The 72,089-nt window shown below is 42.1% G+C and overlaps 1 protein-coding gene across 1 annotated transcript; it reads left to right on the top strand.

Moving 5' to 3' along the window:
- The first annotated feature begins 48,132 nt into the window (after positions 1-48,132).
- gtf2a2 (general transcription factor IIA, 2) lies at positions 48,133-51,618 on the top strand. The gene is given in 4 exon segments (NM_001304064.1): positions 48,133-48,309; positions 48,889-48,993; positions 50,490-50,616; positions 51,284-51,618. Coding segments are annotated over 4 exon segments (327 nt in total). The 5' UTR covers positions 48,133-48,237; the 3' UTR covers positions 51,307-51,618.
- Positions 51,619-72,089: the final 20,471 nt, after the last annotated feature.

Raw genomic sequence — 72,089 nt, forward strand, 5'->3', positions numbered from 1 at the left:
GCTTCATTAATGTGGCACTTCGCTATCACATGACAATCGCCTTGGGGGGGGGGGGGGGGGGGGGGGGGGACTACTCGCGGAGGAGAAAGCAAAGGCATAATCTGGATTCATTTACACCTATTTACATGGACACCTTGAGCCAATAGAAATCATTTCATTTGAAGACAGTGGGAAGGGGTGAAAAGGCACAGCGACCCACCGGATATGAAGTGTGAGGGCGATGGAAGCCCGGTTACGCGGCCGTGTGAAGGTATGCAGATAACCTTTTGTGGACCAAGCAGGGATGCTTAGTCAACTATTTGCATTTACAAATAGAGCTACTAAGCATTTTTATGTTTGGCATGGAGGGGTCGTCGTTTCTTTGGTAAGGCCTCGCTATTTGATCAGTATTGTGCTTTAGCTTAGTTTTGTTTACATGTCCTCGCTTATATTTTTGTTTGAGCGGTTTAGAGAGAGTGAATTGAACAGCTGTTGAATCATCATGAATGTGCAAAAATCTGCAGATCTGTAGTCATCGTACTGGTGAGAAGCAACCTCTGTGTGCTCCTTTCGATTAATTAACACAGCTTAACAACTGAATACATGACTGTTAAGCATTCCTTAAATACATTATTTTTTCCTCTACTAGATTATCTTAAATGTATTGTCAATACACTTCCCATGAATACTATGCATAATATTGATTGCTTACTTGAAATAATATTAATTGCTTACTCTCGGTGAGTGCACGTGTGCCTAAAGCGCGTACAAGTGTCCAAAAGCATGCGCGCGATATTGTGGGAAACTTAGCAGTTATCAGAAAATAGCTTTTGTGGATATGATGCAAAAAACTATTTCAGGTAAGGTAAGTATTTTTTTCTTCTTTCTTTGTTATTGTTTTTACCTACGATTCCACAAAATGGTGATGAAGTTATACATCCACGTTATATTTTATAACTGGGTTATTTTATTGTCTCAAGTAGAAATGTATCCGCCATGCAACGTTTTGTTTGCAGACTCCCAAAAAGTTAAGAGCAAACGTCCAAACAAAATACTCTGCGTGTATTAACAGATTTAAATTAAGCCAGTCATTGACATGTAAAACTCCGGTGGTTTCGGGTCTCACGACAAAGCCATAGAAACGGAATAAAATACCAATAAGTCAATTATGTGAGTGTGAACCTAATGGGAACGTATTCAGATCAACGGACATTCTTCACTCTGTAAACTGACCCCGCTCACCCTGCAGATCTCCCTCCCAGCCAACCACCTTCCCTTTCTGCTTGGCCACGCACATCCCAATGAGAAGGACCACACGCACTCTCGGATCAACTCATAATATATGCTAATTTCTCTCCATGCGTCCATAATAAACTGAATCATTATTCAGACTGTAGAGGTGAGCGGGGATAAAGCGAGCCCGGGATGCGAGCCTGTGGTAATCTAATCCATAGAGGGAAACTGTGTTGTGCAGTCAGCCAGACAGTCACTCACTCATCCGTCGTTTCCAAAGATTTTAAAGTGTGTGAAGAGATTTGTCCAGCTCTCCGCGTGTTGATATCGAAACGGTAGCAGGAAGGTATAAAGACCTAGCCTATATAATTAACATTATTGGCTTTCCGTTATTTAATATACAGGAGCATAGGCCCACATGCAGATACGTCGTAATTAAATTAATAATTATCAAAATATATTTATTACAACATCGTTTCTTCTTTCAAAATATTTACAGTCACATGTTTTAAACAATACATTGAATTTAAATAAAATAAATGTAGATAGGTCTAATTTCAATAAATCAACCACAAAGTAGTGTGACAAATACATTGTTACACGATTACTCAAATCTAATGAAACCTTTTAATTACAGTTAACTTTTGCTCCAAATTTAGTGCTAATCTTTATTTACGCTACTGATTTTGAGCTAGGCTACATCTGTCCAGTAAGTTTTTTTTCTCCAAATCTGCGGGGAAAATTCCGCCACCATCATTCAGAGCAGATGAACTCGCCTTTCTCCTCTTTTCCAAAAGAGCCTGTTGAATCCCCAGTAGATCAACTGTATAATGTGTGCACTGTTTGGTCATTTGTACAAGCGGAACAAAGGTTGAGCTAAGCCAAATTGCATTGCACTTGTGAACCGGCTCCTGGTCTGAAGTAGCTTTTGCTGCGGGGAACGGAGAACAATTTTGTGCGTGTCTTTAAAAAAGACCCAAAAGAGCTCAAACAAAGGAGCTCTCCGCAGCATCTCAAAAGTAGAGTAGCGATGCGTGCCATTCCCAGGGCGACCGGGACAAAGAGCCGGGTCATGGAGGGAGAAAGGGGGATCCAACATCCACTTTCACACGTCGGTCCTACGCTGCTGCACCGGAGCACAAAGGAAAACAAATGTTGCCCCCCCGCAAAAAAAATCGCCTCCGTTCCAAAAGCAACAAATGATAGCTGAATATCCTTGTCAGAAAGATTGGTTAGTAAATGTAAATTAGCAACCAATATTATGCAGAAACATGAACTCTCTGAATGGCGAAGTTCATTTGTAGTCTACTTTAAGAACGACTGCGTCTAAAATAAAGACAACAAACTCCTGAAAGGTTTAGCTTTTGTTATAAGTTTAATACACATTTATAATATTTGCATTGTGCCCCAGGAAACTAAACGAGATGGATCGTGGCATTAAAGTACGCTTGAAAACGGAATGGTATTAAATTGTTTATAATAAAAAGGTAGCTGCATTCTGTTAAAATAATTAAAAAATAAACACACACACGTAAGAACAGGGTTTTCCCCCTGTACAAATCAAAAAGTGAGGAGGAAGCCCGTCAAGTGGACAGGCGGCCTACACCAATTAAAAAACCTGGTGTAATGTTATGGTGCGATGCCCCCCCCCCTCCCCACACCACCACTACTACTCCGGTTTACGTCACCTGGTTTTGTTGGTATTGGATCTATGTCCCGCTGTGATCACTGTAAAACGCAGTGAACTGAACATGGGCTGCATCGTATTATCATTAGTCAGCTCTTACTGAAGGCAATGTAGATTTACTAAAAACGAATGAATAAACAAATTGCAAGTGCTTGCGGTGTATATTACATTGTCTACGCAAACATTTGCATACACAAGTAATTAATTAAATGAACTCTGTCAAACAAAGTCTTACTTGGAAATGTATCCAAAAAAAAATCTCCAGCTTGATGTGCAACATATGTTTATATTATTAGAGTCAGAATAACAAAAATAATAGTTATTATCAATATTTTTCTCATGCAGTGTTATTCTTAATATTATTATTATTATTGTGACGTTTCATTTTTGTAGATTTGACCATAAACTTAAATATCACAAGGTTATTCATAGATGGCTTACTGGCTTTGATAGCCTATAACACTGTAGGTAACTTGACTTAGTGGCAGGTGTCTGAGCCGGCACTTGACTCAATAGTGAATCTGACCATAAATTATTGTAATAAAGGTATATGGCGGGACCCTTTCCTGAACTGCTCATTACAATCGGAACTGTATAGCGGTGTGAACTAACGCAGAGCTACTGTACTATATGAACACTACGGATATTCAAGAAGACGGTGTCAATTAATTAGAATACAGAGAGACCTCATTAAGGCACTCAAAGCCCTTTTAGTGCTAAGTAGAGAAGGGGAGGTGTGTGTGTTTGTGTGTGTGTCCATGTTTGTGTGTGTGTGTGTGGGGGGGGGGGGTTAAGCCAGACGTTTTTTTTGCTTTAACGAACATTATTCTGTTCAATCATTTTCCTTCATTATTATAGCCGAAGCACTAAAGGTTGCCTTCCGCGGATTTTATTAAATTATTAATTAAAGGAGAATAATTAATTCACAAGTAAAGAAGAACATGCCGACAAGAAACGTAGATGGATACAAATACAGTTTGATTTAAGAACGGACGCAACATTAGAACATTAAATGTCGAATTATTGGTAATGATAGAAGTGCGCCTTGGACCATCATAGCTGTAATAAAATTTAAAAAACACAAACAGAGCTGCAAAATTAACAGACCTTTGGATTGATTAGTATTCCTGATTGTATATTGAATGGATACTGGAAACTTGAATATTTGCCATTGTCAGAATGGAGTTCAGTGTTTTGGTTTCGCTGAGTTCGGATTCAACAAGAAAATGTGATGCCATATTATCAGCACAATCTGAACGATTTAAAAATGGTAGAAACGACTGAGTTGTGTATTTACCTCACAAACTCTGAGGTAAGGGGAATGGAAGCCCGGTTATATACAAAGGGACTCCTATTTAAAGACTCTGAGCGGGACATTAATTCCGCACATCAACGATAGGCTATTAATTATGCAATTTTAAATCTCTAAACATTTCCCCCCAAAAGGTTAAAGAGATAAATATTGGGCCTGAGACTGTACTCACAAAGGAGACGCAAGCTGTCTAGGACAGAAGGGGGGGTCTCTCCAAAGCAGACCCCGAATTAATATGCATGTAAAATTAATTAGCTGTTTCACCGTGACATCAAAATAAGTACCTGCGAAAAGAAAACCCTCTGGGCATTTTGAACATATGCTGGAATTATCGTTAATTGAGTGATTACATAAATTAGGCATTCATTTTACAATACATCAAGTAAGAAGATCTCTCAATTAATGGTGCATAAATTGAGAGTTGAAGTGGCGCGGAGGAACTTGAGAAGGTCTGGGCAACTCCCCGAGGTCAGTCTTTGATTGCACCTGACCATCACTCCGTTTCCGGTTCAAATGGGAGCGGTAGAACGACAGGAAGCAACTGTGAAGGAGTTTAGAATTTAGATCAATCCCGAGAAGGGAAGATTCTAGAAGCCCCGAGGCGATCATTAGCACCGATAGGATTCCATTCACGTTGATTCCCATGTGCTCCCTAAACGCCGCTGGCTATGCAGGTATACAGGCACTATATTCGATCTCTAGCCTCTCTTCATACTTCAGGAGAACTACTGCCGTAAAATGAAGAACATTAAAATATATACACATGAAATAGAAATATTAAATGTTTTTTCTTAAATTATTATATACAATCATTCTAACAAGCTGCACCTTCTTTCAGGTTCCCAGAAAGTACATTTAGCAATTTTCTGATAGTAAGATGATACTATGACTTAATAGCCCACTACTGTGTAATAAACTGAATGTCAATTTAAAGTAAAAGTGGATATTCTTTCACAGGCCATATGGACTGGTTGTGGTGATAGTTACTGCTAGTTAAGTAGAAAGCAATTAAGCCACACTCCACTTGCAAGAAAACTGTTACACACTCTTGTGATAGTTACACCATGGGGTTAACCATCACAATTATTAGTTAGGAATTACATATTTTGAATATCAAATCTTAGATAACTAGGCAACTTAGCAACATTATAAATAGTCATAATAAAATTATTGGGGACATGGATATTATTCTAAACATCTGGATATGAGAATGAGGAATACCCAACTTCCTGGGAATCCTGGAGGTCACTGTGGACAGCATAAGGAGACACCCCTCTGGTGCTGTTGCCCTGTGATCTTAATGGAGACAGCCCTCTGGTGCTGTAGCCCTGTGATCTTAAGGGTGACAGCCCTCTGGTGCTGTAGCTCTGTGATCTTAAGGAGATAGCCCTCTGGTGATGTAGCTCTATGATCTTAAGGAGACATGCCTCTGGTGCTGTAGCTCTGTGATCTTAAGGAGACAGCCCTCTGGTGCTGTAGCTCTGTGATCTTAAGGAGACAGCCCTCTGGTGCTGTAGCTCTGTGATCTTAAGGAGACAGCCCTCTGGTTCTGTAGCTCTGCGATCTTAAGGAGACAGCCCTCTGGTGCTGTAGCTCTGTGATCTTAAGGAGACAGCCCTCTGGTGTTGTAGCCGTGCAGCTGTATCTTACTATTGGGAACATCTGGCTGCCTTCTGGTGCGTTTGGTCGCAAATCCTCCCTACAGCTGGTGCCCAGGTGTTTAGAAGATGGATAGCATGCCATTACATCTCCTCTCTCCTCTCTGTTTCTTTCTCTATCCACTGTATCCATTTCTCTTTATCTCCCTGTTTCTTTTACTCTTTCTCAGTGTCTATGTTCAGTCTGTCTCTCTCTCTCGCTCTCTCTCTGTTGTAAATCTTTCTACCATACACCTCCAACTTGCTCGATTGTCAGAATTGCCATTTGTACTTGCATTTGCCTAATTGCACAACTATTCATTCCCACTTGCACATACATATGCTTAATACTCCCCTCCCATATTTGCTTTCATTGCACATCTATTAATTTGACTTGTACCATGCACTTCACTTAATACTTGCAAATTTCCTGCCCTCTTCTATTTGCACTTCTTGCTAGCTAACTGCATTTCTTTGTACTGTATTTGTACTGTTCAATGACAAAGTTGAATCTAATCAGATTTCTCTCCCTCTCTGTGTGTCTGTGATCATTCTGTGTGTCTGTGATCATTCTGCGTGTCTGTGATCATTATGTGTGTCTGTGTTCATTCTGTGTGTCTGTAATCATTCTGTGTGTCTATGATTAGTGTCTCTCCTTTTTTCTCACCCTTCCCATTTTCTGTCTAAGAGGACACAGTGAGGGCTAGAGGACAGCAGAAGAGCTGGGATAATAAACTCAAAATGAACAACACCAACAAAATCATCCACTTATTGCATTCATTTAGCTGACGTCATTATGATAAAAACATACCAAACAAAGGTGAAGCTTAAAAAAGAAAATGTTGTTGCTAATTGCAGTGGCTGAACTTAAAGGGAAAACCTTTTTAAAATTCACACTAGTGTGTTAAACGTATTATTGTATATCATTCTCACATAAATGGAGACAATTGATCACAGTGTGGTGGCTACTTTTAGTTGGAGCGGGGAGGTGGGGCTACTGTTCACTAGGACTGGACCTCCACGCGTCTTAATTTTCCCTCCTGTTGTATGACCCCTATGGAGACTCACAGAAATAGCTGGAATGAGGGACATGAGTGCTCCAACACTCCAGTAGCTGCAGACAGAACCGTGTGACCAAGCAATGCCGCTGGCCACGTGTCCCAAATGGCACCCTAACCCCTTTGCAGTGTACCACAGTATGTACAGGATAGGGTTTGATTTGGAACGGTGGGACAGGTTAACCGAGAACGGATGAGGAAAGTGAGCTTGTTTTCTCCCTGTGTTTCTGACAGAAGTGGCGGAGGGCGAACTGACGTGGAAGTTAAATCCGCGTGACCGTCTATGTTGCCTGGGAGACGCTGGGGGGGCCGGTCAGTGTGTACCCACGGCCTCAGAGACGCCAGGGGGCCGGTCAGTGTATACCCACGGCCTCTGAGACACTGGGGGGCCCGTCAGTGTGTACCCACGGCCTCGGAGACGCTGGGGGGCCGGTTAGTGTATACCCACAGCCTGGGAGACACCGGGGGGCCAGTCAGTGTGTACCCACGGCCTGGGAGACACCGGGGGGCCGGTCAGTGTGTACCCACGGCCTGGGAGACACCGGGGGCCGGTCAGTGTGTACCCACGGCCTCAGAGACGCGGGGGGGCCGGTCAGTGTATACCCACGGCCTGGGAGACACCGGGGGGCCGGTCAGTGTGTACCCACGGCCTGGGAGACACCGGGGGGCCGGTCAGTGTGTACCCACGGCCTCGGAGACGCTGGGGGGGCGGTCACGGACGGGGGAAGGGTTCAGCTGTCAATTCTTCTCACATTAACATTTTTGTTGAATTAAAAAAAAAAAATAAAAACATTTTCTATTTCTGTGTTTTGGTTGTTGATTTACTAAAACATATTTTTCAATTCATAAACAATCACCGGGATTGGAAGACTGAGCTGTTGTGTGGCGTTCCGGGGGGGTGGCACAGACAGCTGTGTGTGGTGGGTTTTGTGTCCCCCTGCCGTAACAGCGGATGGAGATATATGGACTGGGACGCCCCAAAATAATGGTGTCTATAAGTGCTCTATAATGCCGCGGCTGGTCCCGGCACTGCCGCCGATCAAAAGGTTGCGGCTGCAGGAGCAAATTAAGCAGTAACTATTGTGGAATACTCAGGGGGTCGCGGCAGTGTGGTTAACCCCTGACCTTTGACCGCAAAGTGTTTGCAGTTCCACCTTACAAAAGGGAGGGATTAAGAATGTGCTCTGTCATAATTGTTGACAGATGAGGCGCTGGCGTGAACCGGGGCTGTGATGAAACACAAAACACTCTGCCGAATCCTCTGTCATACCACCAAGTGGGTTGATCCGTGTCTTCGTTGTCTGAGCAACAAATAAACAAAAACATGTACACCCCCCCCCCCCCATTTAAAGATAGTCCACATTTGTATTCAAAACAAATGGGAAGGTAAAAAAATAAATGACCAAAGGAAGATGTTTGTCATTATGTACACCCCATCTGTTAAGGTGTGGAATTAAGGTGTGGAATTAAGATGTGGAATTAAGGTGTGGAATTAAGATGTGGAATTAAGGTATGGAATTAAGGTGTGGAATTAAGATGTGGAATTAAGGTGTGGAATTAAGATGTGGAATTAAGGTGTGGAATTAAGGTGTGCTTAGTATGTTTATAAAACAGGTACTTGACTGGGGGGGGCCACTGACCCTGCCGGGGTACATTATTTCTGTTGGAGTGAGAGACGTTCCGCTTCTCTCTGCTTTGAATGCCGTGCTCTCGAAGCAGATAAATGTCTGCTTCCAAGCCCACAGCCGCCCAGTCACCCTGCCTGTCTGCCTGCCTGTCTGTCTGCCTGTCTGTCTGTCTGCCTGTCTGCCTGCCACACACATATTTAAATAATGTAATTGGACGTGATTTACTTCTGTTTTGAATTAACCACACTTCCACCGCTAAGCACATCGTACTCATTCGCTTTCCTCAATAAATCAGCCGCACGTTAATAAAGGCACCGCCTGCCCTGGCCGGTTAGGGAGAAGGCAAGACGGGGGGTGGGGTGGGGGGTTATGGGGCGGTGGGGCGGTGGGGCGGTGGGGTGGTGAGCCGTGTTCCGGGCTTCCTCTCTGCCTCCTGCCGTCTGCTAATAGCCATGACACATTGTGTGGCACTAATTCATTTATTCCATAATAACACAGGCTAACCTCTCGCTGGATCGCCACGCACCCCAAACAGCCCCCTGTTCCCTCCACAGTGCACCACTCTGGCCTGGAATAGTGCAGTAGGTAGGACACAGGCGTCCGTTTGGAACGCAGCCGCTGCTGGGCTCAATATGAGCCTGATATTAATCCAGGGATAATCAGGACCCTGGAACAGGCTGGGATATAATGTTGTCTCTCTCTCCAGTTGTTCTAATGACAATGTTGACAGGTTCTCTTCTCTTGTCCACATAGCATAAAAAACAAACTGTTATTCTGACTAATTGGCTCGTTGTTGTCCAGGACGTAGCAACACGAACCTCCCCAGAGGCTCTGAATAGAATTATTGTCTATTGGAATATCCGACCAAATCCTGAAATGTCGTTCAGACAATAGAAACGCACTTATAAACTCATTGAATTAATGGTTTCCACATCAAGGTACTCAGATAATATGTAAACAAAATGAAGGGTGTTTATGATGGTCATCTCCACACACAAAAACAGCGGAAACTAGCCAGACAACACTTCACCACTTCACATTGAATATTAAAGAGATATGGAATAGTAGGTAAATACCTATAGCTTTGCATCACAGGTACAAGCCACAGTAGAAAATAAGAGTGTATATTTTTGACCGTGGCAGGGTATTGACAACTAATGATACAGCTCTTGAGTGGTGCATGAGGTAACACATTGGCTTGTGGACTCTGTGTGTGTACGTCCTGATGAAGACGTGTTGTTTGTGTATTTTTGTGTATTCCTCCATCATGCACAGTGCCTCGTCAGTGTGCGTCCAGCTTTATGAAATGTGTGTGTGCGTGCGTGTATGCCTCGGTGTACACCCCCTACATTACTGGATGAAGCACACTCATCATCATCCTCAACACTTCAGGTCCTCTCATGGAGTATTAAAATGGAGGGGGATTGGTCCGGCACAACACACATACACACAGACAAACACACAAACAGACACTGCAAATAGAGATCGCTACAAGCTTTGTCATTAGGAACACTGCCGAGCCACTCGGCCACGGAGCACGTCTCATCCACCTGAAGAAGTAATGCGCAGAATGCAACCAACGGACGACCACTTAAAGTGCCACGTTAGGTCATCAACGTGAATGAGTAGCTTTATGATGCCTAAATATGTTTTCAGAAGACCTTTATAGGGTGGCCCTGAGGGGCAAAGCAGCTTTTAAAATCTGTACATATTGCAATAATTTTAAACCCTCTTGGTGCAGTAAAAATGAAGCCAGCTTCACTCGTAAAAAAAAAAAAAGCCTACGCCAGTCTGTTTAAAAAAATATACATATATTATTTGTCTTCATTAGCCACACTATAATCCATAGAATGTGAAGTGTTTCTGCATCTGTTAATGTTATGGGCAGACAGGCCAGCCACTGATAGAGCCTCAGTGGTCCCTGGCAGTGGGAGTCAGTGTAGTGATCCACAACTCCACTGCCATGGGGTCCCCTGAGTGGTGGCTACACCTTTACAAGAGGAAAGTGAGGCTAATTCAGACAACAGGCTTAATGAGTCTACTGTCTGCCATGATAAATTACGGCTGAGATAGAAACTCTGCGATGGAATGATTTCTCCATATCCAGGCAGTGGAAAGAACAGGTCAGCGGCTGTAGACTGGCTAAGGTTGTAGACTGGCTGTGATTGTAGACTGGCTATGGTTGTAGACTGGCTGAGGTTGTAGACTATCTGTGCCTGTAGACTGGCTAAGGTTGTAGACTGGCTGTGATTGTAGACTGGCTATGGTTGTAGACTATTTTTGGCTGTAGACTGGCTGTGGTTGTAGACTGGCTGTGGTTGAACTGCACATGAAATAATAGGGATGCTGCACACATAAGAAGTAATATGTTCAACCAATAGCTAGCTAGTTGCTGTTGCTGAGTCAGTAAAAAACTAGCAAACATGAGTACTTAAAGACGTTGCTTCCTGCCTGAAAACACTTTTTACAACTTCATGAAACACGCTGTTTGAGTGAAAAGAGGTTGAGCTAGCTAGCTAACCTATCCATCAAATGTACATGTCAGTGAAGTAATTCATGACATAGCAGTGAATGTTAGTTGGTGTCTGTTTATACATGAGGCCATAAGTGTCTTTTGGCTTCTGACAGTCAAAGACACAGACACGGCAAAGACACAGACAATGAAAAGACACAGACAATGAAAAGACACAGACAGGGCAAAGAAACAGACAGGGAAGAGACACAGACAGAGCAGAGACACAGACAGGGCCTGTGAGGCATTCTCATAATGTGATTAATATCATGTTTACCTTGTTAATGAGCTCTTCCTTTGTCTTTATTGTTCTATATGTGCAGGGGGAAATACAGTATGTTCTGCAATGAAATGATACCAGAACATATGGAGAAAGGTCTCCATCTGTTAACTAGGATGTGAGTTTCAGAAAGAAAAAAATCTTGACACGGCTCATTTGCTATCTAATTGTCCTTTATTGAGCTGTGTGTGTGTGTGTGTGTAAATGATAAATAAATGACATAGGATGCTTTTGTTTATTACTGTCATTATTATTAATATTATTTTTTATTTATAGTAGTGGTAGTACCAATGCTAACAGTAGAAGTAATAGTAGTATTGTTATTATTGTATTTATATTGGTAGTAGTAGTATTGTTATTATTGCATAAAAATTGGTAGTAGTGGTACCAGTGCTAATAGTAGTAGTAATAGTAGTATTGTTGTTATTGTATTAATATTGGTAGTAGTAGTAGTAGTAGTAGTAGTAGTAGCATTTTGATAATTGTGTTATTATTGACGTCTACAACTTAGTATATCTTACACAACATATGTCCTGAGCAGAAAGTGTCTGAAATAGACTGTAGTATTAATACTTCATTACAAATAATTTGGTTTTACAGAAAAAGAAAGTCTAATTTCATCACCTAGGGCAATAAGTGGCTGATTAGGTCATGTCTGTGATCTAACATACAGTAAACTAAATTAATATGATGATTAGTGAAAATTATGCATAGTATATTCATGTCTGGATTCTGCTGGCTTATGCTTCTCCTAAAAGACGACACACAGTTACCGTGAAAAAACGAACTCTACGTGTCCAATATCTTGATAATGGTTACACCCAAACACACATGTCACAAGTGCCTTCCTTCTCTCATTAAGTTATTGGTAGTTTATATCAGAGGCGTTCACCAGTGATTGACTTGATGGTGTGTTTGACGATGAATCCCCCAGTCTGACAGATGCTGTTTGAGAACAATAAACTAAACCCACCTCTTTAATGTTTAATGGTTCTTTATGTTAATCTCTCTCCTTCAGTTTAATGAGCGTAGCCCCAGGAAAGACTACGAAGACGCTCAGGATCAGCCCAGAAGCTCACTACTCCCAAAACCCTTCATAGAAATTGTTTTAGGAATGAGAACGAAAAATAGGAATTTGTTTTGTTATTAGTCCTCAGCATCTCATAACATAGTTTTCATACCATTTTCTTTGCCTTTTATTTTTATTCGTGCCAGTGCTGGGCTTTGTATAAACCCCTCAAACGGATCTCTGGACCTCAAGGTCAGTCGTAGTCTGTTGTTTCGTTGTAACCCTCCAATCCAGTGTTTCCCAATCCAGGTCCTGGGGACCCCAAGGGTGTACACATTTCTGTTTTTGCCCTAGCACAAATTAAAGACTTTAATTAAAGACTTCAACCTTTTATTATGTTAATTACGTAATTCAAGGGTGTACGTGGTAGGGCAACATGTGAATCAGGTGTGTGAGTGCTAGGGCAAAAAACTAAACTGTGCGTCCCATTGGGTCCCCAGTACTAGGATTGGGAAACACTGCTCCAATCAGGGAGGTTTTTAGACCTAGAACACAAGCTGTGTGCCATTAACGATGATGTAGAACAGAAAACCAGTAGGCTCCAGACCCAGTAGGTGAAAATACCTCTGGTAAGAACCTCAACACTCCTGTAGCTCAGAAAGGAGTATTTATTGATAAGCTATTGCACACAGAGGATCCACATAAAAATAATGACAAAGTAAAGAACAGTTACTGACATGCACAACACATTATATTACATAAAAAAAATGTATCAATGTTTAAGAGTAACGTAGTGGCAAGACATTTTCAGAGAACCCCAATGGAATGTCCAAGAGATCAGATGCTACTACAGTGTTGAAAGTAACTCTGTCCCAGCAGAATTAATACTTAAAGCTAACGACGCCATAAATTCACCTGGCTAATGTGTTAGCTGGCGGTCCGCAGCTGAGACAGGGAGGGAAGGAGGACAGGGAGGTGAGGAGAGGGGAAGGGAGGCAGATAAACAATTCTTTATCTGTTATTGTTACCTGGCCTGTACGTCCTGATGTTGAGAAAAGGAGATGAGGCAACTGTTTGTTGAGTTGCAGTCAGAGGAAACCTTGTCTAAACCAGAATGGCCCATAGGGCAACTTTAAGGTCACAAGCTACGGTTAAATACTTCAGTGGTCTTCCATGGAGGACTACAGATTTGCCTTTCTTTCTTCAATACCTAATGCTCAAATCTTTTAATTATTCTCGTGAACTAAATAATGGAATTAAATTAATCATGTTTACAGAAAAGCATCTACAAATGTTTGTTTGTGTGTTTACACCCAGTCTACATCTACATAATAGCTAGAAGCAAATGCATTACACATAACTGCAGGCGGGGTATCATGTGTGTGTGTATCTACTCGTGCTTTTGATGTTTTCCAAGCTAATTACAAACTAATAAACAAGATATTTTAATGTAAACATGCCTCAAGATTGTGAAATGCCAAACATTTTCTACAAATATGTAGTTTTTTGTCCCAGGATGTTCTCCACTGCGGTCTTTCACGTCCATACATCAGGGTAAACAAAGTTTAACCTCCTCCTGTTGTGTACATTCATGTTTAGAACCTGGTAAAGATTTAAGGGAATCATATGTAATTTCAGCCTGACCAAACCAATATTGTGGCTAATCTGAGGGGAAGGCCTGGAGAATGTAGATTCAAACACGAGCTATTGATTCACCGGCCGCGGGTATGGGCAAATTGTGTCCCCTTAATTCAAACAGCCTCTCCTGAACAGCAGGAAATCCTGGAGATTTGGTGCTTTGGACTGATCCCATGTTCACCTAAGGGGAGAAGATAATGACCAAGCGATGTGCCCGTGTGGTAGGAGAGGTCTTCGTCTACCCAGGCTGGTCCACCACCAGTCAGCACCACCACCACGGCCTCTCAGATGGAGCCACACGACCTTATAGGGCACAGCACAGACGCACAGTCTGGCACCCAGCGCTCCGCCTGCGGCTTGTCGTGGCAGGGGGGGGGGGGGGGGGGGGGCGAGGGTGGGGGCGGGGGGCAGAGATGGTGGTTTTAATTCATCACATCTTTGAGCTCTCCCTCGAGACCACGGGCTCATTTACATGAAAGGGGTTGGGGTTGTTAGCGGGCGTGCGCGGATCAAACACAACATTATCCCTCCCCGGATCTGGTCCTCCTGCTACGAATTACAAGGTAATGTAGGTTTACCCGTTTGATATTGGAAAATCAATTTGATCTATTGATTTTACGAACAGGCCAAACGCGCTGGGCTTCCCGGTCTCTGCGGGAGGCCCCCGGGGAAAGAGAATAGAGCTCCATCGACGAGCGATGTTCTCCATGGCACACCCAGGGAGCTGTTAGTTCACCCGATGATGGGACCCCCTACTGGGTCAGCAGCGATGCCTGTTCGGCCAGAGCTGGTATGAAATATGCTCCCATGTCCTCCTTCATGGCACTTAGTCAGCAGCTTGAAGACGTGTCTCGGTCTCGATGGGACCATCCCAGCCATTAGACAGTGGACTCACCTCATTCGGCGGAGACACCGTCATTCTCCCTCTCGGACGCTACGGTCCTGTTGGGACAAGCCGGGCGCCATTTAAAGTGTTTCTCTTTGAACGTGCCATAATATCCCTTTAAAGCGCCTCTGTATTGTGATGCATGCTATTCTCTGAAAGTCTTTCTCTCCATGCAACCCAACACACACACACGCGCGCGCACACACACACACACACACCGACACACAGACACACAGTTTAAAAGCCCAGTGATCTGATGGCCACCTCCCATCCATGATCCAAGGAGATGGGGCTAATTAGATTGGTACTTTTTACAAGTCTTACTCAATGAATCTGAATAAATTAACAAGGCATTACTAAGACTGCTACATTAAATTTGCATAGTGCATTTAATGAATATGCAACCGCCAGTGAAAAGGTCTGCCACTGTGAACCCTTCAGAATTAGCATAACTACTTCCAGCATGTTTCTTAAATAATGCTCTCATTTGCACATCACTGAGTTGGCTAATTCTAACTTCAGTCAGGCTAGCTCTGGTAATTAAGACTGGGTTTAATTTTTAATGAAGTTTATGTTACATCAATCCTGACAGTAACAGGCGGGATGAACGGAGAAACAAAAAGGCTTCCAATAATTAAATTCACCAACCAGTTAGAGGAATAATAACTCCTGAGGAGAAATTACATGAGTAATTATTAATTAAATATTCATGCTCTTTTAGAGCATCCACGGGGTTGGCTGGCTTGGACGGATTGCTCAACCTTCTTGTTAGCAACACAGCTGTTGCGCTTGAGTGTATGATCAGAAATACTTGTCTTTGAAATGCCCGGTGCAGTCAAACATTAGATGTTTGGTTGGCTGGTGTGATTATTGCAGGCCAGTGGATTTTCATCTGGGTATGGATGTAGGGTCCAATAAGCCCAAACAAGTCTGTGAACCTAATGCCCACATATACACTGATTCACTAGACATCAATTAATAAAAAATGTAATTATAAAGCCTGCAAGGGGACTTGAATTCTGAATTGACTCAAGTAGTTCTGGCACAAGGCGTTTCAGGACTTATATTAATCACACGTTTATGTTTAACTCATATGTTGTGGATCTTATTCAATCAACACAAATAAAGCGTCTCAATCAGCATTATTCGACCAGCCCTGAGGAAATCGTTTTTGTTAAACAATTTTGGGTTTGAAATTCAAAAGGGTAACCAAACATGTCAACGAGGAAATTAAAACAGGTTCTCCATGAAACCAAGAAGGGTTCCCTCACCAGGGGGGTTCAGAGACCCTCTATTAAAAAAGAGACCCAATCAGAAGAGACATGGCATCCCATAAACATTCTATATAGAAACTCAATTAACCTTTTCCTAAGTTGATTTTTTTTTATTCATGTCAAAAGGATATTTCCCGAAAAATATATTCACAATGGTCATCTTCACAAGCTGACTGCTGAGCTAAACACTTTCTGGGTTTTAATTACTACAAACCACCATTGCCTCTGCAGCCAAACCTGGAGGCTCCGACTCAGTAAGGCCACACACTCATGGGTTGACAAGACGGCTCCCATAAATGGGCTTTTGTGAGTCAGTTTGCCCTGGCGGTGTGAATTCCAAAGGGCTGCCGCTCATCTCTCTGTTCTCGGGCTCTGCCGTATCTGCCGCGAAAAATGCCACCCAACTCTGTGTAAATGCACCCGCCGCCGCCGCCAAACACACCCGGTTCACAGCATCCTGATGAATCTTTCTATTAATTCATGGTGTTTAATGCATCAAAGTGACTTCCTATTAAGTCCATTACTATAAAACGCAGGGCAGAGGTGGCAAGCAGCCATAACTTCAGTACACAGCTGCTCGGCGACAGGCTTTTAGGGCGTTATTACCACACCGTGTCACTTAGTAACACATTTTGTAAATGTTTTTGTACAGCAAACAAGGTCCTCTGACTGTGTTCTGCACACACGCGTCTCCCGAACGAGCACCTGTCAACGGAGTGTGTTTGTTGTCCCGGCAGTCCACTCGTTAACTGAATGTCATCATCTGTCCTCCAAATATAAAAGGGCAGTGTGTGTACGTGTGTGTGTATGTGAATGTGTGTGTGTGTGTGTGTGTGTGTGTGTGTGTGTGGTGCGTGTGTGTATGTGTGCGGCTGCATATCCACGCATGTGTGTGACCAGAAAAAAATGCTTTTACAAAATACAGAATCTCAAGACAGGTTAGTTATTTTGTACATGTTATACGCTTAACCTTTACGTGTAAGTTTGTCTAAATAAATGTGTCATTTATATTTCAAAAATAATGTAATTTATATTTCCAGAGGTCCTTCAGAGACCACTAGAGAATTCACTGGGAGGGGACATGGACCACTAGAGAATTCACTGGGAGGGCTCATGGACCACTAGGTCATTCACTGGGAGGGGACATGGACAACTAGATCATTCACTGGGAGGGGACATGGACCACTAGATCATTCACTGGGACGAGACATGGACCACTAGAGAATTCACTGGGAAGGGACATGGACAACTAGATCCTTCACTGGGAGGGGACATGGACAACTAGAGAATTCACTGGGAGGGGACATGGACAACTAGATCCTTCACTGGGAGGGGACATGGACCACTAGATCATTCACTGGGACGAGACATGGACCACTAGATCATTCACTGGGAAGGGACATGGACAACTAGATCCTTCACTGGGAGGGGACATGGACAACTAGAGAATTCACTGCGAGGGGACATGGACCACTAGAGAATTCACTTAGAGGGGACATGGACCACTAGAGAATTCACTGGGAAGGGACATGGACAACTAGATCCTTCACTGGGAGGGGACATGGACCACTAGGTCATTCACTGGGAGGGGACATGGACAACTAGATCCTTCACTGGGAGGGGACATGGACCACTAGGTCATTCACTGGGAGGGGACATGGACAACTAGAGCATTCACTGGGAGGGGACAAGAACCACTAGATGATTCACTGGGAGGGGACAGGGACTTCTAGAGCATTCAATGGGAGGGGACAGGGACCAATAGAGCATTGACTGGGAGGGGACAGGGACTACTAGAGCATTCACTGGGAGGGGACAGGGACCAATAGAGCATTGACTGGGAGGGGACAGGGACCACTAAATAATTTACTTGGAGTGGACAGGGACCACTAGATCATTCACTGGGAGGGGACAGGGACCACTGCAGCCTTCACTGGGATGGGACAGGGACTACTAGATAATTCACTGGGAGGGGACAGAGACCTTTAGATGATTCACTGGGAGGGGACAGGGACTACTAGATCATTCACTGGGAGGGGACAGGGACCAATAGAGCATTCACTGGGAGGGGACAGGGACCACTGCAGCCTTCACTGGGATGGGACAGGGACTACTAGATAATTCACTGGGAGGGGACAGGGACCACTAGACCATTCACTGGGAGGGGACAGGGACTACTAGAGCATTCACTGGGAGGGGACAGGGACCACTAGATCATTCACTGGGAGGGGACAGGGACCACTAGACCATTCACTGGGAGGGGACAGGGACTACTAGAGCATTCACTGGGAGGGGACAGGGACCACTAGATCATTCACTGGGAGGGGACAGGGACCACTAGATCATTCACTGGGAGGGGACAGGGACTACTAGAGCATTCACTGGGGACATTTAATGGCAGGCTGTGGGGATGCTGAGAGCGAGCTTCAATCTCATCAGATATTCTCTGAGATCTTTTAAAAGATAACTCCAAGAGATAATGACCGCCACTGCTCCTGCTAATTCTACCAGCCTTCAAATCCAACAATTTGCAGGGGAGAAATCTTGTCTTTTCTCATTATAGACCTGGTAAAACCTTTCTTATTGCAGGCCTATTTAATTGAGCTGCAGAAATGCAATATCAGTAGGAGTTGGGGATAAATAAGCAGAGATCCCATTGGTCCCAATAAGAACCAATTGAGGTCCTATAAATCCCAGTCACTAGGAATCTAATTTAGTTTCTATGCTGAATTACCTTGGTTTCAAATGGCTTTCAGGTCCACAAATGGAATAATTAGAACTGAAGAAAATGGCATGTATCAAGTGTTATCCCAAGTGACAACACAAGCCATGGGTATTCACTCGATTGCCTGCATTTATGAAGCAAATCGGATATCAAGCTTCTCCTAAAATGGATGAATGGCGCAAGTAGGAAACTGTTCATGCATTTATAGTGATACATTCAAAATCTCACTAAGAGCTGAGGAAACAGCTGTCTCTGAATAAAGGCCAGAGTTGGGATAAACAATACCATTTCATTTTAAATGTAGTTGGATTTAGGTAAAAAAAAATTTGCTGATCTATTTTGTTCAGGTAAGATAGCATCATATTGAGAACTACATTTGTCAAGACATAAAACTACACCAAATATTAGTAGATGTACTGCATTAGATGTGTAAAACATTGTGTTTAACTCTATAACGTGCTATCATCGTTAAATGTTGAATTAGTTGCCGAAATGGAACTTCATCAAAGACAATTCAAAGACTTTCCAACACATCAAGCCAAACATTTCTGTCTGCCGGCCTCCATTCCACAGCGTCCATTCCACAGACTCCATTCCATAGACTCCAGTCCACAGACTCCATTCCACAGACTCCATTCCACAGACTCCATTCCAGACATTATCATCAGCCCTCCTCGCCTCACCAGTCTCCTATACGTAGGAACCGCGGTGGTCTGGGCTTCGTAAGACGTACGGTTTTGGCAGGCGGTCCTGTCCTGGCCCGGTATTAACCCAAGCCGGTACCATCCTCCAGCCCTCTTCTCTCTGGCCAACGCTTCCATTTAAACCACATTTAGGACCACTTCACACTCAAGTAATGGCTACACTAATTAGCACATTCCCGGTCCTTAGCAAGCAGCCAGCTAATTTCTGAGGGTGTGTCCTAACTGCTGCACTGTGCCCTATATCGCGCAATGCTTTTCACTGGGTGGTCGTCCGAAGCCGCGTGCTATAATGAGAACGGGGTGCCGTTTTGGATGCTTCCTTAATCAACCTTCATTTGGTTAATCGTTAGTTTAATTAATTGAATTGCACCAATCTGCTGAATTTACTCAAGTGTATGTAAACGTTGTTTTGTAAACGATGGGGGGGGGGGGGGGGGGGGGGGGGGTTGTTGCCAATGTGACACCCAGGAAGGAAGTTCTGCCATAGACATTTTAAACCAACAGAATGAGCAGAGTTGTTTTGGTGTGTAAAGAGATGTGTCCTAGCAGCAACGATCACCTCAGGATGCTGTGGGTGTTACCAGCTTGGGAGCCACGAGTAGGTCAGAGCAAACTACAGTTAACTTCCTGGTTTTACCCCCTTCCAGATAGACAGACAAGGGACTGTGTTCTAAATGTGTGTAATTAAATAAAATACACTTGTAAACCCAGTCAATAAAAAGGGTTCTATGCATGTTCTTGTAAGAAAACCCCATTCTCTGTTACAGGATGCTTTGAAGTTCTAAGTGGAACCCTTTTGGTTTGCATCCTGATCTGCAAACGCTACCATCCGTTCCAGAGTTCCTGTCGAAAGCATTGCTTCTGCTGCAGCCTCCAAGCATTCTGTGTAGAAATACAATTACAAGAACAGGAATAAATACCCTTTTCACTAGAATAGTTGCAGCCGGTCTCCTTCTAACCAAGCCACCAGTGACACAAGGCCCCCCCCCCCCCACATAGGCTTTTTATTAATAGACAATATTATTCTACGATGTACAAAGACAACTGTGACCCCGTTGTCCCACACCGAATTACATATGGATTATTCAGTATGTATTTAAAAATGTATTTATTTGATATAATGAGTTCCTGTATGGCCATTGTCTCTTCATTCCTCAGTAGACTCTGGCACAGCATTCAGTGTGGAACTGTGATTAATGTTCTGTGTTCCGTGTGGCTCCAGGGCTGGATCACATTGCTCTGGAGACAACAACAAACACCACAAAGTCAGGACGATAGAGAGAGAGAGAGAGAGAGAGAGAGAGAGAGAGGGGGAGGGAGGGGCAGTAGCACTGGGAGAATAGATGAGAGAGCGAGAGAGGGAAAAACAGAGAATTGGGCTGGAAAGAGACAGGGGGGAGGGAGATAAAGGGTGAGAGGGAGAGTGACAATGAAAGAGAGGGCGAAAGAGGATTGAGAAAGAGAGGGAGGGGAAAAAAGAAGAGGATGGAAATAAGAGAAAGTGATACACGGGGACATGGGGGATCACAGGAGACTTGCACCAGAGGAGACCCGGTATCAGACACACATTAGGGCAGTAATGTGCTATCATTCTCCCTGGCCCCTCTTAGCTGGGAACATCTGTCCTGTGGGTGTGGAAGCTAATAGACTGGGGCTTTATGTTCCGTCTCCAACGTGAGACACCGGCGAGGACGAGGGCCCTCGACGAGACGCCAAACTAATGCTGCCCCCACCCACAGGCTCCTTTGACAAAATTGACAGAGTCTGAAGAGTGTGGCAATCAGTGGAACTGGAATTACCGGGCATTTATGTTTGAGCTGAGCTTCAAACACAGCAAATCTTGACCTTTAAAGGAGCCCGCTGTCATTTCCTGGCGTGTCCTAAATAGGACCCTATTCCCTAAGAACAGCAGTGCCTTTGACTGGGGCCGATGGAGAACAGGGCGCCACTGAAGGGTGAGGACGTCCTCCTGTCAGTGACTTGATAATTCCCAGTAAGACGATAGGATGTGATGTGTTGTCGTGGTATTGGATGGATGTCCTATACACCTGTGGGTTTAAATCACTCAGCAGAGAGACACCAATCAGTTTCCACTAAAGCCACAGCAAATTTGGGAATGGAAAATAAATGGAGAAAGACACATTTCTAAGAGGAAAACGGTTGGGGTGTCAATATATATTTACATACAGGTAGTATCTACTGTACAAACTGTACGTATTATGTTTTTAACGAGGTATGTTATATGACAGAGGGGACAGTAAACAAAAGGTTTGCTAGAACCATTGAGCAGGCAAGGTGAAAATTCTGCCCTTGAGCAAGACAATCTGCCCTAATAGCTCCAGGGTTGCCATCAACATGCTGATCACCTGGCTGGGACGGACCCCACCTGGCTGGGACCCCACCTTCCAAAGGTGTTTTATGGCCCCAGCAGACCGTGGTTGCATGGCGCATTGAACCATTCGTCTTGTACGCTCAAGTGTAGTGTGCTCGCAAACTTCTAATCTTTCGCTTCTAAAAAAAGAGGGGGAGAGCGATATCTCCCTGGAACAAACTGCTTAAATGCCATTCCCCCATTTTAAAGGGGAGGTTTTAAATTAAGCTTCAGGGAGAGGTTGAATTTCTTCCCCCAGCTCCTACCAAAAAAAGTTACTGGTAAATCTGTGGCAATGTCAGAGGTGTGCCTCACATTTAAATAGACTGTTGGGGGAATTGTTCGCCAGAAAGAAATCCATGATTTCTCCTTTGACAAAATTGACAGAGTCTGAGGACTGTGCCAAACATTGGAACTGCAATCATCAAACAGGAATAACGCCCAGAACTGAGTCTTTCCGGCCCATCAGTACAAATAACAATGTCCTTATGGCTTTACTTCAGCCCTGTCAGTGTGGACGGGGACGCGGTCAACCTTTTGTTTCTTCTAGTCCACGATCAGCCCTGTGGTTCTGCTGTGGGCTGTCTTTAATTAGGGCCAGCACCGCTGTGTACACTGAGAACTGGATGATGGCGTGGGACTCGTTTGCGGCCGTGGAGCCACGGGGAAACAGGGAGCTTACGGTTGAGTTCGGAGAGCACTTTTGTCGTGAACTCTGAGCTGTGGTCGGTGAAAAGCGTTGTCGCGCAACAGTTCCTCTGGTCCAGATGGGAGAAGGCAGGGTGGCATGCATTCAAGAGTTCCTCTGGTCCAGATGGGAGAAGGCAGGGTGGCATGCATTCAAGAGTTCCTCTGGTCCAGATGGGAGAAGGCAGGGTGGCATGCATTCAAGAGTCCGTCGTCTGTGGATTTGTTGGGTCAGTATGCAAATTGGAGCGGGTTCATGGTTTCCAGGATGATGGTGTTGATTTAAGCATTGACCGGCCTTTAAAGGCTTCATGACCACAGTTGTAACTGGACGACAGCCACTTAGGCAAGTTGCCTTGGCTTTCTTGGGCCCAGGACCATGGCGGTCTGCTTGAAGCCCATCGGTCTCACGGATTGGGTCAGGGAGAGATTTAAGATGTCTGTGGAGACACCTGCCAGCTGGTCTCCCAAACGGGGAGAGTTTAGGTCAAGTCCAATAATACATCTAAGTGGGAGAGTTAGGGCGATATACTGTATGCTTCATAAGGTTATAAAAACTTTGTAAAGCCTTTATAACCTCCCAAGAGTCATCTTAGCTCATAGACAAAATGTGCATGTCTCTGAGTGCACTTGGAAGGATATCACAAAATGGCAGTAGTTCCAATGCTAACTAGGGTAAGCACGATGACAAGAAGTCTATGGTATGTGCTGCAAGATACCATAGAATTCTAGTCATTATGCTAACGCTAGTTAGCATTGGCTCCAGAATCTTCCTTAATACTAAATGCAGAGATGTGCAATGGTATTAAACAGTTGGGAAAATCCTCTACACAAAGGGCAAAATCCAAAAATATGCCTTCAATTTCAGATACAGGTATATGTCATTATTTAACAAAACAAGTTATGTCACACAATGTTAAAAATAATTAAAAATTATAATATTGCCCTTTTAGTTTAGGAGCTGTTAGGAAAATGGGAAAAAAAACAAGGTATTTTAGACTTTCTAATCCCAGCGTTTTAAGGGCGAAAGAAAGCTGTGGAAAATGTTTAATAATTGGGTTATTAAACATTTATTAATTAAAATAATATAAAAAAAAAAAAAAAGTTTTATGAATGGAAAAATAAAATTTCAATTACGGTATGACGACTCCTGAAATGTTACAGGCACAAAATTCTCACAAAAATCTAATGCTTATTCTCGTCTCTAGCCCGGCTTCCCTTCACCTTATCAAGATGCAGGCTCCCTCTTTAGCTCTGACTTCACCCTTTGGAGTGCAGCAGTCAGTTTACCTCAGATCAGTCTGAAAGCTTCACCCCGCTCTGGTCTGCCCTATGGAAATATACTGAACGAAAATATAAATGATAAACAAATATTCTGTTTGTTTACATCCCTCTTAGTGGACATTTCTCCTTTTCCTTGGTAACTCAGTAGTATCTCTGAAATTGTTGAATGTTGCATTCAACATTATTTTCAGTGTAGAATTGATATTATCTTTTTCGTGTGAACAGCCTTTATCTACGCTGCCCCGTAGAACAGGATCTGACAAGGAGAAGAGTCAGGAGATCAGGTGGAGGCAGGCTGAACTGATTGATTTGAATGAATAAGTAACTGACTTTCACGTGACATCAGGTAATTGCACAGATCAAGCAGGAGAACATTAACACAGTTGAAACCATCAGAAGTAATTTCCCACTTTAAATGATCCCTCTCAATTAGTCTTGTATTGACGGTGTTCCACTAACACTGTCCAATGCAAAAGCAGATGAGTAATTGTTGCTAGTTTACATTGTCATGTATAGTATTGCTTTACTCGCTTTATCAAAATTATTTAATACTTCTACTCATATTCCCCAACCTACTCTTTAAAAAATTGTTGCTAGTTTACATTGTCATGTATAGTATTGGAATATTTTTGCTGTATTTCTTGCTTAATATATTACTTAATTCTTACTATGTAGATGTTGTGTGCCATGTCACAAGAATGTAATTGTGCAGGATGATGCTGTGTAATTCAGTGCAATTGTTAGATAAACTTTGAACTTGAACTTGAATATTAAATTTTTTAAGGCTCTTATTATCTCCAGTAAGAATGATTTGATGATAATCGTAAATAATGTGAAAACTTAAATTATATAATTTGTAATACATTCTTTCTGTCTCACTTCAATTAAATTACCAAAAATGTATGTTTATAATACAAAATCACTTACTTATGATGGACACAATTAAGTAAATCAAAATCTTTATCAAAATTGAATACAAAATATATTTTTTAACAGTTTTAAGACAGCTTTATGATCTTCATTCCTGTGATTTAATCAAAAACCTCTTCAAACATATGCTCAGTTATTAGCAAAGAATATCATGAAATGCAGGAGATTTGAAACATGTTTTTTTTTTTGGTCTGGCAAATCACATATTAATCACATCAACCAATCAAGTGACATTTTATAAAGTGAGATGAGCAAGATGACAAATGCCTGCTAATCTATCGAGTAAAAACAGAAAAAGACAACAGCATTGATATGTCTTGTTTTCATATGACGCAGTGTCAGTATCAGACATTCAGTTCTAACCAGAGGGTTGGAGCCAGCCAGTCCTCTACTTTTGCTTCCTTTTCCTCTGTTCGTTCGGGCAATTAAAAAGTTTCAAATTGTTGTTTTGTTTTTTTCTTCCACAGATTGACGAACACTGAGGGGTCAAAACCTGAAGGAGAGAAAGGGAGAGACAACTGTGTGTGAATATTAATATGTACCCTACCACTACACTCTGTGCTCTCTTTCTGTCTCTTTCTGTCTCTTTCTCTCTCTCTTTCTCTCTCTCTTTCTCTCTCTCTTTCTCCTCATCAAGGCTAGCAGGTGTTGAGTACGCCCGGAAGGCACAGAGATTAAAGATTGTTTCATCATCCCCCCCCCTGCCTCAGGCAGAGATGTCTGCCGTTTAATCTCGTCCTACGATGCACTGCGCTGGACTAAGTAGACAGACCAGCGGGGGGGGTCCCAAACACCACCCTTTTCTCTATTTAGTGCACTACTTTGAACCATGGCCTTATGTGCCCCTGTCAAAAGTAGCATGCCAGATAGGGAACAGGAAGCTATATGGGACGGGAGACTAGTTTCCTCATGCGTGGCAGACACATTTTTAGAAGAAGGCGTCCATATTGACAGAGAAAGCGGGTTGTTTAATCTAGGTAAATGACCTGTCCTTGACCAGACTGGTGTTATTAGCGGTCACATAACCCCTGGCTATAGCTCATCCCTCTATGACACACTTATACACACACACCAACATACATAGCAATGCATACAGACAGGCACAAGTGTAAGTATGAATACGGACAATGCCTGAAAGTATCAGGGAAAGAACAAGCTGGGTAGTCCTGCCACACAAAGTATCCTGCTTTACTGTGTCTTTAGTATGTTATATATAATGTATCTATTAATGTATATTTTAGTATGATATATATAATGTATCTATTAGTGTATATTTTAGAATGTTATATATAACATATCTATTAGTGTATATTTTTGTCCATTATATATAATGTATCTATTAGTGTATATTTTTGTATGTTATATATAATGTATCTATTAGTGAATATTTTAGTATGTTATATATAATGTATCTATTAGTGTATATTGTAGTATGTTATATATAATGTATCAATTAGTGTATATTTTTGTACGTTATATATAATGTATCTATTAGTGTATATTTTTGTACATTATATATAATGTATCTATTAGTGTATATTTTTGTATGTTATATATAATGTATCTATTAGTGTATATTGTAGTAAGTTATATATAATGTATCTATTAGTGAATATTTTAGGATGTTATATATAACATATCTATTAGTGTATTTTTTGTACATTATATATAATGTATATATTAGTGTATATTTTTGTATGTTATATATAATGTATCTATTAGTGAATATTTTAGTATGTTATATATAATGTATCTATTAGTGTATATTGTAGTATGTTATATATAATGTATCTATTAGTGTATATTTTTGTACATTATATATAATGTATCTATTAGTGCATATATTAGCACATTATATGTAATGTATCTATTGGTGTATATTTTATTATATGATTTATAATGCATTTATTATGATAGTAGTGGATACATTAGCATTAATTGTAGTATATCATATATATTTATATATTAGTATATTGCTGTATACATTAGTGTATATTTTAGGATATTATATAATGTATATATTAGTATATTACTGCATATATTAATGTGTATGTTTGTATAATATATGTAATGCATACATTAGTATATTTGTGTATATGTTGGTGTATATTTTAGAATAATATATATAATGCATACATTAGTATATTAAGGTATATATTGGTGTTTATTTCAGTATATTGTATATAAAGTATAAATTAGTATATGTATATTAGTATACTTTGGTTTAGTTTGCATACTGCGATTGATCAGAGGTTTGGACACCTCCCTTTGTTCTGAGGTAATATTATTGCTCCCTCCTCTTTTTTAGAATAAAAATATTTGAAGCACACGAGCACACCATGTTCGCCCGAGCAAGAGAAATGGTTTAATGCGCCCAATGCAACTGATGTGTCCTGGGGCCTTTAGTAACACGTCGTGTTTAATGAAGTACCGTTCGTTGTCTTTAGGCCCCTTTTTTTACTAGTGACTTTCTGAATGTCCTTTCGATTTACGTAACATCTTCATGCTAAATTAGCAACTCCCAATGAAACAGGAATCACAGGAGCCGAGATATGGTTGATAAGCTAATGGGATAATGGGAAGTGAGCGCTGAATGGATTTACAGTTGATGTACACATTCACAGTCTCACCATAGCATGTTTAGATGTAGGGAGACGAGCAGACTGCAGTTCACACCAGGCACCCAGTTGAACTCTCCCAGCACAACATTTCTGTGGTACATAATTGTCTGAAACACCTCCAACTCATAATTATTTAGGGAGACTGAAAGAATACCCCAAGAATTTTATCTAGCGGGCATCTTGCGATTTTAGCTGCAAACTATTATTATCCATGGCCTAAGGTAATCCAGTGGTCGACAATGTTGCCTCTGGTGCTGATATACTGCTCAAATTTTACCTCTCTCTCGTGTGCAGCTCATATTGTTGAACATATGCAGGCTATTGATCACCGTGTCCTAAACAAAGCAAGCTAGAGAGTGAAGATAATTAGGCCCAGTTTAAATAGATTTCACCATTTGGAGGGGTGCACACAGGATGGAGAAAGAAATAAAGTTGACATGTAGAGATAGAGGGAGATAGAGGAAGAGAGAGGGAGAGAGGAGGAGAGAGAGGAGGAGAGAGGGAGAGAGAGGAGGAGAGAGGGAGCCAAAGTAGTCTCAGAGTCCAGCTCCTGTCCAGTTAAACATAATGCCCATCTGCCTGAAATCCCTCCCTGAGTTGGGCCCATAGAATGTCAGCATGCTCACCAGAGAAAACATATTGTCTATGATTAATATTACAGACAGAACAATGTTATACGTTACTTCACTTAACTGTTCTCTTTAAAAATGGCCCTCTCTCCAGTCCCAGCATCCTACCATCTTGGAGTCTGGAGCCCTGGGGATATTTGCTCTCCTCAGAGAAACTTTAAAGATTTGTCAGATTGCCGAAGTCGTGTTTCGTGTGCGAACAAAGTCTCTGTATTAGTTTCACCCTCTGACTTGTGTGTTTTCACTAGGACAACAACAGGTGTATTGGAAGCCAAGGCTCAGATGTGCCAAATGTCTACTCAACGAGAAGGAAGATGCATTATTAAGGTCTGTTTATTATTGAAAACTGCAAACAGGTTTTGTGTGACTTTGGATTGAGAAAGAAAGTTGTAGTCCAATGAGAATTACGCCTCAGTCAGATAATAAACCTGTAGTTACAATTCTGCAAGTGCAAAAAAAAATGTACCCATTGTTTTTCACACTAAGCCTGTCAGCCACTCTTTGCTCAGTGGACACACTTTGACATTTTCTTTCTGCATTTGTCAACGTAGCAAAAAATAATAAACAAAAATACAACAGCACCTTCTCCATCAAAACTCCCTTCCTCATATCCAACGCTCAAGGCTCTCTATCTGCTCATACATCCTCAGTGTGCTCGCCAGCTAAACCTACAGTGTGGCGTTCCTTCCTCCGCGTGTGTGTCTACAGCCGTCTGTCTGGTTGTAGAGCAGGGCAAAAGTCCATGCCGAATCAAGATGAATGCCTGATGAGTGCCAGCGACAGGCGTTGATTAAGGCGAGCGAGGATCTCGCTCCATCTTGCGTTGTGTCCCATAGACTTATGATGCCTTATCATTAGTTCCCCTGACAGTGACGGAGAGCCAGAGATGCTACCTCGTTGCCCGGCGCCATGTTTAAAAGTAACCTTCTCTTAATAATAATGTCCATTTGTCAACTTTTTAACTGTCAAAAGACGAGGGCTGCAAACAAAATGGGGCACGTCCAACCGTGGTGTGAGTCAGGGTCTCCGGGGGGGGGGGGGGGGGGCGTTTTATAGGCGTTCATGCAGGTGGAAGGTAGTTGGTTGGGTGTGAGTCCTAAATGACACCCTGTAGAACGTGAGGCGCCCTGCTCGGCATGGCCACACTGGGAACAGGGCGTCGTTCTGGCCACACACAGCCTCGGTATGCAGAGAGAGATGGATGTGAGAGTGGGGACACACTCCCAGACCAATTGAAAGCCATTGAAATGGTCCTGGAAGGTTACAGAGACTATCCTCTTCCGATTACCGTCTCTAATGTGCTCAGGGGCAAGGGGAACTTGGGGGCAGCTGGGGAGGACAGGGTGTGGTCGGAACGTCCTGGCCCTGTGGTTGTTAAATAAGGAGAGAGTGTGTGTGTGTGTGTGTGTGGAGGGCTGTGCAGGAGTGCAAGTGGTGCAGGCCAAGGGAGCACTTTTTTGTCCATCAGACCGGCAACAACTGGAGCATAAACTCTTCATTCATCTTCCAGGCTGTTCCACTAATGGGACATTTTAGGCAAAGGACATCACTGGTTCCCAGGTAACTCGAGTTATCTACGTCTTTGCTGGTTAAATGAAGGTCTCTCTCACACACACACACACACACATACACAGACACACACACACACACACATGCACACACACTCTATTTCAGATTGAGCCACCTGTGATTTCCTCTGGCAACGCTCCACTGAAGACAGCTTGGAGCTGAGGACTTCCCCTGTAGAGGTAGTGGCATCGCAGTCAGCCTGGGGCAGCAGACGACATCGTGTTTCGCAGAGAGCAAATGTTAAGCGCAACCCGCTCTGGAAAATCTCTAAATAATTAATTGCCAAATGGCTAAGTAAAAAAAAAAAAAAAGGGAATGTGTTTTTTGGGGTGACAGATTTTTTTTACACTGAAAGTATTTAAACAAATGTATAACATGTGATGATTACACTGTCACTGAAGTCTGCTAGGTCAGGCTTTCGAAAAGCTCTGAAAATTTGAAGGTGCATTCAACATGAACAACATGCAATTGTTATATGATGACTTTCTTTTTTTTCTACAGATCAATTGAATTGTCTTCTGTTCACTCTGTTCTGACCTACAGAATATTAGATTCATATTCATGCTAGCCCCTACTCACATCGTGTAGTTAGCCTGACAAATTGTCCTTTCAGCACAGACAGTTGTAATGAGATTTTTTTGAAAATGTAGGCCTGCCCTGTATTATGAGAGGAACATTACCTTTAATTGTCCAAACATTAAAGATTTCACGTCTACATTTCATGCCTACCGTACAAATGGTATGAAAAATGGAAGACGGGTCTCACTGGAAACAACAGCAAAAAAAAAACTAATTAGACATTTGTAAGCAAATTAAAACACACACGCTGTTATTCAGAAAGGAAATATTCAAATTGTGCACGTGCTTGGCATGGCCTGCTGTTTGTGTGGTGGCTGTGGTGTATTGAACTAATAAATGATGTACGTTGCCAGTTGCCCCTTGTGACAAGGTTAATCATTTAGCCTGTATGTGAGAAGGCAGCCATTTTTCTAACAGTACGAGACAAGACAGCCTCTGTTGTGCTCTCCAGGTTGAATATACCTATCCTCAGGTAACCCAAATGGTACCCTATTCCCTAAAGCATGCACTACCTCCCATGAGCCCCGGTCAAGAGTAGTACCCTGAATAGGGTTAGGGTTCCATTTGGGGGGAGCCCGTGATGTTTTTCAGTAGCAACCTGGGTTCTGGTAAACACTGAGTGTGTTGGTCTTTTGATGCAATTTGTTTACTATAGAAAGTAAACATTCAATCTATGATTTGGTCAGCGGTCACGGGAGACAACACTCTGTTCATAAAAATAAAGTAGGGGAACCAACTTGTTAAGAGCCGCTAACTGTCCCCCTGTGAAATAATATGAAATGAAAAATAATAGTCAAATAATAATGTGTGAAACAGTTTCACCTGCATTACTGAAGGGCACACTGGAGTTATTGAAGACGAGGTCAAACATGAAGTTATTTTTTGTATGCTAACACAAATACACAGGGAATTAATACATAGGTTTTTACTTGCACTGAAAACTGAGATCACTTTAATTAAAATTAACTTCAACTGGAAGAAATGCGTGTGGTCGATAATGTATGAATTAGAAAATTGCTGTGTTGGTCTGAGTGGAGGAAGGCAAGAGATTAGCACAGACAGTACTCCAAGCCTTAGAAGATAGGGCTGCCATCTAGCTGTGGAATACAGTACAGACATGCTCACAGCCATACAGAATACATAGGGTTTTAGCTTGAACCGTCCAGTCCAATTGACACCCATGCAGGGGTTAACACATTTCTCCTCCCAATGTTTTTATCAGGTCTGACAATTGAACGTGCAATTAACAATCTTTTAACGCTGAACACACCACACGGTTTTCCGGAAAACAACCAGGGTGTTAAAATGAAGATCTGCAGCGTCCGACTGAGAGACATACATCAGTTACAGTGATTATCTATTACAGACATACAGTTACAGTGATTATCTATTACAGACATACAGTTACAGTGATGATCTATTACAGACATACATCAGTTACAGTGATTATCTATTACAGACATACAGTTACAGTGATTATCTATTACAGACATACATCAGTTACAGTGATGATCTATTACAGACATACAGTTACAGTGATGATCTATTACAGACATACAGTTACAGTGATTATCTATTACAGACATACATCAGTTACAGTGATGATCTATTACAGACATACAGTTACAGTGATGATCTATTACAGACATACAGTTACAGTGATTATCTATTACAGACATACAGTTACAGTGATTATCTATTAGACATACATCAGTTACAGAGATGATCTATTACAGACATACAGTTACAGTGATGATCTATTACAGACATACAGTTACAGTGATGATCTATTACAGACATAGAGTTACAGTGATTATCTATAAAAGAATATTGTTTCAGTGCACAGTTGTCAAACCGATTCCGTGGAGGGCCTTGTGTATGCTGGTTTATGTTTCTTCCTTTCAACTTCAGAAGTACCATGTACCTCAGTTGGTGGAGTGTGGAGGGCCAGAGGGTGGGTTAGATTCCCTGGGGGACCAGGCCAGAATTGTATGCACTCACCCCTCGAAGTTACCTTGGATCAGGGTGTCAGATAACTGAGTAAAATCCTAATGTACAATTGGTGCCCATCTGACACATCCCAACCAAGGTGAGGGGAAAGCCTGGCTAATTAGTGACCTAATATATAAAGGGGGTCTAAGGCAACAGAAAAAACCCATCGAGCCCTATGTGGAACTGGTTTGAACTGGTTTGAACTGGTTTGACAGTGGTGTGAACAGGTGTGACAAGATAGTTATTCAAGTTGGACAGTGAAGAAATAAAAATCAGGACACATGAAAATTTGCACCTCGTGGCGATTATATCCATTTAACACAATCCCAGAGGATTACAGATTAGCCGTAATACAATGGGTTTGTCCAAGATAATTTGATTTTAATAAATGGGTTGGTCCCATTGAACAGTTCTTTAGAAGTATAGGTTGAAAGACAACATGTGTAATGGAATTCTTCCTATTTCAAATGTAAGTAAAAACACAACATATCATAATATAATTCAAAACTGTAAAACAGGTCTTCCATGATTTTCACTAATCAGATTACCAGTAAAACAGGCTATTAAAGCTATTAATAAACCGTATCGATTCTGTGCAGTAGGATTGTTTAATTAGCCATAACAGCAACAGAATAACTGGCTTGGTTAAAGCATAGCAATGAAATGACTGTATTTAATACCTTGTACAGTAAGTCCTGGTAACAGGTCTGACACGAGGGACCCAGCTTGAACAACCTACTTTTTCTTGTCTATAATTGAGTCCAACGAGCTTGAGCTATGAAGTGGCATGCGTGAGCAAGTGTGTGTGTGCGCACGCATGTGTGAGACCCTTCACGGACAAAGAGAAAAATTGCAGTGTAATTGAGATGCTGTCTCTGTGAGCCAAAGGGCTGACATTTGGTCAATACTCTATTGGCATTCCGGTTAAGCTGAGAAACGAGCAGATTACTGTGTTGTTGCCAGTTAGTAAATGGATTGTTTGTTATTCTATTAGTCATCCATCAGTTAGCAGTACAAACACAGGCCGGCGCTGTCTCCGGGAATCCCTCTCCCAAGACATGCTAGCGTAACATTACATTCATCTTGTTACGGATGTTGTTTATGATCACTGTTTGAACCCGTTTGAACTGGTGTTCTGGCGTGTCTGATCCAAGGCAAACCTGGGGAGTGTCTTTTCAACGTACGACTGACACATTGATATTTTATTTGAATTAGTCAAATGACCATCCAAAAATGGTAATTTTATTCAACACTCTAACTTTATTTTAATTAACTGAGGCAAACAAAAATTGGCTTTGGCTGTCTTTTTCCTATTATAACTATTTTTACAGAGCTACGTATTATAATTCATACCTACCGATACCCAAAGTAACCAGGGAACAACCTCCTTCAGTGGGTAACTAAATGAAGCATGAAAGCACACAGCAACAGTCTATTATACAGCCTTAACTGTCTAGTCAAGGCAACAGCAACTTTAACCGTCTCCGGGTTCTTGCGAGAGCAGAGGCTCGAGATGAGAACGGGCAGGTCCTGCAGCACTCTAAGGGGGTCTGTCCCTGGGAAACAGAAAGACAAACCGTCCCATGAAGGACCCGGGTATATTAACGGCAGTCCCCACCCATCGGCCGGGCTTTAGCCGGCATGACAAATGACAGCGTCGATGCATGATATGTTAAATAAAGACAGAGTGGCTGACATGTCAATGCTGATGACATTTTTCCACAGCCAAGGCGGAAACGAGAGTCGTCCCTCAACATAACAGGTACCACTGAAGCAGCAGAGGCGTATATCATTACGCCTTCAATGCCTCGTGATATTTGCTCACTACTAGCAATTTAAATACCTCCGAAGAAGTGCACTCTGGGAGGAGTAGAGAAGTGAGTGGACGAAGAGCCGCCGAAGCCCAGAAAAAAATTAAAAAAAAGATTTAAAGATATATCCTACTTGATATTGTTGGCTTTGGTTAGAGATTTTATAATATTAGTGGATATGTCGTGTTTGTTTCTCTTATCAAGGTCACTAGGCCTACTAGTAATTTAAATAGGACAAGAGAGAATGGAGGAAATCAAGACCTAACCCAATTGAGCAAAATCCCTCAAATTAATTACAGAATTAACAAAACAGTTCATATTTCTTCAGTGTACATCACCATTGTAAAATCTGAATGTCAACTATGACAATGATGGGATTTGCCCTGAACAACTTGCATGGAAGAATAGTTTTTTTAATGTAATAATATAATCATGTAAAAAATGTAACATTTCAGGACGCATGTCTCTAATGTGTTATAACCTCATGTGAATCCTGGGTAATTAAATTTAAACAGTATCCAGTTAGTCTGCCTTGGCAGCGGTTCAAACCCGGTTCAAACCCAGAACAAGAGAAGGGGTCGGGGGCTGCATTAACAAGGATTTCATTAGTCTTTCCACCGTTTAACTTCAAACTCACAGAAGAACAGAAAGTATTAAAATCAAACGGAGGGTCGTCTGGCCAACATGATTGATATGTTGAATTACATTAATAAAATATGCTCAGCAGAGGCTGGCCGTGTCCTGAATCACTGTCAGGAGAATTATTTAAAAAAGGGACATTTATTTATATCCTTAATTGTTTTATATGCTCCGAGTCCCATTATGAAGCAAAAGGGAAGCTATAGTATATGGTTTTAGTTGTAGCATAAAATAAAGTTAATATGTAATTTGTAATGGCTTGTTAGATTTGAGCGCTCTGCTTTTGGTGTCAATCGTCTGATTCCATTTCAAAGGACATGCAGCCGATGCTGAGAGCAACAGAGAGACAGACAGTCTTTGGTGAGAGGAAAGCAATGTTTTTTTTTTCAGCAACATAAAAGCGAAATGTTTCGACCCTACAAAACAGCTGTAGGGGGAATAAAGCAGCACATCCAGAATTTCTCTTCCATCTATGCTTTTCACTGACATTCAACATATAAAGGAAGCCCTTTTTTGAGGAAGCCCGATTATAATAGTGGCTGCAGATAAAATGACTTCCAGTAAATCCGACACACATTGTAAAATGAATAACAATACAATTAATATTGTTATTTTAGTTTTTTAAAGTTTTTTTAAATAATTTCTATAGAACTTGCCGGTAAGCTTTTGATAGTTGTGAATGAATTTAGTATTAGCAGCAGGCTGAAACACCTTTGATCAAAATACATTTGGAGTTATCACCAGTTGAGGAATTTGAGGATTTGAGAGATTCAGAATATGATGAATAAAGGGTGAAAGCACTTTTTGTAATTAGATATAAAGTCAGTCAATTTTTTTTAATAAAGTTGAATACGGTCAAGAATGTTCTCTTTAATTCTCCAATCAGTAGCACTAATTCTGCACATCACATCTCAAATAAACCCATGTATAGGAACGTGGTTACAAATCAATCAATTTATTTCCATAGTTCATTGAATTTAGATGTCTAAATTTTTTGCATTTACCATTAGCACAATATATATAGCCCTTTAGAAATTAGTTAAAATGTTAAATATTACCATTTTCATGCACTGCATGCCTGGCATTGTGCCAGATCCATAACCAATCCACAATACAAGGTTGAGATTTCCACAGAGCCCAAGACCGACTGATCCTTTAAAGTGTTTATAGTCTAGCCCACCTCTATCAACCAACCAGAAGATCACCCCGAGGCTCTATATATCTACATATTTATTTCTGTCAGACCCTCACTGGGGCAGAGTCTATGGCAACACCAAACCTAACTCCAGCCTTAACCCAAGCTCCAGCATTGACCCAAGCCTGGCTTTAAACCAAGCCCAAGCGTTAGCCCTAGCCTTAACTCCAAGGTGCTGGGCTAAGTTGTTTGCCAAACCCAGTACCAGTAGCCTCAGCCCCAGTCTTAATCCATGTCTCAGACCCTTCTCAGTCCATGTCTCAGCTCCTTCTCAACCCCTTCTTAGTCCATGTCTCAGCTCCTTCTCAACCCCTTCTCAGTCCATGTCCCATCTCCTTCTCAACCCCTTTTTAGTCCATGTCCCATCTCTTTCTCAACCATTTCTTAGTCCATGTCCCAGCTCCTTCTCAGTCTCAGCCTCAACCTCAGCCAGTCAGTAGTTGTGTCTTAGTTGGTTGATTATCCGTTCATCTCATTTATTATCTGGAGAAATGCTCCTCAAGGTCACAGGGCTGGAAATGTAATTATGCAGCCAGTATATTAAGTGGCACATTTAAAAATGCTGAATCTGAGTAATTAATTTTGGACAGTATAGTCCCAGGGGAGCTTATCATTCCTCCTCCCCCTCCTCTCTTCTGCCCAGCCACCCCCGACCTCCTCCCCAACCTCCTCTCCACCTCCTCCCCACCTCCTCTAATCCCCTAACATCGTTGTCTCTGTCTGAGCCGACATCCATCAGCAGCCGTAGTTGATGATAGCTGTCTTTTAGCCATAAACAGTGTCGTTATTCTTTTTCACGAGGGCTTTTTCAAGTACTGTAAGGCAGACATTATTTTAACTTTTTCTCTGTGATACAGGGTCTCTGTCTGAATTTGACCCCCTCCCCCCAAATCTATGGTGAAATATATTTTGAGGTTTATTCCCAAACTGCACTGGGAAATTATTTATGTGACTTATTATAGCAATTATAATAGCTTGAAATTATTTATGTTTACAAATATAAAACCTATTACGAATAACTAAATACCTACTGATCAATCATTTTAAATTGTTTTTGTTAATGTTAATACATTTCAATAACATTATCTAGATGTCTGAAATTCAATAAGAGCAGAAATGTTAGAATATAGAACGGATTTACTGATTGCACTGGAAAGTTATCTTTTTACAAATTTGGACACACTGATATTTTAGCTAAATTGCAAACACATTCATTGATACATTTAAGAAATGGCACAAAAAAGCTTTCATAACATTTTTGGAATTAAAATAAACAGAAATGCTATTTTATTATGTGGAAAACATTAGTATACACCTACTTTTATTGTCACATAAAATGGCTAAAATGTAGGTGTGGGGTAACACATCACGCTTAGAAGAAAGATTATTCATGTCTATGGGGTGGGGTGGGGGGGTTACAAAGACATTTCCAAGAAATTAGAACTACATCATTCCACTATCAGAAAGATCATCTATTAATGGAGAAAAGTACATACCCCTTGCAATCTACATAGGAAAGGATGTCCTAACAATTTGAGCCAAAGTCTAAGAGAAGATCTATAGGCTTCTCTATCCACAATCAATGATGACATGCGTGGGTCAACTGTCAGAAATAGGCTGAACAAACTTAGTCTATGTGGGACTTTGTGAAGGAAGAAGCCTCAGCTCTCAAAAAACTATAATACAGCATGACTGACATTTGCCAGCCAACACCTGGGTTAAGACCAAAATTAATGGTACAGTGTGCTATGGACAACTGAGTCAAAGGTGTTGTTTGGCCACAATGATGGACCATATTTTTGGTGAAGATGAAACACTGCCTTTGAACAGACAGTGTTTACCAACCATAAAGCATGGAGGTGGTGGCATGCTTTATGGTCCAGACCTGGACTATTTGCCATCACTGAGTCAACCATGAATTCCATATCCATCAAAAAGCTATAGCTGAATAAGGATCTTGCAACAGAATAATGATTCAAAACACACAAAGTAACAACAAAACTGCCCAAATTGCCGTAATACTATAAAATGCTTGAACATGACACTGTTGAAGCTGCATAAAAAAATATTCATACCAGTTGATGAATGAACACAGTAGACAGTTACCAGAAAAGGACAACGTTATTTCAGCCAATGGGGGCGACGTCAGTTATTGAAGATAAGAGGTTTTCTTATATTTTTGCCCATTGTGGCTGAAATTTCCCATTTGCAACAATCTACTTATCACTCTTCAACACTTCAAGTGAAAGCTAACCTAGAGCAAATGAATCAGTCCTTACATATCACTGCTACAGGTACACATTCAACCTCCCCTTGCCAAGATAAGAGCAATGAGTCTTCTCCTGTAATGTTTGATAAAGTGGGAGACAGATAGCTGGGGATATGAGACCATTCATTCATGAGGAATCTCTACACATCTATTTGAGTCCTTAATCCTCACGTGTGGACTCTTCTCTTCAGCTCACCTGACAGAACTTCAGTGAGGTTTAGTTTAGAGGACTGGGATTGACTCTTTATTCAATTAGCCATTGTCGGGTGGATATGGACAAATGTTTGGACTCATTGTCCTCCAGGAAGACCCACATTTCACCTCCAGGCCAAGGCAGCAAGCATCCATGATACCATGTATCTTAACCAGGTTCCCTGGGCCTTTGGAAGTAAAAGAGCCCCACACATCACAGATCCACCAGCATTCTTCACAGTGGACATTTTCTTTTTTTCACCAAACCCTCTATGGTGTTTGTGGCCCATAAAATATAATTTTGATTCATCTGACCATAGAATCTGTTTCCAATCAAAGTTCCAATGACATTAACCAAATTTCAGATGCAGGCAATTTATGTCTTGGTGGGAGTCGACTGGCTTTTTTGTTGACAGAAATTGTCTAAAATATGAAGATCAACAACCTTTCGACTCATTTAATCTGTATTTTGTCTGACCTTTCCCAAAATAATGGATGAATATATATATGTTCACCCCAGTGAAACATGACTCAATGGTCACAACATGTTTCTTAGAATAACATATATTTCTTGAGTAAGAATTACTTTTTCCTTTAAACGATTCTACCTCAGGTAAAGGTTAGATTTCACAAAGTGTACTATCAAGCTGATGAACAACACTGACATTGTTTTTCATATTTACCAAGAGATACACTCATTCTGGAGGGCACGGTAGATTACCGCCATCTCTTAAAGCCTTAGTAACATTAATCTAAGGCAATGTGACTCTCTTTACACAAAAATCTGATTGTTAAGAAAAGGGGGAGACAGATATTTGAAAGTCCACTAGCTTGAATCCCAGTTTTTTAAGATGAAAAATCTGTCTGCTGTGGTGCCCTTGAGCAAGGTCCATTCCCCAGATCACTCATGAAAGTCACTCTGAATAAGAGCATCTGGCAAATGACTAAAATGTAAATGTAAAGATCACAGGGAAATCCAGCTTGCTCACAAACAAGTCTAGTCCCAATGCCACAAGCGTAACGAGCTACGAATAAAGTAATTCAGAAGTACTTCTGTCTGTGTGCGTCATTTCTGCAATTAGTAGGGACAACAGAAAGACAGCCGTTCAAAGCATGCTGGGTAATATTTTCGCTCTCCCATAATTTAAGACATAATTAATGCAGTAAGCAGCTTCCCCATTTCATCTAGACGCTTTTAGAAACCCGAACACACAGAGCAGTCAGTATATTAGAATCCTCATCAATTACAGGCCATATTCATGTGGAGAAACATTTCCACTATTCACTTTCACAATGGCCTTTTTAGCATCTTCAACATATTGACTCCCGTGTCAAAATGTCCCCGTATTAAATGTAAACCTCTGTCGACCTTTAACGTGCTACGTGGGACCTTACCAACACCTCGTTCCTGTACCATTATGAACGGTGACCCCTGGGCCCACACTTTGACCCCGGGCCCACAGCTAATTGCTCCAGAAAAGCTGTTACGAATTGGAATCCTTCCGCTCGGGTACGATCATGCAAACATTCAAAGGGAAATGTATTTAACCTTGAGCCGAGTGCTCAACCAGCCCGAAATGTTATTGATAGCCCATCGCAGATGATCAAGATGGAGCGGCGCCTGACAAAAGGATCCATTCCGGCGCAAGAGCCAGTGAACCGGCAACAGGACTTGAAAGGTTGCGTCCGCTGAGCTGGCTTGGACAGCGTCTCAAATGACACTCTCTGCGGTGCGCTAACTTTCGATCAGGGGCCCGCCAGTACCTTTCCGCGGGATCCTCGTCGGAAGAGGCGCCCTCCGCGGGGTGTCATTTGGGACGCACGCTTGGTCAAGGAGCCCAGCTGCAGCGAGGAAATAAAAGTGGCAAGTCGCCGCCGCCTTCCCATCAGTCACCGGGCTAATGATGTCTGACTGGGCCTGGGTTATATGTCAGCAAATATTCGTCTGTCACGCAGCCCCTGGTGGAAGCCCTGCATCAGGCTCCATTGTTATCAAAGGCCAGTGGTGATGTATGGAGCTCTTAGAACAGCCATATACATTCACCAGCCTTCAGTGGTTCACACCGCATTTTAATATTAAGGGGACTGGGGGTTGTGACTGTCCCAAAATGTTATTTTGTCATTCATTTTCAATTTGTTTTTTCGTTCCGGACCAGCGTCTTTCAGCGTGATCTGACGGTGGTTTTAGCGCATAGGCGAAGAAAAGCCAAGAAAAATCTATTTCTTATGCTATCATTTAGATTGTGTCACTTATAAAGATGTGAAAATTGGGAATTCATTATTAATTCACCAGATCTAAATTATAATTTGACCACCACCAATTCATTATTTAGATCATATTACGATTCATGGCGCTCATGTGAAGCACAGATCAATGGGTACAGCATAGTGCTTGCAACGCAAGTGTTGTGGGTTCAATTCCCACAGGGGACCAGTAGAAAGACAAAACGTTTATGCCCTCACTGCTGTCACTCCATATAAGATACGTGAAATTACTAATATTTCAAAGAAAACCTATACACCTATGTTGACGTTACACTAAAATGAACAGTAAAGGTGTATTTCAGGGATTGGAACATATGGAATCAAAGCCAAGCATTTACTAGATAAAAAGATTTCAAGGTACAGAAAGCATAAAAGCCCTTCCGGTTGCACTCCATTTGTCACAGTATGATAATGAACTAATTCAATATGCAGATCCAAGTCTCAGAGGCATTGTGGAATTAATTGTTCTCATTGACTCAAGTAATTATTTGTTTACATATCTAATTTGGAGATTTAGAGAAGTGTATCACAATGTATTTGTTTAAATGACAATCACTCAGTGAGTCAGGCATTCCCAGGGCCGGTATTACACGGAGAGCAGAAATACGCATCTGGTGAACAGACTTAGAGTCGTGGACCAGTAACCGGAAGGTCGCCAGTTCAAATGCCCAAGTCGACAAAGTGAAATCAGTTGTTATGACTTTGAGGAACCCTGATTGCTCTGGAAAAATCTGTATATTTCTTATATGTTTCTGGTAAGATACAAAACATATTTTTGTCAAAGACAGTTTATTTTTAATGTATACTGTGGTGTAGTAGACGTCCATGTCCTCGCTCCCCGAGATGGCACCGGCACCAGCTGAGGTCCACGACCACGGAGAGTGCGCGCGAAGAAGCTGCAAGCAGACGGGAGAACATTCCGGAGACAGCTCGCCTGGCTGGCCCCTCCCAGGCACTGCTGCCTTCCAGTGAACCCACTCAGGGAGGCAAAATCAGAGGAAGCCTGAGCACCTCAGGGGGAAACCCAGTAACTGGTAATGCCAGGACCTGTGTGTCTGTTCCACTAAAAAACCTGAGAGTAGAGGAGGATAGGTTTTGGCCTAAAATCTCCCAGTGCTTAAAGGAGACCAACCTCCCAGGGCCTTTGGAAGCAAAGTAGCCCCACAACATCACAGGCGCCCCACCGTAACCACAGGAGGTTCGGCAAGCTGGGAGTTCTGCAGCTCTCCCAGTAATTACCTCAGCACCTCCATCCAATGGAAAGGATGAATGCAAAGTGCGTCGCCACAGCCGATGGGCGCATGTCGTCCGGACCTCCGCCAGCGAGACAAAGTCAGTACGGGCGATGAACTAAATGATGTTCTAACTGTAAGCAGGCTCCTATCAGCTGATGATCGAACCCTTGAACCACATACAGGAGATGCATTAGAAACATGCAACAACAAAAAAAAGCCAGAAATCATGTGCGGTTTGGCTTCTAAGTCAATAGCGTCTCAACAGGGGCGGGATGATTTCTGTGCGTTGACCAAATGGTAGCTGGAAACCTGCAGTGTTAATTGTGAAAACTGAAATTGAGATTCAGATTTTGCGGAAAAAATGAAAACTGCACATACTTCTGGTGGCATCAGTGAACCACACAAACAAGGGCTTTGTTTCTACAGCGCACACTTCTAATTACCGTTGTGGAGACTAGGTGACCCCGAGATGTAACCAACTTCTGCAAAACAATTCAAATAACAGTTTGTAATACATTTTTTGGGGATAGTAACATCAAGTGCATATCTAGTTCTGCAACTCTGATCCTTGGAGGGGTTGTCGCCGCTTAAACCATCCTTCTCACTGTGGGTGGGGGGCAAAGTACACACAGCGTTCCCTTCCAGGCAGGTTAATCACAGACCCAGTTATCATAAGGATCGTTTCCTGGCGCCTCATGGTGAAAACGAAACAAGAGCCAGATCACACAAAGGACATTCTTCTTTATAATTGATTACTGGCCGTAGTCCAAACTACACTGACAACGTGCCAAACTTCACCCTGTTCCCTATCTAGTGAATTATTGTGAGCCCCAGTAAAAAGAGCCCTGTGAGCCCCAGTAAAAAGAGCCCTGTGAGCCCCAGTAATAAAGATGGCGCACTATCTAAGGAATAGGGTGGCATTTGGAGCACAACCGCTGCGTACCTAACATAGGATTCATTGGAGAACCCGGCTGCCTGATGGAACAGGCCTAAGAACCTCATGAGCCCTCCTAACGACAGGCATATTGAAAGCAAACTGCTCCGGCAGCGTAGCTCAAATCGTGCCAAAAACATAGTGAGAACGGTTGATGTGGAGGCCCCCAATTGGACCCTATTTAGTTCACGATTGCCTTTCTTTGGATGAGCCCTCATTGGCCACCGGTCAAAGATAGTGCATTATCTAGGGATAGGGTGGCATCTGGGCCTCATAGTGTGTTATGTTATGTTATTGTGTAGCAACACTGCAAAACTGCAAAACATTTTGTACGGCACACAGTTTGAAGTGCACTTTCTGTGGAACTTGTCATTATTTAGTGATCTCTTTTCTAATGTTTTTCATGTTTTCCTCCTTCCGTTAAATATTTCATCATCTTTAAAATATTCATTTAGCCTAACATTACACCACATTTGAATTTTTTAACAGTTACTTCTTTCCTTCTGCTTGTTGCCTCTCTCTCTCCTGCTCTTTTTAGTCTGTTTGATCGTTAATAATGATAACTCTGCACCCCTTTAACCCAGATTGTTTAAACTGTTTCCTTGTATCCTTTTAGTAAACTAGTGAAACCAGTTGTTTTTCAATTAAAGTCCCAAGCATTTTCAGTCTATAGGTTGGATGTTAACCAAAATCCAAGGCGATAAAGATACTAAAATACATGAAACACATGCATCACTTCATATTTAAAGTTTTTTTATTCAAGCAAATTACTTTTTTATTATTCTTGAGAATCTAAACTTATATTCTAGCAATTACTAACTTCCAGTACAATGTGTGGGTGTTTTTCAACTAATCTGAGAAGAAATCCCATCCTATCACCAGCAAATACCACAATTAACGTGTGCTATTAAATCTAATTAAGTATGATTACCTCAAACTCTCAACTGTGTGTCTAATTTTCTTTTCATAATGAGAAGTGTGGTCATCTCTGAAATTGAGCAAATATTTCATTTTGTCTGAGTATTTGCCAAAGTCAGACTTCAAAAGGTAACATTTGCTGAATTAGTGGGATGGGATGTAGGAGTTGTATGTGGAGATTAGTTCAGTAAATTAGACTTCTAATTTGAAAGGATTATTCTTCAATTAACAAGGCTCTCTGGTCTCAATGAGTGAACCGTAATGTGCTAATTAGGAGCAGTGTCCCATTATAAAGCTGGCAGAATAAACACCCAAAGAATATAGGGAACCTTCTAAATGTCTCAATAAGACAGTGTATAAACGTGATCAATGTAGCACAACAATGTTTTATGAACCTTCATAGGAAAGACATAAATAATACAGTAGTTTTGTCCATTTAGGAGACAGAGACCGGGGTTTCTAAGGCTAGGCTGGGTGGTTTCCTCTGAGACCACCAGCGCTTCTTCCACTCTTTATAGGCCTACCACCTGAATTCCACTCTTTATAGGCCTACCACCTGAATTCCACTCTTTATTGGCCTACCACCTGAATTCCACTCTTTATAGGCCTACCACCTGAATTCCACTCTTTATTGGCCTACCCCCTGAATTCCACTCTTTATAGGCCTACCACCTGAATTCTACTCTTTATAGGCCTACGCCCTGAATTCCACTCTTTATTGGCCTACGCCCTGAATTCCACTCTTTATAGGCCTACCCCCTGAATTCCACTCTTTATAGACCTACCCCCTGAATTCCACTCTTTATAGGCCTACCCCCTGAATTCCACTCTTTATAGGCCTACCACCTGAATTCCACTCTTGGCCTACCACCTGAATTCCACTCTTTATAGGCCTACCATCTGAATTCCATTATTTATAGGTCTACCATCTGAATTCCACTATTTATAGGTCTGCCATCTGAATTCCACTATTTACCGGCCTACCATCTGAATTACTTCCACTCTTTATAGGCCCACCGTCTGAATTACTTCCACTCTTTATAGGCCTACCATCTGAATTATTTCCACTATTTATAAGCCTACCATCTGAATTACTTCCACTATTTATAGGCCTAACATCTGAATTAATTCTACACCTAGAGAAATTAAACTTTACATGTGAAAAAAAACCTCCTTCCATCTGAAGTTTCACGTTGCAATCAAATCACTGGTTTTCAGAACAGAACAGGAGTTCCAGTAAATTGTAACAGAGCAGTGTGCCCTCCTACCCAATCAACCTGCCACACACCTGAACATCACCCTGAGGGGAGTCTAAGGTCACTTTTAGACAGTTTCAAAAAAGTGGTTTTTGGAGGAACTTGGCACCTGGAAACGGGTGTGACGTTGTTTTCCTCATGAAACAAATTGGTCCACTTATATCATTTGTCAGCTCACATCTTTCATCTTGAAATGACAGCTATAAGGTAGGACCCTATTAAAAGGACAATGGCAGAGGAACCCTTAGCAGCCATGTCAGTTTGAATGCAGATGACACTTCTGATACAACGTCAACATTCTGAGTGATCCAGCAGTGTTTTATTTTTTCAATCTGTCATTCATTGGATTGCAGTTACTGAGTGTGCCCTAATGCTCGGTGAATACAGGCGGGAAACGCAGGCGGCACTGGTGTATGGATCAAGGTTAGAGGTAAAGGTAATGGGTTGACTGTAAAGCATACAGAAAAAGCTATAATATGTAACAACATAGATGTTGAGCAGATGGCATGTTGTGATGGGGAACACTCCAGCGTACAGCAATAACACACGCGCAAACATACACACACATACAAACACACACAGACATACAAACACACACACACATACAAACACACACACATACAAACACACACACACATACAAACACACACACACACATACAAACACACACACACATACACACAGTAGATAAACTGCAACTGCCACTGTGTCCCTTGTTTTCTGATTTGTTGTGTAATTCAGTTTGACACAGTAATTAAATGAAGGAAACAGTTGCCGTTTCCTCTCAGTTTTCTGTATTTATCATCATCTCCAGCTCTGCACCACGTCCCCTCTATTAAGACGACGCACAGTAAGGACATATAAATAAGTTAAACGAACTCAATTAATGCACAGCACAGTAAGGACCTATAAATAAGTTAAGCGAATTAAATTACTTTTATTCAGTGGGAAACTAAATAGACACATACAAACAGTAGATCAATTGTAATAGTTTTGGTTCATGTTGCGCACACCAGTGCCCCTCTTTGTCCAAATAATTGCATAGCTTACTCTTAGATATTTACAGTGTCATTTTCTTTTATTTGTATTATCTTTATTAAAAATGAGAAAGATGCAAAACAGTGTCATATTAAATCTGCTCACTGAATAGATCCATTCATTACCAAACAACCATTCATAATGTTGAAACATGGTAAGTAATTCTCAAAATCTCCTCTAGCACTAAGTATGATTTATCTGGGGGTTTGTACGTGTAAATGCTTATTCAAGCATCTGTAGGCATATGCATTTCTCATACTGGGGCATCTCTAATGGATAACTCTGTTCTGTAAGCATTAGCCTTGACACTGTCTCTTCTGGTGTGATAAAAAGAAACTGACGAACAAAAGTTGAGTGTTATTTTCATGGGTCTTACAATAAATATTATGACCAAGCTGCGAAATGGATCTTTGTTGATAAATGGTAAAGATTACTGTGGGTGGTCTTATCATGGGAAAATGTGAATGGGGGCTTTGAGAGAAAGCTAATTTGTCTTTATAAGCAGTATTGTTGATATTGCATCATTTTCAAAACTACCTAAATATGAGAAAATATGCATAAAACTCCATATACTGCATTTTGTTTTCACAATTACAATCAACTAATAGAAACTACATGTGTTTCATGACAACATAATTAGGATGCCACTGACTCAAACACTGTATCATTCCCCTAAAAGCAAATGCATTCAGTCAATACTGAATATACAGTCTCCCAGAAGGCCCAGTCTACTCCAATAGCCTGTCTGACTCTATGACAGCCGGGCTACTGAGAACCCGTTGCTGAGCAAATATGCAATTCCTAATCCTCCACATGCCAACTTAACCCCATGGCTACCTGCCTTGTCAAAGCCTGCTTGCCTTCCATCTTTGCCTTCTCACCCCTGGCATAGTTATCTCCTCCCTCACCACTGGCATAGTTGAAACCTTCACCCCTGGCATAGTTATCTCCTCCCTCACCACTGGCATAGTTGAAACCTTCACCCCTGGCATAGTTATCTCCTCCCTCACCACTGGCATAGTTGAAACCTTCACCCCTGGCATAGTTATCTCCTCCCTCACCACTGGCATAGTTGAAACCTTCACCCCTGGCACAGTTACCCCCTCCCCCACCACTGGCACAGTTACCCCCTCCCCCACCACTGGCACAGTTACCCCCTCCCCCACCACTGGCACAGCTACCCCCTCCCCCACCACTGGCACAGTTACCCCCTCTCCCACCACTGGCACAGCTAACCCCTCCCCCACCACTGGCACAGCTACCCCCTCCCCCACCACTGGCACAGCTACCCCCTCCCTCACCACTGGCACAGCTACCTCCTCCCTCACCACTGGCACAGCTACCTCCTCCCTCACCACTGGCACAGCTACCTCCTCCCTCACCAATGGCACAGCTACCTCCTCCCTCACCACTGGCACAGCTAACTCCTGCCTCACCACTGGCACAGCTATCTCCTCCCTCCCACCCTGATGAATGCCCCCCCTCGATGAACTGAGCAACTTAGAACCGTTCTTACTCTCTGCTCAAATGCAACACCATCTTAACTGCAGTAATCAATGTTGGGTCCTCTTCTCTTCATAGCTGTAAGACAGATCCTACAACATCACAAAATACCCATCCCCTGACAAGCAGCAGCCAGCGTTTCCTCACGACCAAAGCCACCACTCCTCTTCCTCCCAGCTTTCTCGTCAATCTCCATCAAAACTCGTGGATGATCACCTCGTCAGAGTCAACAGGACCAACTGATCCAAAATTCACTCTAGCCAGGTCAATGAAAACATACCAATACTGGCTTTTTTCCAGAGAGGCAGACTCTGGAAAAAAGCCCTGACTCCAGGGAAATACAGTTTTGAATATGAAACAAACATGAAACACCAACAAAACTCACCAAAACCTGGCACCTTTTTACCTTTCTGACTTTCTCACAGACTTTGCCTCATCTGATAGCCTCCTTAAAGGCGCTCTTCTTACCATTGCATGAAAGGCAATAGCTTTTGAGAAAGAGGCGAGGACTAAAAGTAGAAGGCCACATTACTTAGTTTCACCCCGTTTCTTGCCATCTGCTACCATCTAGTGGTACTTATCGGTATTTGGGCTTGTGTGAAAGTTCATTGGGTGTAAATGTGTTTGTCCTCGGCAGTGTTCCGTAGTTTGTTAATTCGCGCAAGTTTGTTTCCGATAACAGACAACACAGTGGGCTGTTGGCGAAATTCCGCTAGAAAACTGTGCAAGAGCACAATCTTACTAGTACGTTTATCACAATGGCATACCAGCTCTACAGAAATACGACGCTAGGGAACAGTCTACAAGAAAGTCTTGACGAGCTTATTCAGGTACAGTATTATTCTCTACAGCAAACACTAAAAATCAATCTAAACAGCTAGCTAACACGACAGTACTTCTTTTTCAGATAGGTAGCTAATTTGCTTGTGTTAACTAACGAGACATAACTAGCTAACTTAGCATTATTTGTACAGATGGCCAACGTTAGCTAAGCTAAGGAGAAGCATATCAAACGTATGGTTGTAATGATAATGGATAACAACGAAGTACTTAGCTATCTCGCGCTAGATAGCCCACTAACATTTGTTGGCGCAATTTGGATTGACAAATTTTAACTCGTAACTTCGTTTCTCCAAAGTAAAATATGTTAATGACGACGATTAATGTTGGATATAATGAAGTTTCTTTGGCTTATTAGCCTACTAATTATTGTCTCTGGTTTATTAGCTAGCCATCTAATACTGGCGCATGCGCCATTGTTGGCCCTTTTATGAGGCGCATGCGCACCGTAGTGCCGCCGTTAGCTCCTAAATACCGGAGCAGTACCTACTGTGCTATACCAACCTCGTTCTTATCTGAAAACGCATGCCGTCTTAAATAAAGACATCTGTTGTTTACCCATTTTCTAGACCCAACAGATTACTCCTCAGTTAGCACTTCAAGTTCTTCTCCAGTTTGACAAAGCTATCAACACGGCACTAGCCAACCGTGTTCGCAACAGGGTCAACTTCAAGGTAAGTACTGTTCATCTGTCAAAAGAAATTACACGCAGAGTTCCTACGGCTGGTATTAGTGCTGCTTTCTCTTTAGTCAATTATTAACACAGAATGCTGGTTAACCGTCCCAAAATCTTCCCTGTCACAACCGTCTTCCACACACTCGACTTTCAGTTGAAGCTAGCATCCAATGCAAAGAAAATAATCGTCCTTGCCCACTTGCCAACAGTATGAACATCCCATAGAAGCCCGACATCCCTACCTGAGTACCATCCCAGCCCTATCAGTGCAGCTCCCACTCATTATTATCTCTGGTTTATCTCTTATGTCCTGTCACCCTAATGGTGGAATCAGCGTTCCTTTGAATCAGAGGACTGCCCATTTCCGTTAAAAAAAAACTCTGAAACCCCACCTTTTTAAATAGCCTCTACAATATTTCTACAGCCTCTTTTTTCACCCTTGCCTTCATGAACTAATGCCAACAATGATTGTAATTGTTTTTTTAGCACTTCGGGTGGCAACTTATGTCACTCTTGGTGAGAGTGTCTGCTAAATGAGTATACTGTGAAAAAGCAAGATTATTTAAAAGCTAAAGTATATTGAAGGAAATGGTGAGTTCATTGAATTTGGTTTTAATGTCTGAATATGCCTGCATGTCTTACAGATAACGTCATTCAGAAACAGGAAAGTGAATCTGGCTTTGGGGATGTGGTTAAAACCGTTTCATTGCCAATCTCCTTAACTATGGCTGACTGTGTTGTAGTGTTGGAAAGGTAGAACTTCTCAAGCCCCGTGCACACTGCCCGCTCACTAGCGCTACAAAGTGACTCGCTCCCATCCGTTTCCAACGAGAGCCAGCGAATTGCGGTGACAGTTGGCGGAGCTACTCTCTGAGACAAAATCTCCCAGGAACATCGACAGTTGAGGGTTGAGAAACGTTCAGCTTTATGCTAATTTCCAGCAAGCGGGCGGTGATTGAGTTGGGCAACTACCAATGGCAGGATGCATCCTGAAGTCCCTCCTCTTCTACTCCCTAGCTTAAAACTTGCTCGCTAGCTTAAAACATGGACAAGGAATTTATTATTGCGGGGTCCGGTTTCCCCATTTTTTTATGATCCTTTTCTAGCTTCATACAGAAATATAATTCTAAAAATGGATGCATGGAAGAATGTTTCAGAGATCGTTGGGGACACGGTGGCTGAAACATGCCTAACGTAACATTAACTTGGTTGCTATTTGAATATTCACAAATCGTTGACTTGTGTTGATACATTTTCAGTAGTGAAGTCACGCAAATAATAAATACTTATTAATAACTGCGGAGAGTGATGTTTCCCCTATATCGTTTGAATGGTTGTCGCTGGCATGAATTAGGAAGACACGCCCCGCCCGAGTGCAAGGGAGGCCTCAGCGACAGGTCACCAGACGCGATTTGTACGTTAAGCGAATGGGCCGTGTGCACGTAGGGCTTGAACTCCAGTGATGTGTTGTAACATTCTCTCTCTCGCCTCTAGGGGTCACTAAACACATATAGATTCTGTGACAACGTTTGGACCTTCGTTCTGAATGATGTGGAGTTTAGGGAGGTGACGGACCTCGTCAAGGTGGACAAAGTCAAGATAGTTGCCTGCGATGGAAAAAGTATGCTCAGACTTACGTCTCCGTTATACAGGACTTTTTAATCAAACATACTGTGCAAAAATTTGGCTAATTTTTATTGTATGTGGATGCGATTGTTTGACATTTTATCTGTGTTATTTAGTTATTACAGATCATAGATCTGAAGAGTGAATTTACGAATTATTTCCCTGAACAAAAATATAAACACAACATGCAGCAATTTCAAAGATTTTACTGAGTTACAGTTCGTATAATGAAGATCAATCAGTTGATAGTCATTTGGCTCAAAATGTGAGACATGGCATTGTTTTGTACTGTTTACAGTACAGCAGCGTGGCCTTTTATTGTCCCCAGGGGCAAGTTACACCTGTGTAATGATTTTGCTGTTTGATCAGCTCCTTGATACACCACACCTGTGAAGTGGATGGAATGTCTTGGCAAAGGACAAATCCTTGCTGACATGGGTGTGTAAACAAATGTGTGCCCAAAATCTTGCAGAAACTCATTTGAGATCTTCAGCAACATGTTGCATTGATATTTTTGTTCCGTGTACAGTCATTTTAAATTTCTGAGTACATCAGGCATAGCTCTTTTTTGTTTGTTTTTAGGCTAAAATATCAGAATTAGGGTGCATGTTTAAACACCATTGTGCTATGTTGACCTAACCTGCCTTCTGTGCTCCAATCAGACACTGGGAATACTGCTGAATGAACGAGAATGATGGCATCAGCTGACGAAGAGAGGAGGAAGAGGATGGTGGAAAGTGACCACTACGTCAGACAGACAGGACTGTATATATAATTTATTACAGTAATTTCTGTGGAGAAAAAAAAGATACACTTGCTCCCTGTATATACAAAGTTACCAACACCTGAATCAGTTAGTGTATGGAGACCGAGTGAATGGACCAGTCAAGGCCTTGGATATTGCTTGCATGAATTTTTTTTTAATAAATTAGTTTCTTAGAACTGCTTTTTCAGTTTAGTTGCTGTTGCTTGATCACCTTTAATAAACTTTTTATTTAAAACCTTTTGAGTGGTTATTTGAAAAAGCTGAATTTGTAACATGCTTTAAGTCATGACACAGCTCAACAAAACAAATTAGGATTAGTTGAGGATAAAATAAAACTTGTTGGGATGCTGTTTAACATGCAAAAAACAATGCAATGATGTGCAAATCATTTATCCCTATATTTAACAGAAAATTGTACAAAGGCAACAAATGTTGAAACCGAGTAATGTTACTGTTTTTGGGAAAATGCATGCTCATTTTTCAACACGTTTCAAAATAGTTGGGACATGGGCATGTTTACCACTGTGTTGCATCACCTTTTAACAATACTCTGAAAGCGTTTGGGAACTGAGGAGACCAGCTGCTGTAGTTTTGAAATGTAACAATTTTTCCATTCTTGATTGATATTGGATTTCAGCTGCTAAACCGTTTGTGGTTTCATAATGCACTGTATGTTTTCAATGGGGGACAGTTCTAGACTGCAGGCAGGCCAGTTTCGCATATGTACTCTTTTACCACAGAGAGACGGAATTGTAATATGTGTTGAATGTGGTTTGGGACTGTCTTGTTAAAATAAGCAAGGCCTTCCCTGAAAAACACATTGTCCGCATGGCAGCCTAACATTATGACCACCTGCCTAATATTGGGTAGGTCCCCCTTTTGCCGCCAAAACAGCCCTGACTTGTCGAGGCATGGACTCCACTAGACCTCTGAAGGTGTGCTGTGGTGTCTGCAAGGTGGGGCCTCCATGGATCGGACCTGTTTGTCCAGCACATCCCACAGATGCTCGATTGGATTAAGAGCTGGGGAATTTGGAGGCCAAGTCAGCACCATGAACTTGCCTTCCTCAAACCATTCCCGAACCAATTTTTCTTTGTGGTAGGGCGCATTATCCTTCTGAAAGAGAGCCAATGCCATCAGGCATTACTGCGTGGTCCAGTTCTGATGCTCACGTGCCCATATTAGGCACTTTCAGCAGTGGACGGGTCAGCATGGGCACCCTGACTGATCTGTGGCTAGGCAGCCCCATACACAACAAACTGTGATGCTCTGTGTTCTGACACTTTTCCATCTGTACCAGCATTAACTTTTTCAGCAATTTGAGCTACAGTAGCTCCGCTGTTGAATCGGTTCACCGGTTTCCCATCCTTGGACCACTTTTGATAGGCACTGACCACTGCAGACTGGGAACACCCCTCAAGGGCTGTAGTTTTTGAGTACACCCCTCACATTTGTGTAAATCTTTGATTATATCTTGATTATACACTCACCTGAAGGATTATTAGAAACACCTGTTCAATTTCTCATTAATGAAATTATCTAATCAACCAATCACATGGCAGTTGCTTCAATGCATTTAGAGGTGTGGTCCTGGTCAAGACAATCTCCTGAACTCCAAACTGAATGTCAGAATGGGAAAGAAAGGTGATTTAAGCAATTTTTATTTTTTTTTGAGTATTTTTGAGTATTTCACAATCTGCTCAGTTACTGGGATTTTCATACTCAACCATTTCTAGGGTTTACAAAGAATGGTGTGAAAAGGGAAAAACATCCAGTATGCGGTAGTCCTGTGGGCGAAAATGCCTTGTTGATGCTAGAGGTCAGAGGAGAATGGGCCGACTGATTCAAGCTGATAGAAGAGCAACTTTGACTGAAATAACCACTCGTTACAACCAAGGTATGCAGCAAAGCATTTGTGAAGCCACAACACGCATAACCTTGAGGCGGATGGGCTACAACAGCAGAAGACCCCACCGGGTAGCTCATCTCCACTACAAATAGGAAAAAGAGGCTACAATTTGCACGAGCTCACCAAAATTGGACAGTTGAAGACTTGAAAAATGTTGCCTGGTCTGATGAGTCTCGATTTCTGTTGAGACATTCAGATGGTAGAGTCAGAATTTGGCATAAACAGAATGAGAACATGGATCCATCATGCCTTGTTACCACAGGCTGGTGGTGGTGTAATGGTGTGGGGGATGTTTTCTTGGCACACTTTAGGCCCCTTAGTACCAATTGGGCATGGTTTAAATGCCACGGCCTACCTGAGCATTGTTTCTGACCATGTCCATCCCTTTATGACCACCATGTACCCATCCTCTGATGGCTACTTCCAGCAGGATAATGCACCATGTCACAAAGCTCGAATCATTTCAAATTGGTTTCTTGAACATGACAATGAGTTCACTGTACTGAAATGGCCCCCACAGTCACCAGATCTCAACCCAATAGAGCACCTTTGGGATGTGGTGGAACGGGAGCTTCGTGCCCTGGATGTGCATCCCACAAATCTCCATCAACTAAGATGCTATTCTATCAATATGGGCCAACATTTCTAAAGAATGCTTTCAGCACCTTGTTGAATCAATGCCATGTAGAATTAAGGCAGTTCTGAAGGCGAAAGGGGGTCAAACACAGTATTAGTATGGTGTTCCTAATAATCCTTTAGGTGAGTGTATATATTACACTGAAAAAATGACACTTTGCTACAATGTAAAGTAGTGAGTGTACAGCTTGTATAACAGTGTAAATTTGGTGTCCCCTCAAAATAACTCAACACACAGCCATTAATGTCTAAATCACTGGCAACAAAAGTAAGTACACCCCTAAGTGAAAATGTTCAAATTGGGCCCAATTAGCCATTTTCCCTCCCCGGTGTCATGTGACGTTAGTGTTACAAGGTCTCAGGTGTGAATGGGGAGCAGGTGTGTTAAATTTGGTGTCATCGCTCTCACACTCCCTCATACTGGTCACTGGACGTTCAACATGGCACCGCATGGCAAAGAACTCTCTGAGGATCTGAAAAAATGTATTGTTGCTCTACATTATGATGGCCTAGGCTATAAGAAGATTGCCAAGACCCTGAAACTGAGCTGCAGCACGATGGCCAAGACCATACAGTGGTTTAACAGGACAGGTTCCAGTCATAACAGGCCTCACCATGGTCGACCAAAGAAGTTGAGTACACGTGCTCATATCATCATATCCAGAGGTTGTCTTCGGGAAATAGACATATGAGTGCTGCCAGCATTGCTGATGAGGTTGAAGGGGTGGGGGGGTCAGCCTGTCAGCACTCAGACCATACGCCGCACACTGCATCAAATTGGTATGAATGGCTGTTGTCCCAGAAGGAAGCCTCTTCTAAAGACGATGCACAAGATAGCCCGCAAACAGTTTGCTGAAGACAAGCAGAATTAGGACATGGATTACTGGAACCATGTCCTGTGGTCTGATGAGACCAAGATAACTTATTTGGTTCAGATGGTGTCAAGCATGTGTGGCGGCAACCAGGTGAGGAGTACAAAGACAAAGTGTGTCTTGCCTACAGTCAAGCATGGTGGTGGGAGTGTCATGTTCTGGGGCTGCATGAGTGCTACCGTCACTGGGGATCTACAGTTCATTGAGGAAACCATGAATGCCAACATGTACTGTGACATACTGAAGCAAAGCATATCTCCTCCCTTCGGAGACTGGGCCGCAGGGCAGTATTCCAACATGATAACGACCCCAAACACACCTCCAAGACGACCACTGCTTTGCTAAAGAAGCTGATGATAAAGATGATGGACTGGCCAAGCATGTCTCCAGACCTAAACCCTATTGAGCATCTGTGGGGTATCCTCAAATGGAAGGTGGAGGAGCGCAAGGTCTCTAACATCTACAAGCTCCGTCATGGAGGAGTGGAAGAGGACTCCAGTGGCAACCTGTGAAGCTCTGATGAACTCCATGTCCAAGAGAGTTAAGGCAGTGCTGGAAAATGCTAGTGGTCACACAAAATATTGACACTTTGGTCCCAATTTGGACATTTTCACCTAGGGGTGTACTCCCTTTTGTTGCTAGCGGTTTAGACATTAATGGCTGTGTGTTGTGTTATTTTGAGGGGACAGCAAATGTACACTGTTATACAAGCTGTACACTCACTACTTTACATTGTAGCAAAGTGTCATTTCTTCACAAAAGTATCTCACAAAAGTGTACTCACTTTTGTGAGATACTGTACTCTGACACACTCGTCTAGCCATCACATCTTGGCACTTGTCAAAGTCGCTCAGATCCTTATGCTTGCCTATTTTTCCTGCTTCTAACACATCAACTTTTAGGACAGAATGTTCACATGTTGCTTAATACATCCCACCCACTGACAGGTGCCATGATAACGAGATTATCAGTGTTATTCACATCACCTGTCAGTGGCCATAATGTTATGGCTGATCGGTGTATGTTGCTCTACTTTGCGCTGATAAGCTAGATGTTCCCTCTCCTTTTCAGGTCAGAGGACATGGTGTCCATGATTCCCAAAATGTGTTTCAAATGTGGCTTTGTCAGACCACAGGACAATTTTCCACTTCACCTCAGTCCTTCTTAAATGAGCTTGGGCCCAGACAAAGTGGCAGTGTTTCTGGATCTTGTTTATACATGGTTTCTTCTTTGCGTGGTAGAGTTTTAACTTCCATTTGTGGCTGCAGCAACGTACAGACAACGTACTGACAGCAACGTCACTGACTTGTTGCCAATTCAACATTTTATATTTGTATTACTTTCTATTGAATATAGGGTTTAAATGATTTGCACATCACTGCATTCTGTTTGTCTTTACATTTTACACAGCGTTCCAACATTTTGTTAATGTTGTACAACATTTATGGTTATGACCCAGGAAGAGCAGTGTAGAGTGAGGGCAATGAAACCTATTTCTCCCAACTAATCGCTTGATAGAACTTTTTGAAGAAATAAGTTAACTATGCAAAAAAACTAAGAAAAAAACTTTTCACACCTCTGAAGTTCTTAGTTGTATACAGAAACTAAAAATCTCAAAATAAAAGAATATACATATTTTCCCACCGCCAATGTTATTAGAGTTGTAGACAATTAGTCTGTTTGTTTCTGTTCCTCTTCTGTTTCAACTGTTTCAACAGAACAAGTGAATATAGTTACCTGAAACCAAAGCATTATGAACATTGAAACTAGTTGAAGTTCCTTGTTTTTATTATAGGTACTGTTGGCTATAGCTATTAGCTAGCCATCTACAGTAATCCGTTTCTAATTTAATGTGTTAAATGTGCATTTCTGATACGCAAATGGCATTCCAGACAGGAATTTCAGATTAGCACAGTATTGGCCACTTCTCACAAAAAAGCTGGCTTTGGCCTATAAATAGCTGCTCTTCAATCCCCCTCCCTTGTACACCATAATCACTTCTACTCACGGACTGGCCAAACTAGACCTCCGACTGCGCCTAGTTTTTCTTTCTTGTTTTTGCACCTATAGCATGTCATATATAACAAAGCACTGCTGTAGTTGGAAGACTTGTCTTAAGCTATATTCAGCGCCTTTGAAAAGTATTCAGACCCCTTCACTTTCTCAACGTTTTGTTTATTATTGAGTAAGATATTTTGGCATCAATCTAAACCTAATATCCAATAATCATAAAGCAATTTTTTTTTTTTGGATAATTGTACCAATTTATTGCAAATGAAAAACTTAAATATCTTATGTACATAAGCATTAAAACTCATTGCCATGACACACCAAATTGAGCCAAAATGCAGCATCCGGTGATTATCCTTGAAATGTCTCTAGAAATCTCCTTTGAGCTTGATAGTTTAGTCTAGGACTTGGTTTAATCTGTCCACGGAACCTCCCATAGTAGTTCCCAGGAGTGCAGGGAAACGGCAGTTAATGCACCTCTCAGATTTTACAGAATTTACCAAAATGTTGGTATAAAACATGCATTAGCAAATTTTGGAGTAAACATATCTATGTACAATCAACATAAAACCTTGACATATTCTATGGCATTTTTACTCCTTGGTCACTGTTATAAGACTAACCCATTGCAGGTTTATTTGTTATAGACCATAAACAACTGTCAATTGTCTGTACATTATTTAATATTTTAAAGGCCTTTTGCAATTTGCTCCAGTCACTTGTGGCAGCTAACTGAAGTATTGACCAAAAGAAGTATAGACTTTAGGTGGGACCAGAGTGAGCTAATGCCTTTAGGTGGGACCAGAGTGAGATAATGCCTTTAGGTGGGACCAGAGTGAGATAATGTCTTTAGGTGGGATAATGTCTTTAGGTGGGACCAGAGTGAGATAATGTATCTGAAAAGGACTTTTAAATAACTTGGTACCCGTGAGTCCAGTGTTGTGTCTAGGGATGGCCTGTGAGTCTTGAAGGGGTCAAAGTGTAAAGGTCAGAGTGGTGAGTATTGAAGGGGTCAAAGTGTAAAGGTCACAGTGTTCAAGTGTGTGTGGGTCAAAGTGGGTAGCAGGGTGGTAAATTACATTTAGGTTATTAAGGGGCGATTTAGCAGTGAGCCTCCAAACCCAATGTTTGATTCAAATTCCAGCTTTTGGGGGACAGAGGGAAAATATAATAATTATGTGCACTGGATATTGTATATAAAGGTACATATAGAAATTTCATTTATAGACGTTTCCTTTATTTTTTCATGTACCTACATAAAGGATTTCTCTGGGTTCATGGCTGGTCCTATGCCTGTAGTAATTGCCCGCCAGGGCTGTTTGACAAAGGACTGAAGTCCTTTTTTCTGTCTGTTCCTAAAAACCACTCATCCAGAGCTGGGCACCACCACTCCTGAACCTCACATTCCCTCTGGCAGACCAGCTGTGAAATTGTGACCTAAATCACTAGCAATGAGAGAGGAGACATGGAGGCCGATTAGAAACGGAGGGTGAGCAGGAAGACTGCCTTGTGAAGAGTCCCATTTATATCCGCATTCAGAGAGGTGCTGATATCTTGGTCAAAAATGCTAATAAATCACAAAGTTGCTCTTTAGGCAGACATTGACATTTGAAATGTATCAGATTTTCTTTGGTTAAAAAGGTAATTGCACTGTGGACATATTTAAAAGTCAGAAAGCTTTTTTGTACTATTGTAACAAGGACGCGCGTGGAAGATGCGCGCCATCCCCCCCGACGGGATATTTGGCGTGCGTCATCGCCGGGCTTCTAGTCACGCCGCTCCTCCTCCCACGGCACTGTCATGTCTTGTTATTGCACACACCTGGTGTCCATTCCCTCATTAGGTTGCCTATATTAGTTCCTGTGTTTCTGGGTGTCTTCGTGTGGTACTGTTCTATGTTGGATGTAGTCTACAGTGCTTTGCAGAACACATAATCCGTTTGTTTGCGCTTTGGCGCTTCGCTTCTTTTGGGGATTTTGTTCGGATTGTGTTCAATTGTTTCTCCTTTAGATTTTTGGAAAATTACTTTGTTTTACTTGGATAAAGTAATACTCGACAACTCCTGCGTTTGGCTCCCTTTCCTGCACACCACCACACATCTGTGACAACTATTTATTAGGGGACCAAGCAACGAAGTTGCTGGAACCCTTTTATGTTTGTACGTTTTATTATTATTATTATTCTCCAGGGCCATTTTCAGAGGTCCATAGCTCAGTCCCCTCTGGTTCAAAATGCTCCAAACTTTGCCTGATTGTAGACGGCCAAGGTCATGGTGGCGCTGTAGCACTCAGTCGAAAATGGAAAAAGTGAAGCTCAGATCTCATGAACTGAATGTTGTAGAGACACACAACCAAGTTCCAGATATACCCCTTCTCATGCTGACCAAAAAAGTCTCTGGGGTCTTTCAAATTCGCCCCATGGATTTTCCTTCATTTTGAATTTAGTGAAAAACACGTTAACGACATCTCCAAGACCGCAGAACGGATTTGCATGCCGTTTGGTGTGAAGGACCTTTGAACCATTATCTTTAAATGTTATATAAGGGAAGTTGATATCTCAAACAATATGGCCGAAATCAGCGATTGAAATTGAGCTGGGCGGGTCTATGACTTTAGACGTCCATTAAACCCAAACGGAACATCAAACAGCTACGCAACGAATCATACTCGTAAATGTGTCTCCTAGGAATGGACAGGAAAACTCCCATACAGAAATACTGCTTGGGGGCGCTATAAACATAACCGATGTTTCTCACGATTTTGCCGTTGATAAAAACACACTTAAACAACATTTCCTCCGAAACAGCTGAATGGATTTGGATGACAATTGGTGTAAAGGACGACTGGACCATTGTCTTTAAAAGTTATATTATTGTAAATGTTTCTGGTGGATTTTCAAAATATGCATCTGTGTGCTATTTTGGGTATTATAGATCCCAACCTGATGAGACTATTCAGTCTGCCATCTGGCCCTGTGGTGTAGTGGGAAAATCCCGGTCCTTCACTATTGTGACCCCAGTTTGGTTCCCTTCTCAGACATTCCATAATCTATATCTCATAAATGCTTTTCCACTCCTATCCACAATACATATCTGAAATACCGTGATTTTCATTTATTTGTGAGAATAATTGTTTTACGTGACCCTTTTATGCTGTTATTGTTTTCCAAAGAAAGGAACCAGCCATGGAGTGATTGGAGTCATTGATTTCATTATAAGTAGGATGAATTGAACCAGACCCTGGTTCAATTCCCCTTTGAGACGTTCCAAATATTGTATTTCAGAAATGTATATCCACTTGGTACTTTTCACCCTTCACACAACAATATATATCCCCTCTGTAATACCATGATTCTCAAATGTTTAGGAGATTTTTTTACATGACCCTTAAATAGCAAAACATTTCTCTAGTGAGAGCATGCAGTGAGATGCTTCCTGTGCCTCGCTTGGCCCCCTGAAACGCTGCTTGCAGCTTTAATTTATATTTGTAATTCCATCCCACAATACCGATTCTGGTCATGATAGCAAATTATTGTGTGTAAGGTGATTAACTTATTGAGTCGTGACAGATGAAGACATCACAGAAGACATCACTAGAACTATGCATTTTGCTGAAAGAACCTCATTCATTGGCTCTCAATAGTATTCACTCCCTTGTACTTGTCCACATTTTATTCTGTTACAACATGAAATCATGATTGATATTATGCCGCTGATCATCACAAAAAGGTCTATAATGTCAAAGTGAAAAATAACATCTACAAATTGTTATACATTAATTACAAATACAAAACAGAAAATAATTGATTGCATAAGTATTCAACCCCTTTAGTCAATATTGGGTGGAGGCACCTTTGGCAGCAATTACAGCCAATAGTCTATTTGGATAAGTCTCTACCAAGTTTGCGCATCTGGACACAGTAGATTTCACCAATTATTCTTTGCAAAATTGGAGGACCTTTAGTGAACAGCCATTTTCAAGTCTTTTCACATATTGTTACTCTGATTGACGACCGGGCTGTGACTTTGTTTTTAAGCCACTACATTGTGGCTCTGGTTGTATGTTTGGGATCACTGTACTGCTGATAAAAGGAATCTCCCAGGTTCCAAGTCTCTTGTAGACTTTTTTCTTCCAGGATTTCTCTGTACTTCGCTACGTCCATTTTGCCCTCTATCTTCGCAAGCCTCAGAGTCTCCCACATGCCTCCTGGCAAACTCTGAGATTCGATATGAGATTCTTTCTTTTTGCCACTCCCATAAAGGAGACTTGTTTAAAGCACCCAAACTGTCTCCCATCTCAGCCGTGGATTTAGATTTGCCATAGGCACTTTTTGAGGACAACATGCTCTTGACAGATTCACAGTTGTGCCATATTCTCTCAATTTCTTAATAATGGACTTTAGTTGCAGTTATTCCAGTAATATAAGCAATTCCAGTGTGATGCAATGTGCTTTATAACCTATACATTTCCCAGGGTGCACAAATCACTTCAAGCTATCTATTACCTCTTGACCAGTTGATTGTCTGTTGCACATCACAGTATAATTACCTTAATCTCTCAAACATACACTACGCATTTGTCAGTGGCCTTGAGAATCAAATGATGACGTCTCATTGTGAACAGACAGGACACTGACACATCCCCACAAACAGCCATCCCACTGAGCAAAATCATTTGAAAGGTGTCTATTCAAAATCTTTTCAACAAGCAAGACGTTGTTTGGTCAGTGGGAATTGTAGTGTTCAAGTCTGTGTCTAGTACTCCAGAAAAGCTTATATGTCATGAGTCACACCCCCAAAGAATGATTGAAATATTACATTAAATAACTTCTGCTGTTTGCTTATTCTAATTAATACAAAATATAAAAACAGAAAAGTTCATCACAATAGACAAATGTATTACAAGAGCAATTTGGGATTTATCTACTGGCAAGTCAAAAAGACAGGCCCTCTGAGCCAAATGTCTGTCCTGTTGTCTCCTCTCTGGACAAACCTGCCTGCTGTAAAAAAAAAGAATATATATATATATATAAATATATGAACAAGTTTTATTATATATGTGAAATTGTATACATTTGAACTTAAAAATGTGTCAGGAAGAGCATGTATAGCTTTGTAACTCATATCCTTTCTAAAAAACACCATTCTCAAAATCCCAAAACGCTGTGAACATGCAAGCATACTGATATTTCGCACCTACAGCACTTTGTTTATAAAGCCCTTTCACACAAAGTCCCACACTACCTAACTTCTTTATGAACATGTACAAGTGGTTCCCGAGCAAACAATATCATAATATTGGCTAAACCTAGTGGTCCCTTCAGTTTCCACTGATCCTCCTTGACAATATATGCTATTTCTCTCTCCTCCATCACCTCACCTTCTCTCTTTCTTTCCCTTCTCCTGTGTCTCTTGACTTCCCAAAGTTTAAGTGTATCTTTCCATTTTCTACTGTACAAGTGTAAAAAGGAAATCCAGTGTGAAACTCTATTGATATAAAGGATACCATTTCACAGCATATCACTTTCCCCTTGAAATGTACTGGCATACAGTCACTGGCATAGGAGCAGGGGGAATAATGAAATAGGTAAAATGACCCCCCCAAATAATAAAAAAGATTTGCAAAAAATATAAAATGTGCCCTCCTCCAATACCAAACTCACTCCTACAACCTGCATACATTCAACAGTCAATAATTTCATAGAGGCTCAATGTAAATACATATGTAGTCACATTAAAATGTAACTATATAGTTAATTAGCAACACTGTCCTTTAGCTAAATTTGTGTGGCTTAGATATAACCCGGGGTTTTAATCATCTTGATATTAGGAAATTAAACACCGTAGGTGCGAACGTCCCTTGCTACCTATCATGTTTCTCTTTGTCGGCAGTTACTTTTACACAACTTCTCCCGTGTTGCTGCTACGACTCTTCATCCGTAGCAACACGTACTGGCGAAGGACCAGGGCGCCAACGTCTTGCTAAAGGAAGTTTGTTATGGACCGAAGATCACTGCATGTCTTCCTGGCTTAATTTCAATTCACAACGCACAGTCATGATGGCAATTGTGAATTCCACTGGGCTACTTTTTTCCACGTGTAAAATAAAACGTAGCCTACAATAAATACCATATCAAGGACATGACCTCGGTGTCCTCAATGGTGGCCTAGATACGGACATGGTTGTGTTCATATGCCTTTGCCGTGGTAGTCTAATTCATTATTTTAATACAAATACATTTTGTCTCTTGTTAATTATTACAACGAACGTTTCATTGGTCTCATATGAAAACGACAGAAACAGAGAGAACTAGAAACCGCATTTTCTGTGCGACAGAGAGCAGCCTCGGGTTATCGCTGCCACTGCACATCATCAGCCATTCAAATGCAGAACAATGCCATTGATGTTCAGAGCAACAGTATAGCCACTCGCTAACATGACGGCATTGTCTAACCTCGGTCTCAGCCAAACCGGGCTGACAAGCGCCATCCAGTGGCGTGCCCCAAGCGTGTAATAATTGAAGCCTACCTAACCACAGTGAGTATTACACTGTTTACTTCCAGCGCCATTTATGTCACACTGTTCAGAAAGAAACTGTCTCTTAAGTTCAGTTTGGTCCGCGTAAGCTTAGGCCAGACAAGCGCGACAGACGGCCGACGGGTCGTGAATTCCCAGAGACACTGCTGCGCGAGAGAGAGGTAAAGGGAAACAGTCAATGGCATTAATAAGGAGGGGTGGTGGATGCTGTTGATCCTTGACGTCATGCTGTGGAATGGATCTGGGGGAGTGACTTTGTGCTTGTGGTGCAGCAGAAGCGGCGGGCGGAGATAGAGAGAGAATGATGAGAGAGGCGCCGACAGACAGTCGGGCAGGCATGTTTATCACACAGGGAAAATAAAACACGAACAAAACCCAGACTCGGGGGGATTAAACAAAGAATGACGGACTTTGTGACCGTAAACACGGTGAGTTGACGGCTGCATAAATGCAATGGTAATCTGGTTGTTGTATATGTTATTTGCTGTCATTTCCCCCCTTTCCATCACTGCAGACAGGTGCACTCGGTCCTGAAATGTGTATCTTAGCATATGCGGGGGATTTTAAATGTCTGTCCGTTATGCTGAAGGCTAACACAGTAGCCGTCGTGATGGAATTGGTAAAGCCAGTGTTTTGTGAAAATGGTGCAGAATAAAACACTCCAATCTAAGCAGTTGCCTTTAAAGTAAACACCGTGGGATTTTTTTGGGCCAGGATTAACCAAATGTGATATTTCACAGGCCCGTCGTTTTTTTTTTTTAATGCAAGCCTTGAAAGGAATATAGCGTAGCGTATTTCATAACGATGTGTTCATAACGATACATGTACGGCCTAAGCTGATCAGCTAAAGCTACAGGCGCTTGGCATTGTGATTATTGTTTGCGAAAAAATCATACAGCCTATTACAGTGGCACCCGCAGACAATAAGGTAGGCTTGTCTACGTAACGTGGGGCCGCGTCTATGGAATACACCGTACGTAACTGCCATACATGCAGAAAGCACAGTATGGATATTGCGTAATCAATCACACGCTGTTATAGCACGAGACATTTCTGGTGACCTACTGAGTCTGTATAATCACACAATCACCTTTGTTCTCCAAGTGCATCTACACGCACACTTAATTGTTGAATTGCATAGGCTATACTTATTTGTAACCTTTGTAACGCAACCTAGTCTTTGAGTTGTCACAATGACACTCAGAAGACGGCCCAACGTTTATTACTGTGCACAGATTTGAAACGTCATTTGCGCCCTCATTTTTTGCTAACATCATCGATAGGGTTTTGTCACGAAACAGTTGTAGCGCAATAACATGTAAACTCACGAGTGAGCTGTTTCTGGTCACAGACGTCGTTTTGTACACAGGTTTCCAGTTGTCCGTTAAAATGTCTCAGTGAATCATTGGTCACACATATATGTGAAGGCCCCTGCATTTCCATAAGAGTTATTGCTTGATCACTGCCGGAATGACTGTCCTATTGTCGGCTTTGCGTTAGGTGATTAGCTGAACACATTGTTCCATGACAGTCTGTTGTGCGTGATAGCATATGAGGTATCGTGTCCATACCAGTATTGTCCCATTTATCGGTAATGACGTGTGCTCGTCACGTGGAGGCCAACGCGGCGTGTAGTTGTTCCATTTAGATTTAGGTGTGTGTGCTGGTGAAGTGTTGTCCGCTGCACGCCTGTCGCGTCTAATGTTTCCGAAGCGTCATAGTTTGTGTCTGACTGCTGCTGTGTTTACTATGTGCCTTCCTGATGATGTTGATTGTCAACCCCACTATCCGTGACTCACTCTCAGTGCATCTAACCCTTCCACCTGACCATTTCAGTGGAACAGTTCCACCACGACCCACTCCAGACGAACCCTTATGTAATGTTAACTGTACTGTTTCTAAATAGCAAGGTACACATCAATAGAAATATATAATTGCTTAGGGGAATTTGTGGCAGAATAGTTAAGGCCTAGTGCGCTTACCTGGGGTCTAACCTAGAAGCAGCCTGGGCAGTTGTGTGTGTGAGTGTGTGTGGCAGGGTTTCCTCTTATTTTAGATATAGGCCAGGTCCCAGAAGTAGGAGCTGGAGTGATTGGAGATCAGGTAATAAGGGTTCTCTCGTGGAGTGAAGAATAAAACTTGGGAGTCAAAACTTTGGTACCACTTCCTATGAAAACCCTCTTTATGATGCATTACGTGTAGCTACTATGGCGTTCCAAACATGCTTGTGATGCATTTTAATCTGGGTGGTTGAACTCCTTAAAATGCTGCTTGGTTGAAAGCTGTGATACAAAAGGGATGACATCACATCACTTCCTGCTTCTCTGATTACTTTGGAAACTAACTCATATTAGCAATAACGCACCTCTGGGATTTCTGGTAAATGATGAATATACAGAACCATGACTAGGGGCAGTAACCAGTCACTTCAGAACTGCCCTCAGTAGTGGCACATTGGCTGTATATCTCAACAACACTGGCACTCTTAATTATGAGGTTGTAGTGTGGAGGAAGTGTAGCCATTCAGGGATAGAACCGGCATATAATGTGTGGTTCCTACATCTGTTTGTGCTATGAAGCCAATTAATATGGTTGTAAAGAAGTCTGTTTGCAGGGCAATCCTTCTCCTAGGTCTGGACTGAATCACTAAGCTACATGGAGGTCCATTTGGACTGTACCACTGTGCTTGGGACATGGGTGACAGTTTGGACTGAAACACTATCCTTGGGACATGAGGGTCAATTTGAACTTAACAGTTGTGCTCGAGACATTGGGGCAGTTTGGACTGAACCACTTTGCTCGAGACATTGGGACAGTTTGGACTGAACCACTGTGCTCGAGACATTGGGACAGCTTGGACTGGACTACTGTGCTCGAGACATTGGGACAGTTTGGACTGAACCACTGGGACATTGGGGTCTGTCTGGTCGTACTTCTTGTGTGGCCGGTGCCTCTATGTTCAATGATCAGTGGACATGGGGACACTGGGGACACTGCTTGGCTCGTGATCAGACATCCCAGTGAGTTCCAGCTCTGATGCTCTATTTCTCGCTAAACAAAGGGACCCACCAGAATGACATTGTGGCTCTGTGAATGGGCCATGCTGGCCTCAGGTCAACACCATGGAACTTTGGACCACTTCTTGAATGGTGACCAGTAAGGCAGAACTATGAGATCTACACATGCAATGTCTGTGCACAGCAAGAAATACAAGGTTGTGGTGCTTTCCATGTTTTAATAGGCTTCTAAAGTTTCCACCTATAATGTTTAACTTGATACACCCCATTGAAAAATGATCAACACCTACAAAAATACCAATTAATTGTAATTCACATGAGTTGCTGTAGGAATATTTTCTTACTGTGAGAAACTGGGTCAAGTTAAGACACAGCATCTGTTGTTTGGTTGCCTGGTCTCAGATTTGTCTGAGACCAGGCAAAACAGTAATAAGTCCATGTAAAGTTCCCCTCCCCCAGACTACAAAATGCTGTTAGGTATCATTGCCTGGTGCTGGGAATGATGTCCTTATCGGGGTAAAGTATATGTAGGACATTTCGTGGACATATCTGGCAAGTAATGCTCCAAACCCAGGTCAAAAGTAGTTAAACATAAAGGGTGCCGTCGTAACTGTTTTAACTGTAAGTAGTTTTCATAAACTGCAGAATTATTCGTGTTCTACCTGTAAATTCTTTAACATAACAGGCGCCAATGTTTGTGTTCTAACTGTAGTTCTCTTATTGGGGTAGCTAGAGTTCAAATACTTAGTTCTGACTGTTATAAGCTATTCTATTAGACCAGGACACATTGATCTTAGACCAGGCTTCATGGCTGTTCTATAAGACCAGGACACGTTGATCTTAGACCAGGCTTCATGGCTGTTCTATTAGACCAGGACACGTTGATCTTAGACCAGCCTTCATGGCTGTTCTATAAGACCAGGACACGTTGATCTTAGACCAGGCTTCATGGCTGTTCTATTAGGCCAGGACATTTTAATCTTGGACCAGGCTTCATTGCTGTTCTATTAGACCAGGACACGTTGATCTTAGACCAGGCTTCATGGCTGTTCTATTAGGCCAGGACATTTTAATCTTGGACCAGGCTTCATTGCTGTTCTATTAGACCAGGACACGTTGATCTTAGACCAGGCTTCAGGGCTGTTCTATTAGACCAGGACAAGTTGATATTAGACCAGGCTTCTTGGCTGTTCTATTAGACCAGGACACGTTGATCTTAGACCAGGCTTCATGGCTGTTCTATTAGACCAGGACACGTTGATCTTAGACCAGGCTTCTTGGCTGTTCTATTAGACCAGGACACGTTGATCTTAGACCAGGCTTCATGGCTGTTCTATTAGACCAGGATGTTTTGATCTGTATGTTGTTCCGTATCCACTTGGGAAAAGGTAGAGATGTCATGACAACCAACCCTGAGCTGAACTCATAGCGGAAGTCTTTCAATTCAAATCACTTTTATTATCTGAAAAGCAACTTCAACATTTGGCGACAGTTTGATCCAAGACAACTGAGCCACAAAGAACATGAAAACACATCTATTACAGTGTAATAGATTAGGAGTAGCCTATTTGGTAACTACGTTTGTGATGTGATGTTTTGTGTGCTCTAATGTATTTGTTTGTTACGTGTCAGACACACAGGGAGACAAACTGTCATCATAGAAACACACTAATTACACTGCCCATGTAAACATTCCTATGGGTATATACAAAAAAACTAGCTAGTCAACCTGTGGTTCTGTCTGGGCTATACAATGGTAAAATAGCCCATTATTCACAGCTTCAATAGCCAGCCATTCAACAGCTACTTACTTCAGATGAATGAAAGTATTTAGTGGGAGAATCACCCATAATCTCTCAGTCTCTCATAATGTTATTTCTATAAATGACCACCATGGGCTGGTATGAGAAACATCAGCATAAGTCTCCAGACCCAGATTTAGGACAGGTCTTATTGGGCAGTAAGTCAAGTTATATCGGGTCCTGTTTATTCTGGGCTTTTGGTTATTGTATCAACCTTGTTCAGTTTGTTTTCCGCTAGACCAGTTTTCGGTCCCCCATTGCATTAAGGATTGCATTACTTCGTCTCGTGGATGCCCCTCAGCCCGATATCTTATTTGCTAAAGTGGCCCCTGTCAGGAAATGAGTTTGTAGTACTTCTCTAGACTGTAACAGGTAGGCAAGCAATCGCGTTCTTATGACAACATTTGGAATGCCTCTTGGAAACCACTACAAGCTGTCACACTGCATCTCCAGACCTCGTGCTGTCCAACCTGTTTGCATAGTGATATCTGTGCCATGTCGACACACACCCTTATTTACCTTTCAGAGCCCTGCATCGTTTCACCTGCTCTCTCCTCTCACATGGTCAGAGGGGCTGATTGTTGTGTTTTATTCTTCAGGGCAGTTTGTTGGGCTCTCTTATTCACTGGATGAGACTGGGACTCCACTTCACCTGAAGCATTGTGAAGATGTTTGACAGGCACGTCAACACACCTTGATAGAGATTCAGATATTTTCAGACTGCGTGCAGCCGTTATTTGACGTCATCCCAAACCGTCCCGCAAATGGAATAGCAATGACTGTAGAGAGTCTGTAACTGGAACCCTATTTTCTACTTACTGCATTTCTTTACCTCTGGTTCCATAGACCCCTAGTCGAAAGTAGTGAAATAACTTATATTAAGATGAGTGAGCCGTTTGGGACATGAATTAAAAAGAGTCCATGTGACCCAGGTGAAAACAGATGCTAGCTGGGGATGGACTGACTGTCATGATTCATCAGTGTTTCCCCTCACTGTCAGAGCTTCTGTCTCCTGGGCTCTGTCCCAAATTCAACCTTGTTCGCTTTGCGCAGTGTATGTCTGACCAAGATCCATAGAGTTTTGCTCAGGAGTAGTTCCCTGTGTAGAAAATAGGGTGCCATTTGGAATGTGACCTATGTTCTGAGTCTGTCTAACACTCTCTGAATAGCACACTTCACCTCTGTGTCCTTCCCCACACTTCACCTCTGTGTCCAGTCTTCTGGACTCCCAAATCCAATAACATATTCCCTGAATACTACACTACTTTAGGCCAGAACTGTATTCCCTGAATACTACACTACTTTAGGCCAGAACTGTATTCCCTGAATACTACACTACTTTAGGTCAAAATTGTATTCCCTGAAAACTACACTACTTTAAGCCAGAACTGTATTCTCTGAATACTACACTACATTAGGCCAGAACTACATTCCCTGAATATTACACTACTTTAGGCCAGATCTGTATTCCCTGAATACTACACTACTTTAGGCCAGATCTGTATTCCCTGAATACTACACTACTTTAGGCCAGATCTGTATTCCCTGAATACTACACTACTTTAGGCCAGAACTACATTCCCTGAATACTACACTACATTAGGCCAGAACTACATTCCCTGAATACTACACTACATTAGCCCAGAACTACATTCCCCGAATACTACACTACTTTAGGCCAGAACTACATTCCCCGAATACTACACTACTTTAGTCCAGAACTGTATTCCCTGAATACTACACTACATTAGGCCAGAACTACATTCCCTGAATACTACACTATTTTAGTCCAGAACTGTATTCCCTGAATACTACACTACTTTAGTCCAGAACTGTATTCCCTGAATACTACACTACATTAGGCCATAAATACATTCCCTGAATACTACACTACTTTAGTCCAGATCTGTATTCCCTGAATACTACACTACATTAGGCCATAAATACATTCCCTGAATACTACACTACTTTAGTCCAGAACTGTATTCCCTGAATACTACACTACATTAGGCCAGAACCCCATGGGTGTTGCAGTAAGTAATAGAAGGCTATTCTGGAGTGTACTCCATCTCCTGCCCTCTTCCTGCTCAGGGTCCATTACTGTAACACCCTGTGAAGGGTCAGCCTGGCGTGTTAGTCTGTATTTGTGTGTGTGTGTGTGTGTGTTTGTGTGTGTGTGCGTGTGTGTATGTGTGTTTGTGTGTGTGTGTGTGTGTGTGTGTGTATGTGTGTGTGTGTGTGTGCGCGTGTGTGTGTGTGTGTGCGTATAAGTGTATGTGTGTGTCTGTGTGTATGTGTGTGTGTGTGTGCTGCTTAGGTTTGTGTATAAGTACATCATGTTTGCATGTCGTTATGTAGGTGTGTATGTATCCACTTGTCTGTTGTGAAGGTGTGTGTGTGTGTGTGTGTGTGTGTGCACCCCCTTCATACCTCTTTGCTGGCTCTCAGCTGGAGTGGCTCACTCCTCTACCTGCAAGCCCATGGCTCAGAGCTGATGTCACCACCTAGCAAAGAGATAGGTGTCTGTCACACAGCTGTCTCACCACACAGCTTGGAGAGCTGTCTGTCACACAGCTGTCTCACCACACAGCTTGGAGAGCTGTCTGTCATACAGCTGTCTCATCACACAGCTTGGAGAGCTGTCTGTCATACAGCTGTCTCACCACACAGCTTGGAGAGCTGTCTGTCATACAGCTGTCTCATCACACAGCTTGGAGAGCTGTCTGTCACACAGCTGTCTCACTTCACGTGTTGGAGAGCTATGTGTCAGAGAACTGTCTTGCCACACGGCTCTGAAAGCTGTCTCACCACCCAGCAGTCAGCTAGAGAGCTGTCTCACCACCCAATGCCCAGCCAGAGAGCTGTCTCACCACCCAGCGGCCAGCCAGAGTGCTGTCACCCAGCATCTGTGTGTTTCTGTGCAGAATCTGTTTGTGTGAGACTCTATGAGTGTGTTTGTGTTGATGACTTCCTGTTTGCGTGTATATGTGTGTATGGGCATAGTTGCATGCATATGTGTTTGTGTAGACTTAAATGTGCAAGTATGTGTGTGTTTGGTGGATGGGGAGTGTTTTGGGTATGTGTTTGGTGGATGGGGAGTGTTTTGGGTATGTGTTTGGTGGATGGGGAGTGTTTTGGGTGTGTGTCTCTTTGGTGGATGGGGAGTGTTTTGGGTGTGTGTCTCTTTGGTGGATGGTGAGTGTTTTGGGTGTGTGTCTCTTTGGTGGATGGTGAGTGTTTTGGGTGTGTGTCTCTTTGGTGGATGGTGAGTGTTTTGGGTGTGTGTCTCTTTGGTGGATGGTGAGTGTTTTGGGTGTGTGTTTGGTGAATGGTGAGTGTTTTGGGTGTGTGTTTGGTGGATGGTGAGTGTTTTGGGTGTGTGTTTGGTGGATGGTGAGTGTTTTGGGTGTGTGTTTGGTGGATGGTGAGTGTTTTGGGTGTGTGTCTGTTTGGTGGATGGTGAGTGTTTTGGGTGCGTGTTTGGTGGATGGTGAGTGTTTTGGGTGTGTGTTTGGTGGATGGTGAGTGTTTTGGGTGTGTGTCTCTTTGGTGGATGGTGAGTGTTTTGGGTGTGTGTTTGGTGGATGGGGAGTGTTTGGGGTGTGTGTCTCTTTGGTGGATGGTGAGTGTTTTGGGTTGTGTGTCTGTTTGGTGGATGGTGAGTGTTTTGGGTGTGTGTTTGATGGATGGTGAGTGTTTTGGGTGTGTGTTTGGTGGACAGGGAGTGTTTTGGATGTGTGTTTGGTGGATGGTGAGTGTTTTGGGTGTGTGTTTGATGGATGGTGAGTGTTTTGGGTGTGTGTTTGGTGGACAGGGAGTGTTTTGGATGTGTGTTTGGTGGATGGGGAGTGTTTTGAGTGTGTGTTTGGTGGATGGTGAGTGTTTTGGGTGTGTGTTTGGTGGATGGTGAGTGTTTTGGT

Source organism: Esox lucius, chromosome 2, assembly GCF_011004845.1.
Source record: "Esox lucius isolate fEsoLuc1 chromosome 2, fEsoLuc1.pri, whole genome shotgun sequence".
NCBI lineage: Eukaryota > Metazoa > Chordata > Actinopteri > Esociformes > Esocidae > Esox > Esox lucius.